Here is a 61,874-nt window from a genome sequence, read left to right as displayed (position 1 = left end):
GCAAAATTCTTACGAACTTACTAACAAATCTCTGCACTCGTCTCAACACCAACACTAGTCTTTCATTGAAATGCTGTGTGTCCTGTTGTTTAGGTGAGGGTCATGCTGACGGAGGAGGAGAAAGTGGCCCACCTGACTGAGACGCATGCAGGCCATTTCAGACCGAGGAGGATGCAGGAGAAGACCACTCACATGTTTTTTTTGGCGAGGCATCACACAGGACAACTTGGATTGGGTAAGTGAACTACTGGGAATACAGGGAGCATCATGTTTGGACAGCAAAGTGTTCTTATTTTTGCCTCTATACTCTAAATAAAATCTGAATAGGAGCCAGTGTTTTCCGTAACCACGTCAAGGTTGGAATATAAAAATAATTTGTATAATTATTAATAATTTGATAAACTGAATTAAATTGTTTTATTTATATGATTTATATGATGTGCTCTAGTTAGCTGTCATCACCGCGCCAACGTTCTAGCTAACGTTAGCTAGCCAACATAATAGCTAGATATAACCAGTGAAAACTAGCTAACTAGCGCTATTGGAAACCGTATTACTGTAAAACTAGTTAGCTAGCTAACCAGTTTTACTAACTACACTCACTGAGCACTCAATTAGTTTTTTTAGTTTTTTTATTACTTTATTTCACCGACTTATTCATGCGATTATCTAATCAGCCAGTTGTGTGGCAGCAGTGCAATGCATACAGTCATGTTGATACGGGTCAGGAGCTTCAGTTAATGTTCACATCAATCATCAGAATGGGGAAAAAATGTGATCTAAGTGACTTTGACCGTGGAATGATTGTTGGCGGCAGACAGGGTGGTTTAATTATCTCAGAAACTGCTGATCTCCTGGGATTTTCACACACACTAGTCTCTAGAGTTTGCAAAGAATGGTGCAAAAAAATTAAATAAATAATAATAATAATCCAATGAGCAGCAGTTCTGCAGACAGAAACACCTTTTTAATGAGGAACTCAGAGAACGGCCAGACTGGTCAAAGCTGACAGTCACGCAAATAACCACACATTACAGTGCAGTGGTATGCTGAAAAGCATCTCTGAACACATTATAACTCTAAGTGGATAGGCTACAGGAAAAAAAATCTAAAATACCTAGTAAATTGCTAAACTGTGTCAAAATAAAATCAATAAATCAGGGTCCATGCAGTAATGCAAGGTACATTTTTATAAGCTACGTTCAGTTTCCAGGTTTGTACATAATTTGCATGTCAACAACTACACCCCGGTATATCGCGTCGTGCTGGTCATTGGAAAAGCAGATCGCAAGCCAAAAAAGTGTGGGCACCCCTGCTCTAAATTTTAAATTCCTATTTTAAACATTCACTAAAAATAATCATAACATTGTATACTTCAATTGGCCATTCTGTTTAATGCCTGGCGATTTTTTTTTTATTCCATAAAAATTGAATTATGGAACACTGCCTTTACCGTTGTCGGTTGAATTCCTATCAATTCCATTTTATTTGTTTAATGTCTGGAATTACCCAATGCGTCATACTTAATTGCGTCACAAAGTAGATTGACCACCGCTTTTGCAGATGCTCTTTCTCTTGCGTCACAAAAGTATGGCATTGAAGCGCAGTTAAATATTCATGTCACACGAATACCACGTCAGTCTTCGCGAAGATTAACGGGAAATAACATTTTTTTTCGATTTTACATTACAGCAATATAGCAAGAGGTAAGTGAAGCAACTACAGTATGCATACAAAAAAATACTACTGATACACCATCTCATTTGGCCATGCAGCCGCCTTTGGTATGAATGATTGCTGTGGTCTTTATACGTGTCTTGATTACAAGCACATTGTTTAATAGCGTAATGCTTTCCATTCCCCGAGTGTAGCAGCATGTCTTCAGCCGACTTTGTCCTCGGAGCGGAGACTGGAGCGTCTTACCGACGTTTCCTTTCTGGCAGCAACTTCAACGGTGAGCGAGAATTTCAACATTTAATTCTAGGTATTGATACTAATAAGCCCGTTATTGCAACGAAATCCTGAAACAAAAAGTAAGACCGATCCTTGAATTGAGCTGATATATGGGGGAAAATACCAACCACTCCCTACCTGATTAACTATTATGGGGGAGTAACGTGTTTCTTATCCGGTCATTGGTTCTATTTATATTAAAAAGTCAATGACATGTGAAAATGTTACGGTGCAAATGATTCAGCGTGGCCCCTGTGAAATGTTCTATTCATGTGTGAATTATAGTGAGCGTGGTCTTAATTTGAATAATGTGCAAATCTTTAAATTCACATGTAAATCACATGTGTGGAGGGAAGTTCATTACCAGTGCGTTCTCCCAGCATCCCAGAGGAGCCCGCGCATGATGCTGGCCATGGCCGTCAGCGCTGACGGACGCGACCAGGCTGTGTTGGTGCTGCGGGAGAGGGACATCATCCCCGTGTACAACCTGCAGGAGAAGAACCAGAGCCTGCGTGCCCTGAGAGGGGAGGACGCCTCCGTGTTCTCGCGTGACTGCAAATACCTCCTCGGCCAATCAGGAGCGCCGGACTGGACACTGTTCTGCTCCCACCCCATGAATCAGGTAAGTGTCAATCACAGGGCACAGGGAGAAGCCTCACGCTATAGTTGTAGTTTTATCATGTGTGTTAAAGAGGACTCCCCCAGCAGGGCGACCCACTCAGAACGTGTTGCTCTGGAAACAGTATAATTCATGAACAATGCGAGATTCTTGTCCAGTGTCGCAGTTTGGATTTGAGTTGCGCTCGTGAAATAAAATGGAAAGGGGTTTTTAGCTGAGGCCTGCGATCGTACACGTAGACACAGTCTGTGAGAGCCCTCTCTCTGAAGGACAACACAAAGATCTGCGTGTCTGGAAACGGCCAGAATGGCTTAAACCAAAATGGCTTATTTTATTGATACGTTGTGGTGAAGAACATGCACCCTCAGAAAAAAAATGGAATCACAGGGTTCCTTTTGGAACCATCTTTTTCCTTAGAGTGAAGATCAATGCCATAAAGCAGCATCATACATTTTATACTAATGGCAAAGGTATCGTCTGTACCACAGAAATTCATGTTTGGTTATTAATATATGCCTTTGTGTATATATTTCTCAGATCCCCTCAGACACCTACAGGCACGATCCCACTCAGGTTGTGGCCATGTATGATAATCTGTCAGAGGCCACCTCATCCACCTGCACCGACCAAGGCCAGCTCTACAGCGCCGACCTGACCGATATAGAAGTGAGTATAGACTGTATAAGTATAAGTATAAGAATAACGTATTGCAAGTTTGGTTGATGCAGAATGGTCTGCTTATGAAGAAGTTTAATGTTGTAATGATCTAGCTTTAAACTGTGACGGGTTCTTTCTACTGGTGATTGAAAGCAGCAAAATAAAAATATCCTCACCATTGGGTCAATAAAGAGCCTGCAGCTCTGCAGAACCAGTCCTCATTGACTTTAAATGAGTTATTTAGCTGATGCTTTCATCCAGGCCCCAGTGGAACACCTTAGCCCCGATGAGACCATCTCCACCGTGTGGACAGACTGCGCTCTCACAGAGATCCCAGACAGCCAGGTGAGTGAAAGACCTCCTTTCTTTGCTTTCATTGAGAGATTCTGTCTGTTGGGACAGATCTCGCTCCAAAACATGGTAACTTGTTATTTATTTTATCCAGAGCAACTTATAGTTGATTAGACTATAAGGGCCTTGCTCAAGGGTCCAACAGTGCACAGATCTTATCATGGCTACACCGGGGCTTGAACCACCAACCTTCCGGGTCCCGGTCATGTACTTTAGCCACAAATATATGGTTAAATAGGTTGAATAAATAGTTTTAACCACAATTTCATTTACAGTGATGCATAATTCCATTGTGGTTTTGAAATAAATTATCACGTGAATTGTACCTGATGTGGACTAAAACTACAGACTGTGGAAGTCACAAACCTTCACATGGAGTGTTTTGATGTCTAATCTTAAAGCCTTCCAGTATTTTAAATGCACTGAATAGATGAATTGCATCTTTCACTTTTTTATTTTTTTATTTTGTGAGGGTTTGACAGTGCCATTTTAAAAGGCGAGATTTGAGAAACGGCTTTACAGTCAGTGTGCCTGCGTGTTTGTGAAGCAAAGTCACGCTGCTGCTGTTGTTGTGCTTGACAGATCATCACAGAAGTGCCAGCCAACCCAGGGACCCACAACACCAAGTATGACCTGGAGGAGACCCTTATTACCCACTGTAACCTGGAGGACACCTACACCACCAAAGCTGACCTGCAGGAGACCTACACCACCAAGGCTGATCTGCAGGAGACCTACACCACCAAGGCTGATCTGCAGGAGACCTACACCACCAAGGCTGATCTACAGGAGACCTACACCACCAAGACTGGTCTGCAGGAGACCTTCACCACCAAGGCTGATCTGCAGGAGACCTTCACCACCAAGGCTGATCTGCAGGAGACCTACACCACCAAGGCTGATCTGCAGGAGACCTACACCACCAAGGCTGATCTGCAGGAGACCTACACCACCAAGGCTGATCTGCAGGAGACCTTCACCACCAAGGCTGATCTGCAGGAGACCTACACCACCAAGGCTGATCTGCAGGAGACCTACACCACCAAGGCTGATCGGCAGGAGACCTATACCACCGAGGCTGATCTGCAGGAGACCTGCACCACCAAGGCTGATCTGCAGGAGACCTGTACCACCATGGCTGACCTGGAGGAGACCACCTCCACCAAGACTGATCTGGAGGAGACCCATATCACCCAGTCTGACCTGGTACATATGTTCACTCTTGTCTAAACCACTGGGGGAAAAAAATGTTTTTCAATGTCTGCCTGCTTGTATGCATTTAGTTGCTGCCACATGATTGGCTGATTTAAATATTTGCATCAATAAACTGGTGTACAGGTCTAACAGTGTATTCACAAATATGACGAAACTAAGCCCTATATCTGTGCTCTTTCAGAGCTCAATCATGATGGAACTGAAAGAAAAGATGCGAACGCTGCAGACAGAGAAGTTAGCGCTACAGCTGAGGGACATGCAGCATGACTGCAATGTGAAAGAGATGAAGGAGGAGTTCACTCAGGAGACCAAGGCTATGCGGCAACAGATCATGGTGAGCCGAAAGGATGAGACGTTAGCTAACGTTCGCCAACATTTTAAAACTTCTTTTCTGTTCCCCACAAAACGTTAGCTAACTATTTTTAAAATTAGTGCGCTGCCGTGAACAGAAATGGCTGCCAACGGAGAGAACAAAAGTAAACGATTATTTGGCGGTTATAATGCACTTTGATCAATGTTAATATTTGTTCTTACTTTAAAAAAGACATCACAGATAAGCAACTAATCAGCTAGCTGACATTGTTAAATCTAAGCTGCATCCATTTTTGTTCAAAATGCGTTGGTGACGAATTAAATGGAATGTTAATTTCAAATAGTTCAACAGTAACGCACGTCTGATCGCTGCGTCAAGCCTCACAGCACCATTATACAAGACCGTCCCTATTGATGCCACTGCCGTAAACACAAAGTCTTTTTTATTGTTGCTGACCTGATCGTCTCGCTTTAATCTCCCTGTAGGATCTTGAGGCAGAAAAGGAGGAGTTGGTGTCGGAACACGACAAGACTTTGAAAGCAGTGAGGGAAGAGCACACACAAGTGGTGGAGGATTTAAGTAAGAACTGTTTATCAGTAATTAAATAAAGCCACCAACACCCATAGGTTCTTCTCAATGGTACGCTATTCAGGGCAATTACTTTTGTGAAAACTTACCGGGCCTCCTCGACCAGGGCTGCCTGAAGGACTGAAATGGACATAAACCCTAGCCGCTCTTGTCCTCTAAGGTGCAATAGGTAATTTCGGACTTCTAAAGGTCAAGAGAGGAATAGTAGCGACAAACATATTCAAACCACAACAGTTTGTACCTCCCCCTTCTCTGTGAACCGCACTGATGTTAAAATGCCATTGGCTGTGGCAATTCGAACCAATTTTCAGCCAATGAGCTTGGATTACTGTACAGCTGTACGATGTTTAGGTTCAGAGTGCCGGCCTGTATATTTTGAAACTCGAATTTAAGGACTGTAGTCACCATGTCAGTGAGCCTTTTTCAATGATAGGAAGGGATTTTAACAATGTTTTAACCCAAAAATCTTACCTATTGTGCCTTTAAGAGTGATGTTGCATGTGGTAAAATTTCACACATTCAAAATATGAATTTGCCTGTATGGATTTCATACATAATGGATGTTGTGCACTTGTTTTTGTATGGTTTAATGTCACTCGACTTTGGCAGCTCTGTGACCATCCCTCCTTTGCAGACTTGAGCATGCACGGGAAGCTGAGGCAGGAGTATGAAGCATCGCATTTGCTGCAGCAGGAGCTGGAGGAGTGCAGGCAGCAGCTGCAGAGCGCAGAGACCGGCCATAAGCGAGCGATTGAGCAGCTCACCAACTCCTACGAGGAGGAGCACCGGTTCCAACTTCAGCAGGTGGGATCTGCTCCGCTGCCCCAGGCCGTTAGCCTAGCTTGCCAGGCTGCTAATGGAGAGGAGCATAAGGGTGATGAACCCAACCCCTTTCAGGATGCAACCAGTATTTTAAAATTGGTCACATTCCAAACAGTGTAGACGGGTTCCAGGGGAACGCAACCATATTTTAAAAACGGTCACATTCCACACAGTGTAGATAGTCACATCGAGGATGTGAATAGTCACATGTCAATTCAGTCAGTCCAGGAGCTAGCTCAGGAAGCACTCTTCTAAATTACACATTCAACAAGCATTCATATTTGTGTAAACATTCGATTTCTGTGTAAAATATTAACATTTAATTTTGAATGTAGCCATTTGATGTGATGGTAAAAGCACAATTGGGTGGAGATTAGTTCTGGTGCCAGACCAGATGAAGGTCTTTCTGACCTGAACCTACGCCCTGCTTGTCTCATTCCGGCCCCAGTGCAAGGACAAGGCGCAGTGGCAGAAGATGGAGTACGAGCTCATACTGAAGACGATGGCGGAGGAGATCTTTGCCTTACGATGCAAGTACAAGGCCAAGTCAAAAACCATGAGGGACATGAGTGCCCAGTACAAGGATGAAGCCAGGATCATGAAGAAACGGGTATGGCAACCAAGCAAACTGCCTTTGCTTTGAGTGTTTATGAAAAGCTATGGAACTTTAAAGGTTATGGAAGGTTGCTATCGTTTTATATGTTCTGTAGATACAGATGGGTTATGGGTGTTTGTGAAGCAAATTAGTATGTCTGTTTGGCTGCATCCTAGTTATGAGGTAATACCTGACTAGTGTGGCCAACTGACACAGAGATGAGGTGCGTTCAAGACAGCGAACGCGCACGGCAAACTAAGTTTGCAGCAAACCCTGGCTGTTGAACGATTTTAAATGAACATTCCATTTAGTTCGACACCATTTTGAATACAGATGGAGGCGACTTGGATTTAACAATGCTAGCCAGCATATTCGTTGCTTAGGCTACCTGTGATTTATTTTTTAAGGCAAGAACAAATATTACATTGATTAGAGTGTATTATAGCAGCCAAATAATTGTCAACTTTTGTTCTCTCCGCGTCTTTCCCGTCGGTGCACTACCTTTTCAAATAGATAGCTAACGTTTGCGGAGAACAGAAAAAAGTTTGAATATGTTTGTGAACATATGCTAATGTTTGCGATCATGAACACACCTCAGGTAATACTTGACTAGTGTGGCCAAGTGACGCAGAGCTGTTTAAGACTTATGTTGCGTTCCAGGTGAACTCGGAAACTCATACTGTAGGTCCAACTTGGGAGGTAGGAGCGTTCCCATGGTTACTTCGTAGCAACCGTTAATAACATGAAGGTTGGCCAGAAACTGTCACTTGCGCTGGTGCTTTCTGAACACTACAACCATCAGACTTTTTAACATACACTGTTCCTTGGGATCAGAAAAATTATGCAGGAGTTGACTTTTTTTTCACTGTCATTGTGTAGCTATACTGTCAATCGAGCCGTTTTAAATGATGTCAGTGTCCTGTTACTTGACAACAGAGCTGAAAAACGATACCCGACTATCCAACAATTCTGAATTAACAGGCTGTTCCAGTAATCTTTCCGGTTGGAAGGTCATGAATTCTGTGTTTCCGAGATATCTGGAAGGCAGCATAATAATCAACATTTATTCTTGTGAATGTTATTTCTCAGTAAAGCACCTTATAAATGTGGAGTGACTTTTGTCCCTGTAGTTTGAGTGCCTGGGGGAAATCAAGAGTAAAAGGATTGAGAAACTTGAGGCAGAGGTGAAGAAGAACCTGAATATCATTAGCAATCTGGAAAATGACGTCTTGGGCCTGAAACAACAGATTATGTTGAGGAATGAAAACATTCAGGAAAAAGTGAGTTTATTTTCAGAGGACATTCCTCAAACTCCCATTCCATCTTCAAACAGAATCCAATAGCATACAATCAAACATATCTGAAAAGGTTTGTGTAGCAGAACAGCCCCCTTCTTGACCATGTCTGCATGCTTATATGCATTTTGTTGCTGCCACATGATTGGCTGATTTAAATATTTGCATCAAGAAACTGGTGTACAGGTCTACCAGTGAGTGTATTCACAAATATGACTAAACTAAGGCCTATATCTGTGCTCTTTCAGAACTCAATCATGATGGAACTGAAAGAAAAGATGCAAACGCTGCAGACAGAGAAGTTAGTGCTACAGCTGAGGGACATGCAGCATGACTGCAATGTGAAAGAGATGAAGGAGGAGTTCACTCAGGAGACCAAGGCTATGCGGCAACAGATCATGGTGAGCCGAAAGGATGAGACGTTAGCTAACGTTCGCCAACATTTTAAAACTTATTTTCTGTTCGCCACAAAACGTTAGCTATTTTTTTAATTAGTGCGCTGCCGTGAACGGAAATAGCTGCCAACGGACAGAACAAAAGTCAACGATTATTTGGCGGTTATAATGCACTTTAATCAATGTTAATATTTGTTCTTACTTTAAAAAAGACATCACAGATAAGCAACTAATCAGCTAGCTGACATTGTTAAATCTAAGCTGCATCCATTTTTGTTCAAAATGCGTTGGTGACGAACTAAATGGAATGTTAATTTCAAATAGTTCAACAGTAACTGTTGTCTGCAAACGTAGTTCCCCCTGGAACATTCGCTGTCCTAAACGCACGTCTGATCGCTGCGTCAAGCCTCACAGCACCATTATACAAGACCGTCCCTATTGATGCCACTGCCGTAAACACAAAGTCTTTTTTATTGTTGCTGACCTGATCGTCTCGCTTTAATCTCCCTGTAGGATCTTGAGGCAGAAAAGGAGGAGTTGGTGTCGGAACACGACAAGACTTTGGAAGCAGTGGGGCAAATGGTGGAGGATTTAAGTAAGAACTGGTTATCAGTAATTAAATAAAGCCACCAACACCTTTTCAATGGTACTCTATTCAGGACAATTACTTTTGTGAAAACTTTTTTTTATATTTTGAAACCCGAATTTAAGGACTGTCAACACAGGGTGAGTCACCATGTCAGTGAGCCTTTTTCAATGATAGGAAGGGATTTTAACAATGTTTTAACCCAAAAATCTTACCTATTGTACCTTTAAGAGTGATGTTGCATGTGGTCATATTTCGTATGTGTGAATTTGCCTGTATGGATTTCATACATAATGGATGTTGTGCACTTGTTTTTTTGTACGGTTTAATGTTGCTCGACTTTGGTAGTCAGATATATTTTGCTGGCCATCTCTGAGTGTGCAGCTCTGTGACCATCCCTCCTTTGCAGACTCGACCATGCACGAGAAGCTATGGCAGGGGAATGTAGCCTCACATTTGCTGCAGGAGGAGCTGGAGGAGTACAGGCAGCAGCTGCAGGGTGCGGAGACCGGCCATAAGCGAGAGATAGAGCAGCTCACCAGCTCCTACGAGTCCAGACTGGAGCAGCTCACCAGCTCCTACGAGTTCAGACTGGAGGAGCACCGGCACCAGCTTCAGCAGGTGGGGTTAGCCTAGCTTGCCAGGCTGCTAATGGAGAGGAGTGTAAGGGTGATGAACCCAACCCCTTTCAGGATGCAACAAGTATTTTCAAATCGGTCACATTCCATACAGTGTAGATGGGGCCCAGGGGAACACACCGTATTTTAAAAACGGTCGCATTCCACACAGTGTAGATAGTCACATCGAGGATGTGAATAGTCACATGTCAATTCAGTCAGTCCAGGAGCTAGCTCAGGTAGCACTCTTCTACATTACACATTCAACAAGCATTCATATTTTTGTAAACATTTGATTTCTGTGTAAAATATTAACATTTAATTTCAAATGTAGCCATTTGATGTGAAGGTAAAAGGCACAATTGGGTGGAGATAGCATAATAATCAACATTTATTCTTGTGAATGTTATTTCTCAGTAAAGCACCTTATAAATGTGGAGTGAATTTTGTCCCTGTAGTTTGAGTGCCTGGGGGAAATCAAGAGTGAAAAGATTGAGAAACTTGAGGCAGAGGTGAAGAAGAACCTGAATATCATTAGCAATCTGGAAAATGACGTCTTGGGCCTGAAACAACAGATTATGATGAGGAATGAAAACATTCAGGAAAAAGTGAGTTTATTTTCAGAGGACATCCATCAAACTCCCATTCCATCTTCAAACAGAATCCAATAGCATACAATCAAACATATCTGAAAAGGTTTGTGGAGCAGAACAGCTCCCTTTTACATTGCGTGTCGAGGAATATAAAGGCCTTTCTCTCATTCAGATTTCAGAAATGAGGGAGAGGAACACTGACCTGCAAAGCATGAAATTCATTCTGGACAACCGTGTTAAAGAACTGACAACGCAGATCAAAGAGCTGAAGGTAGGTTAGGGGTTATAACCTTAGCGAATGGAGAATGGGGTGGCCTGTAGTGTAGTGGTTAAGGTAAATGACTGGGACACACAAGGTCGGTGGTTCTAATCCCGGTGTAGCCACAGTAAGATCTGCACAGCTGTTGGGCCCTTGAGCTAGGCCCTAAACCCCGCATTGCTCCAGGGGAGGATTGTCTCCTGCTTAGTCTAATCAACCATACGTCGCTCTGGATAAGAGCGTCTGCCAAATGCCAATAATGTAATGTGAGAATGTATAGCTTGTTATTGTATAGCCTACAGTCAATGATAAAACACATCTATAGTTATGCTCGAATTTTCCTACAGCAAAGCACTTAACTGTTTCCCTTACCCTTACCTTTATGCAACTGGGCAAAAGACCTAATCTGTGCTTGTCTCAGAGAGAGGATGCTCTTGTTGCCTATGGATGTATACTTTCGAGATCCACGTTTAAATGGCCTTTGCAAACTTTAGATGATTAAACGTGTTTGATTTGTAGATGGAGGAGGAACTGATCCAGTCCAGCGCGCAAAAATCCCGGCAGGAGAGAAGCATCACAGACCTCAAACTGAAGCTGAATGCCAAAGACAAGGATATGCGGAAAAAAATGGAGAGGGTGCGTACCAGACCTGGAGCCTAATATATCACACAGAGCAGTGGTCTACTGCAGGGGGATAGACCCTGTGTATCACACTGACCAGGAGCCTACTGTAAGGGCATAACCCCAGTGTGTCACTGATCTGGGGCCTACCATAATGGTTGGTTGGCATTTTTAAAATATTGTGCCTTCATCTAAAGCGCTGTACAATTGTTCTCATTCACCCATTTATACACACGCTCACACACCAACGGCGATTAGCTGCCATTCAAGGCACCAACCTGCTCGTCAGGAGCTTTTGGGGGTGAGGTGTCTTGCTCAGGGACACTTCAACACACCCAGAGTGGAATCGAACCGGCAACCCTCCCACTGCCTCATGACTGCTCTTACTGCCTGAGCCAATGTCGCCCCATAGCCGTAATAATTACTGTATATTAATCTGGCCCAGGGGTTGCTAATATGGGAAAGTCATGCAAATCACACTAACCACAGACCCACTAATACTGAATAAGAGGGCCTACTACAAGGGGATAATCCCTGTATTTTACTCTGATAAACCACTGGTCTGACCTGTTTTCGACAGGTACCCTCATTCATTACCCTCGTTCTCTTTGCAGGCATGCGATACAAGTACTGTGGTGAAAAGATTCAAGGCTGACCTCCTTAGCTGTGTGGGCTTCATACAGGATCCCAAGAGGCTGAAAGAAAGTGTGCTTCAGATGCATGCGCGGTACATACGGCAGTCTGATGTGAGTATTACATTACAGGCATTTGGCAGATGCACTTATCCAGAGCGACATGCAATGATAAGAGTAAGAGTAAGATGCATGTAGCTGTAAGTGACACCTACTTAACCTCATATGTAAATGGGAAATGGTCGGCATATAACGCCTTTATCCAAAGCACTGCGCAATTGATGCTTCTCATTCACCCATTCATATACACATTCACACACCAACAGCGATTGGCTGCCATGCAAGGCACCAACCAGCTCATCAGGAGAATTTGGGGGTTAGGTATCTTGCTCAGGGACACTTCGACACCCCCAGGGCAGGATTGAACCAGCAACCCTCCAAATGCCAGATGACTGCTCTTACTGCCTGAGCCAATGTCTCCCCCTCATCCCTCATAGGCATTTCTAAGCAAACATTTTTATATTTATAATATTTTTCCAAATGTGATGCACAAGAAAATATGAACATGTTCAGGTGCATTTATATCAATAAGAGAAGGAACACAAATCTTCAGTGTTGAGGTGATTTGAGGTCTCAAACTATTGTTAACTCGAAAATTGCGTTTATGACAGAAAGCACCTACTTGTCTCTTCAATCAGTGCCAGCTCTCCTTTAGCACTGTGTGGTCTGTGGGGTGTATAATCTGTGCTAGCTCTCCTTTAGCACTGTGTGGTCTGTAGGGTGTATAATCTCTGCTAGCTCTCCTTTAGCACTGTGTGGCCTGTAGAGTGTATAATCTGTGCTAGCTCTCCTTTAGCACTGTGTGGTCTGTGGGGTGTATAATCTGTGCTAGCTCTCCTTTAGCACTGTGTGGTCTGTGGGGTGTATAATCTGTGCTAGCTCTCCTTTAGCACTGTGTGGCCTGCAGCGTAGGGAATGCTCAGAGACTCATTGTTTTTCAGGAAGATCTCCTGCGGCAGGACCTGGGCAAGCTGAGAGACGGCCGCGAGGAGGTCGATGTTGCCAGGAACATGGTGAAGTCTCTCCAGAGGAAACTGTCCAAAGAGACTGAGTTCCACAGCACTCAAAGATTCAAACTGATACAAGTAAGGGTCATTTTATGACATACTGTTAACCAGGGATGGAAATGGCTCTCCTATTGCTTAGGATAAAAGCATATGCTAATTAAAGTATTATGTTCTGTAATGTAACGTATAGCAGCCGGGTCTACCGACAGGGGAAAGAGGTTAATACACTGAATGGAATCCACCAAGAGGAGGCTTTCTCCCAGGATGGAATGATTCACGTGCCTGTTATCTTAGCTCTCTGCATTCATTGGCACTTTTGGCATTTTTAAGATGTGTTTTATGATTTAAATGATGACGCTTTCAGAATGACAGCTGATCGACTCAACTATGTGTTTAAAGTGGTTAATCAACCAGCAGTTAAAACCCTGATACTCTGACGCCTTGTCCTTTAGGTCATGGAATACACTGAATGCAAGTGAACCTGGCCTCCTTTGGGAGTTATGAAAGCAAGATCGGTGTTGACAGAATTTGAACGTGTGGTACAGTCAATATTGTGCTTGGTTGTTGTCTTCGTGCAGGAAAATTCCACCTTGATCAAAGAGCTCAACGATTTCAAAAGAGCGCTAAAGGACTCTCAAGATAAGGTCCACGATTATGAGAACCAGTTGTCAGTTTACAGGAGGAAGAAGCCATCCAATTCCTCTGGCACCAAAGGTATGTCTTCCTTTTGCACTCATCACCTTCCTTTTGTTGGTTTGAAGAACAAACTCCCACACTGTAAAACACTTCAAACCAGATCCAATTATGAGGGTCTTTATTTCTGCAGAAAGAGTACAAAAAGGCATTATGTACAGCCATCCTCCCAGCCATGGCCTATGATATATTGGTATCTGAGACAAATGGTTACTCAGTCAGCCTGGGAAATGACAAGCACTTTCAATTAGGACAGAGTACATCTTTTAATATAACCTGTAAAATGAAACGCAACAATATGCATTGAAGCATGCTAATCCATAGGTGCAATTTACAGAGGGAAAGGGGGGGAGGCGTGTCCACTGCACTGTTACAGACAGCAGTAATGTACACTTAACATAAAGTTCCTCATCTGCACTGAAGGTACCCATGCACCCCCTGCCCCCCCGCGCATTTGAAACTGAAATGATGTGTTCACCATTCACCCATTCTGGATGATGCACAGCCGCCATTTTGTATGATGCCCAGAGCAGCCATTTTGTATGATGACCAGGGCAGCCATTTTGTATGATGACCAGGGCAGCCATTTTGTATGATGCCCAGAGCAGCCATTTTGTATGATGACCAGGGCAGCCATTTTGTATGATGCACAGCAGCCATTTTGTAGACATTTTGCAGCTGTGGTGCAGACAGGAACTCGCTGTATATGCCTGAAACAAGCTGTTCTTTCCCTAGGGCCAGGGTCTACTTCATCCCCGCGTACGCCACACAGTCTGGCGACTAATCTCACCCGTAAGGAGGTAGCGCAGAGGTTGATTCCCTGGCAGCGTGCTTAGATCGAACGGCTCCAACAGATCCTCAACCCAACAGGGAAGTATTCACCAATACCTACCCACAACACCCTCTCACCTACTAAAATACCCTCTTTTAGCCTATTGTAAAACCTCACGCTAACCCAATGACAGAATTTAGCGAGGGCCGTAGGGGGTTTTGTGTGCTTGTCCTTCTGCTGTTACTGGAAGAATATTAGTAGGGTTTAATAGTAATGACCGCTATGCGGAGAGTCTAGATCAGCTAATGAATAAACCACGTTACAAAGACAGTAGTACCACTCTGCCTTCCGCTCTTTACTTGTCTGGGCTGACCAAGAATCTCCACAGTAGGGTCAACACATCTACCTTCGTTAGTTGACTCCATTTAAGATATAATTTAGAAATTTGGGTTTGAAACATACGCAACCTCGGGAGTGATTTCACGCGACTCGTACCTGCGCCACCATTACTCAATATATGCTCCCGGGATTAGCATTTATTGCTGAAATCTCAGTTCGGTGGAGAACAAAGAGGCTGAGGGTCTAACCAACACAATACATGCACTATACTGACATGACAGTTGCGAGCCTAGGTCGGCGTACATTAAATGGGCTCCTTAGAGCGAATCTGACAGGAACCAGCGTCGTAACGCCCATGGGTTCCCTTCGCACCAAATTACAAGAGCCATGCACCACCAATCCTTTTATGGGTCGAACTTGACGGCCTCTCAGCTTAGAACTACCACGAATAATACAAAGCCACTGATCAGTCGGTCTCTGGTCTATATCATTCCCCTGAGTATTCAGTTGTCATTTAGGCTGAAAAAGGTACAAGATGAATTAGAGTCATGGAGATCACGCTAATTACAAACAAAATAGTTTATTCGCAGACCGGTAGGTTATTAGCTTTAGAATTCCAATAGGCAATTACAGATACACAAATTAAGAATAGAGATAGAGTAAATCATCATACCTAGCCTGCGTTGGCTACACACAAACACATAGTAGAACATGCAGAGTATGGGAAGCCGATTACGATCTTCCACTGCTACACATACATACATACGTACACAAGACATGTTGTGTAGGAAGTCGAATACGATCTCCCTGATACTTACATATACATACAATATGCTGTGTGGGAAGTCGAATACGATCTTCCCACACAACATGTCTTGTGTATGTATGTATGTATGTATGTATGTGTAGCAGCGGTAGATCGTAATTGTTTGTGTGTAGCCAACGCAGGCTAGGTATGATGATTTACTCTATCTCTATTCTTAATTTGTGTATTCTGTAATTGACTATTGGAATTCTAAAGCTAATAACCTACCTGTCTGCGAATAAACTATTTTGTTTGGAGCTTGCTTGATCTCCATGACTCTAATTCATCTTGTACCTTTTCAGCCTAAATTACAACTGAATACTCAGGGGGAAATGGTGGCTAAAGACCAACTGATCAGTGGCTTGGTAGAATTTGTGGTAGTTCTAAGCAGAGAGGCCGTCAAGTTCGACCCATAAAAGGATTGGTGGTGCATGGCTCTTGTAATTTGGTGCGAAGGGAACCCTCTGGGCGTTACGACGCTGGTTCCTGTCAAGTTAACTCTAAGGAGCCCATTTAATGTACACCGACCTGGGCTCGCAACTGTCATGGCAGTGTTTTGCATGTATTGTGTTGGCTAGACCCTCAGCCTCTGAGTTCTCTGCCGAACTGAGATTTCAGCAATAATGCTAATCCCGGGAGCATATATTGAGTAATGGTGGCGCAGGTAAGAGTCGAGTGTAATCACTCCCGAGGTTCGCGTATGTTTCAAACCCAAATTTCTAAATTATATCTTAAATGGAGTCAGATAACGAAGGTAAATGTATTGACCCTACTGTGGAGATTCTTGGTCAGCCCAGACCAGTAAAGTGCGGAAGGCAGAGTGGTACTACGGGGTTTATTCATTAGCTGATCTAGACTCTCCGCATTACTATTTAATCCTACTAATATTCTTCCAGCAACACCAGAAGAACAAGCACGCAAAACCGCCTTCGGCCTTCGCTAAATTCTGTCATTGGGTTAGCGTGGGGTTTTACACCACCAATACCTACCCACAGCACCCTCTCACCTACTAATAGACCTTCTTTTGTCCTGTAAGGTGGCTTTGGAGCCTTGATTCAGAAGTTTACATACACCTTAGCCAAATCCATTTAAATTGAGTTAATAGACTGTAAAGCCTGATGCAAGAAAGCGCGCTTTGCTTTTCCATTGTTTGGGTGTGTAGGGCCAGAATGTTTCTATACAATGACTGTTGCAGATGCTGCTAACGACACGGCTTTACAGTCCATTCATATTTTATTTTTACACCGAATGTGAATGTCATAGCTGAATGTTATCGGACGCAGCCAGCGCCCAGGTGAAACTACAGATCAGTGTTTTGCCATTTTAAAAGAGCTAGTTACAACGTGTCAGTCTGGGGCTATGGGAGAGGAGATGATTCGGGACCAACTAGTTGAGAAGACGAATTGAGCGTGCATAAGGGAGCGATCACTACTGGAGGCGCAATTGACCCTACTGAAAGCTGTGATGATAGCTCGCCAGATTGAAACTGTGTTGCACTAACGTTGCACATTACTTTAGCCTCTGCCTCTATCGTCTCAGTTTCAATCTGGTTATCCTGAGCTGCACTTTGTTTCAATGTCCAATTAATACTATATTTATTAATGTTTTTTTGTTTTGTTTTTTTCTTCTCAGATTTTTCCCCTTTTTCTCCCAATTTGGAAGCCAATTATATCCTATCTAATCCAATTTGTATCAGGTAAACTATCATCAAGACTTCAATCAGGTAAAATATCATCACGGCTTCAATCTGGTAAGCTATCGCCACAATAGGGCGATAGCTCATGGCTCAGGCAGTAAGAGTAGTCGTCTGGCAGTCGGAGGGTTGTCGGTTCGGTCCCTCGCCCAGGCTGTGTCGAAGTGTCCCTGAGCAAGACACCTAACCCCCAAATGCTCCTGACAAGCTGGTCGGCGCCTTGCATGGCAGCCAATCGCCGTTGGTGTGTGAGTGTGTGTATGAATGGGTGAATGAGAAGCATCAATTATACAGTGCTTTGGATAAAGGCGCTATATGAATGCCAACCATTTTTACAATTTAAATCTGGTGAGCTGTCATCACAGCTTTCAGTAGGGTCAATTGCACCTCCAGTAGTGATCGCTCCATTATGTGCGCTGAATTCGAATCTCCTCTCCCATAGCCCCAGACTGATACGTTGTAACTAGCTCTTTTAAAACAGCAACAAACTGACCTGTAGTTTCACCTGGGTGCTGGATGCGTTGTTTGAAACGATAGCGTTCAGTTACGACGTTCGTTTTCGGTGTGAAAATTAAATACTAATGGACTGTAAAGCCGTGTCATAAGTATCATCTGCAACAGTCATTGTACAGAAACATTCTGGCCCTTACATCACAGAAATCCGTTTCAGAAATCGGCACTAAACCGTTTCCAAACGCGTTCATGCCTTCAATGGTAGCGGCAGTTCTCAGAAATTTTGTAGATTTAGCTAAGGTGTATGTGAACTTCCGACTTGAGTCAGGTAAGTAGTACTTTAAGATTATACGCATTTCCCCTTTCAACAGCTGTTACCACTGTTACCTGCAGGCTCTTGGGGAGTTGGGAGGCTTCTTGGTTTGCTCATGCCTGTTTTTCTGTTTCTCTGTTTTTCTGTTTCTAGTTATGGTGCAGCTGGAAACTCCTGGAGGGGTTTGATGCTCCCCACTCCCACCGATGGGGCAACGATGCGCAGAGCAGCCATTTTGTATGATGACCAGGGCAGCCATTTTGTATGATGCCCAGAGCAGCCATTTTGTAGCAAAATGCTGTCAGCTGTGGTGCAGGGGGCAACTTGCTGTATATGCCTGAAACAAGCTGTTCTTTCCCTAGTGCCAGAGTCTACTTCGTCCCCACGTAGGCCACGCAGTCCGGCGACCACACTCACCCCCGAGAAGGAAGCACAGAGTATGATTCACCGGCAGCGCGCTGAGATCGAGCTCCTTCGCCAACAGATCCTCGACCAAACAGGGAATCTGTTATGCCGGGGGGAACAGAAGAACCAAAAGCAGACAGGGGTGCAGAAAAAATGGCAGGTTTAATTGCAAACTCAGGGGCAGACAGAGCAGAGTCAAGAAACAGGCCAGAGTTTAATACACTGAATGGAATCCACCAAGAGGAGGCTTTCTCCCAGGATGGAATGATTCACATGCCTGTTATCTTAGCTCTCTGCATTCATTGGCACTTTTGGCATTTTCAAGAGATGTTTTATGATTGAAATGATGAAGCTTTCAGAATGACAGCTGATCGACTCAGCTATGTGTTTAAAGTGGTTAATCAACCAGCGGTTAAAACCCTGAGACTCGGACACCTTGTACACTCCTTTTGGTCATGGAATACACTGAATGCAAGTGAACCTGGCCTCCTTAGGGAGTTATGAAAGCAAGATCGGTGTTGACAGATTTGGAATGTGTCGTACAGTCAATATTGTGCTTGTTGTTGCCTTCTTGCAGGAAAATTCCACCTTGATCAAAGAGCTCAACGATTTCAAAAGAGCGCTGAAGGACTCTCAAGATAAAGTCCACGATTATGAGAACCAGTTGTCAGTTTACAGGAGGAAGAAGCCATCCAATTCCTCTGGCACCAAAGGTATGTCTTCCTTTTGTACTCATCACCTTCCTTTTGTTGGTTTGAAGAACAAATTCCCACACTGTAAAACACTTCAGACAAGATCCAATTATGAGGGTCTTTATTTCTGCAGAAAGAGTACAAAAAGGCATTATGTACAGCCATCCTCCCAGCCATGGCCTATAATATATTGGTATCTGAGACAGATGGTTACTCAGTCAGCCTGGATTGGATGGGAAATGACAAGCACTTTCAATTAGGACAGAGTACATCTTTTAATATAACCTGTAAAATGAAACACAACAATATGCATTAAAGCATGCTAATCCATAGGTGCAATTTACAGAGGGAAAGGGGGGGGGGGGCGTGTCCACTGCACTGTTACAGACAGCGGTAATGTACACTTAACATAAAGTTCCTCATCTGCACTGAAGGTACCCATGCACCCCCTGCCCCCCCCGCACGTTTGAAATTGAAATGTTCACCATTCACCCATTCTGGATGATGCACAGCCGCCATTTTGTATGATGCCCAGAGCAGCCATTTTGTATGATGCCCAGAGCAGCCATTTTGTATGATGACCAGGGCAGCCATTTTGTATGATGACCAGGGCAGCCATTTTGTATGATGCCCAGAGCAGCCATTTTGTAGCAAAATGCTGTCAGCTGTGGTGCAGGGGGCAACTTGCTGTATATGCCTGAAACAAGCTGTTCTTTCCCTAGTGCCAGAGTCTACTTCGTCCCCACGTAGGCCACGCAGTCCGGCGACCACACTAACCCCCGAGAAGGAAGCACAGAGTATGATTCACCGGCAGCGCGCTGAGATCGAGCTCCTTCGCCAACAGATCCTCGACCAAACAGGGAATCTGTTATGCCGGGGGGAACAGAAGAACCAAAAGCAGACAGGGGTGCAGACAAAATGGCAGGTTTAATTGCAAACTCAGGGGCAGACAGAGCAGAGTCAAGAAACAGGCCAGAGTTTAATACACTGAATGGAATCCACCAAGAGGAGGCTTTCTCCCAGGATGGAATGATTCACATGCCTGTTATCTTAGCTCTCTGCATTCATTGGCACTTTTGGCATTTTCAAGAGATGTTTTATGATTGAAATGATGACGCTTTCAGAATGACAGCTGATCGATTCAGCTATGTGTTTAAAGTAGTTAATCAACCAGCAGTTAAAACCCTGAGACTCGGACACCTTGTACACTCCTTTTGGTCATGGAATACACTGAATGCAAGTGAACCTGGCCTCCTTAGGGAGTTATGAAAGCAAGATCGGTGTTGACAGATTTGGAATGTGTCGTACAGTCAATATTGTGCTTGTTGTTGCCTTCGTGCAGGAAAATTCCACCTTGATCAACGAGCTCAACGATTTCAAAAGAGCGCTGAAGGACTCTCAAGATAAAGTCCACGATTATGAGAACCAGTTGTCAGTTTACAGGAGGAAGAAGCCATCCAATTCCTCTGGCACCAAAGGTATGTCTTCCTTTTGTACTCATCACCTTCCTTTTGTTGGTTTGAAGAACAAATTCCCACACTGTAAAACACTTCAGACAAGATCCAATTATGAGGGTCTTTATTTCTGCAGAAAGAGTACAAAAAGGCATTATGTACAGCCATCCTCCCAGCCATGGCCTATAATATATTGGTATCTGAGACAGATGGTTACTCAGTCAGCCTGGATTGGATGGGAAATGACAAGCACTTTCAATTAGGACAGAGTACATCTTTTAATATAATCTGTAAAATGAAACGCAACAATATGCATTCCAGCATGCTAATCTATAGGTGCAATTTACAGAGGGAAAGGGGGGGGGGCGTGTCCACTGCACTGTTACAGACAGCGGTAATGTACACTTAACATAAAGTTCCTCATCTGCACTGAAGGTACCCATGCACCCCCTGCCCCCCCGCACGTTTGAAATTGAAATGTTCACCATTCACCCATTCTGGATGATGCACAGCCGCCATTTTGTATGATGTCCAGAGCAGCCATTTTGTATGATGCCCAGAGCAGCCATTTTGTATGATGACCAGGGCAGCCATTTTGTATGATGACCAGGGCAGCCATTTTGTATGATGCCCAGAGCAGCCATTTTGTAGCAAAATGCTGTCAGCTGTGGTGCAGGGGGCAACTTGCTGTATATGCCTGAAACAAGCTGTTCTTTCCCTAGTGCCAGAGTCTACTTCGTCCCCACGTAGGCCACGCAGTCCGGCGACCACACTCACCCCCGAGAAGGAAGCACAGAGTATGATTCACCGGCAGCGCGCTGAGATCGAGCTCCTTCGCCAACAGATCCTCGACCAAACAGGGAATCTGTTATGCCGGGGGGAACAGAAGAACCAAAAGCAGACAGGGGTGCAGAAAAAATGGCAGGTTTAATTGCAAACTCAGGGGCAGACAGAGCAGAGTCAAGAAACAGGCCAGAGTTTAATACACTGAATGGAATCCACCAAGAGGAGGCTTTCTCCCAGGATGGAATGATTCACATGCCTGTTATCTTAGCTCTCTGCATTCATTGGCACTTTTGGCATTTTCAAGAGATGTTTTATGATTGAAATGATGACGCTTTCAGAATGACAGCTGATCGATTCAGCTATGTGTTTAAAGTAGTTAATCAACCAGCAGTTAAAACCCTGAGACTCGGACACCTTGTACACTCCTTTTGGTCATGGAATACACTGAATGCAAGTGAACCTGGCCTCCTTAGGGAGTTATGAAAGCAAGATCGGTGTTGACAGATTTGGAATGTGTCGTACAGTCAATATTGTGCTTGTTGTTGCCTTCGTGCAGGAAAATTCCACCTTGATCAAAGAGCTCAACGATTTCAAAAGAGCGCTGAAGGACTCTCAAGATAAAGTCCACGATTATGAGAACCAGTTGTCAGTTTACAGGAGGAAGAAGCCATCCAATTCCTCTGGCACCAAAGGTATGTCTTCCTTTTGTACTCATCACCTTCCTTTTGTTGGTTTGAAGAACAAATTCCCACACTGTAAAACACTTCAGACAAGATCCAATTATGAGGGTCTTTATTTCTGCAGAAAGAGTACAAAAAGGCATTATGTACAGCCATCCTCCCAGCCATGGCCTATAATATATTGGTATCTGAGACAGATGGTTACTCAGTCAGCCTGGATTGGATGGGATGCACTTTCAATTAGGACAGAGTACATCTTTTAATATAACCTGTAAAATGAAACGCAACAATCTGCATTAAAGCATGCTAATCCATAGGTGCAATTTACAGAGGGAAAGGGGGGGGGCGTGTCCACTGCACTGTTACAGACAGCGGTAATGTACACTTAACATAAAGTTCCTCATCTGCACTGAAGGTACCCATGCACCCCCTGCCCCCCCGCATGTTTGAAACTGAAATGTTCACCATTCACCCATTCTGGATGATGCACAGCCGCCATTTTGTATGATGCCCAGAGCAGCCATTTTATATGATGCCCAGAGCAGCCATTTTGTATGATGACCAGGGCAGCCATTTTGTATGATGACCAGGGCAGCCATTTTGTATGATGCCCAGAGCAGCCATTTTGTAGCAAAATGCTGTCAGCTGTGGTGCAGGGGGCAACTCGCTCTATATGCCTGAAACAAGCTGTTCTTTCCCTAGTGCCAGAGTCTACTTCATCCCTGCGTAGGCCACGCAGTCCGGCGACCACATTCACCCCGAGAAGGAAGCACAGAGGATGATTCACCGGCAGCACGCTGAGATCGAGCTCCTTCGCCAACAGATCCTCGACCACATACTGAAAGAACCGCCTTTGTCCTGTAAGGTGGCTTTGGAGTCACATTGATTCATAAATATGTATACAACAAACTATGGCTCATTTACATTCTTTCTGTTGCTTCCACTCTACATGGGTACTCTTCTGGAACGTGTTAGGGAAATTGCCCTTCAAACAACTACAGCTATACTTGAGTTTAACTTTTGTATTAATTTGCAAAGAAATAACAGAAAGTGAGAGAGTTTACCGGCTCTCTGATTTGAATCAGACATAGTAAGACTCTTATACACACTTTTAGTGTCTTTTAAGGGCAGAGACAAAAACCAGGAAGACATGTTGCTGACAACCTAGGATTATTATCATTTAGTCTCCAGATAAATTTCAACCTTGCTCTTGCTGTAAGACCGGAATGTGCTAGCTACCCCCTTCAAGGAGAAGCACAGACATTAATCTCACAGACTGTCTGTCTGCTGGGGTGTGAGAGACAGAAAGACTCATAGTAAACACTTAATTTAGAAAGTGGTCTAATTTTAATAAACATTAAAAAATTGGGAAACTGGAACTGCTTGTTCAATTAGAACAATCCCCAGAGCTGTGTAAAAAAGTTCAAGCTATGACCAGCTTGAAATTACCAGAAATTATCAGCTACCTAGCTTGAGCTGGTCAACCCATGTTGAGTATGGAGCTGGCCTGAACTGGTCAACCAGCTACCAGTTGTTTCAAAACCTAGCTTGAGCGGTTTTTTCAACAGGGTCTTGCAATACATTCTGGATGTAACTGACAGTTGTTTTTCTTTGAGCACAACATGAGGCAATATGAAGCAAAGTGACTAAAACACAATCAAACCCTTTCATACACTGCCTGGCCAAAAAGAAAGTTGCTGTTTGGATTGAAATAAGCAAATACTTCATTGTGATCACTTAAATGCTTGGTGGAATCATAAAAAATCAACAGAAGAACTCAGGGCTATGTTTAATAATGAAAGTAAGAGCATTTCCACATGCACAATGCGACAAGAACTCAAAGGATTGGGACTAAACAGCTGTGTGACCACAAGAAAACCACTTGGTAGTGAGGCACTCCCCTGCACTTGAGTCACTCCCCTGCTCAAAAAACCTACTCTTGACCCCTCTGCTCTGAACAGCTTGTCTATCTTCTTCCCTTTCTCGCTAAAACTCTGGAACAGGCGGTCTGCTCCCAACTGTCCACTTATCTTCTCCAGATCAATCTCCATAATCCCAACCAGTCCGGCTTCAAGAGTGGCCACTCCACTGAGACCGCCCTGCTCACGGTCACTGAGGCGCTCCACTCTACCAAAGCCAAATCCCCTCCTCTGTCCTCATCTTCCTCGACCTGTCGGCCACCTTCGATACAGTCAACCATGAGATTCTGCTCTCATCACTGACTGGGATGGGTGTCACAGGATCTGCACTGGCATGGTTTTCCTCCTACCTCTCTGGCTGTTCCTACCAGATGACTTGGAGGGGCTCAGTCTCTGACCCCCACCCCCTACAAACTGGAGTCCCGCAGGGCTCAGTTCTTGGTCCTTTCCTCTTCTCTCTATACACCATGTCTCTTGGTTCTGTTATCTCTTCCCATGGCTTTTCTTACCATTCTTATGCCGATGACACCCAACTCTTTCTTTCCTCCCCCCCCAATACCTAGGTCACCACACAGATCTCTGCCTGCTTGGCTGATATCTCTGCATGGATGACTTCCCACCACCTGAAGCTTAACCTTGCCAAAACTGAGCTTCTCTATATCCCTGCTAAATCCTCTCCGACAATTGACCTCTCACTGATTGTTGAGGACTTTGTAGTATCCTCCTCCCATACAGCCAAGAATCTGGGGTGACTCTTGATAACTGCCTCACCCTGGCTCCACATGTATCCTCCACTGCTAGAACCTGCAGGTTCTTCCTCTACAATATTTGCCGTATCCGTCATCTCCTGACGGAGAAAGCCACCCAGCTCCTAGTCCAGGCACTCATTTCCCTCCTGGATTACTGCAACTCCCTCCTAGCCCGTCTCCCAGCTTGTGCCATCAAGCCCCTCCAGCTGGTCCAGAATGCTGCGGCCCACCTGATGACCAGTCAGCCCAGGTCGGCTCATGTCACCTCACTCCTCATTGGCCTCCACTGGCTTCCTATTGCCGCATGCATCCGATTCAAGGCCCTAGTGTTGGCATTTCAGGCTGCTAAGGGGACTGCCCCACCTTACGTCCAATCCTTTGATTCACAAGTTTTGTTATGCAGTCATTAGAAAACTTGCCTCTAATTCATTCTTCAAGCGCAGGAGGAATTGATACGCTAACGCTTGTCAGGCCAGACTGGTGGTAAAAACGCAACACTGGCAGATTTTTGAGTGCTTAAAAAAAGGATTCTGTAAGAACATTTGATTGTATGGAGATGCGGGATGTAATTCCAGGGGAGTAAATGAATTGATTCACAAAGAGAAGAATAAGCACATTCCTCTGAAGAGGAATCGCATTTGTTATGAGTTCTATAATATATCTGCCCTTTTTACACTGCGAAAGTTGTAAAAGTTTAAATGTTGCAGTTCTGGAAGGACGGATCTCCATCTTGCACTCCATTAAAGACGATGAGCTGTTCCTCGATTCATTTATGGAACCCCGTGGAACTGATGCTGCTGTTTCGCTGCTTCGCCCCGAGGCCGAGCTCCCTGTGGCGGGGGCGGCTTCGGAGGATTGGTCACAGCTAGGGGCTAAGCCAAAGAGCTGCAGCACTCCAGCTTCCACAGCTAATGCTGCTTGGATTACTGTCCCGACGGGCAGCCGACAAGGAAGGCGCACCTCCTTACCCCCAGTCCCAGAAGAGTTGCGGCTGACGAACACCTTCCAAGTGTTGGACGGACTCACTCAGCCCTGGGAAGACCCCCAAGAAAACAATACTTCGGACCTACATGTTGCTCGCGGTTTGAGTGAGCCTGGCTCCGCTCGAGTGACACACCCCTCCACTCAGAAACCAGACCGGCGGTCTTCACACCGGGCAGCGACCTCTGCTTCCCGACGAAGGATCCTCAGGGAGGCGGTGATCAGCCGCTCTGGTGGTTCTCCTGACCCTGGTCCAATGCGGAGTCCTCCCAGGTCTGATGTTGCGGCCCTGCCGCAGCCTCTGCCTGCCCGGACACGCTCCCCGGGGTCGCCAACGCGATCGCGTAGATCCCTCGCCCCTTCATCTCGTCAGTGCCCCTCTCCCGGGGAGATGATCTCTACTTCACATTGCAGGCCTATAAAGGAGCCTGTCCCTTCTCAACCTCGTCCCCTTTTCTCTCCAACAACCCTTATAGTGGGTGATTCGATTACCCGGAAACTTTGGTTTTGCGAATGCAGCTACACACTGCTTTCCTGGAGCAACGGTCCCCATCATCCTGGGTAAGCTACCGGGCCTGATGCTATCGCTCCCGTCATCTATTAGTTGGGTTATTGTACACGTTGGGACAAATGACACCGCTCGTCAACAGTCAGAGCTAACGAAAAAAGATTTCAAGGACCTTTTTAAGTTTTTAAATGACTGTGGAAAGTCCGTCTTTATATCTGGTCTTTTGCCTATGCTGGGGGGAGAGCAGAACGTTTCAGCCGAATCCTCGGTCTTAATACCTGGCTCCAGTCCACTTGCAGAACAAATAACATAGGTTTTATCGTCAATTTTAACCTATTTTGGAATCAGTTCTCCTGTTTTAAGGCAGACGGAACCCATCCAAACAAGCTGGGCTCACGTGTGCTTGCTGAAAACATACTACATGCTGTGCACTGTGCCAATGATTATGCCCCACGTGACTGACAACCAAATTGGGACAATCTTTTCCTTCCAGGGTCAAAACACAGCCTATTGATGTGATCCCCCCCTTCTGTTCTAATGTGTTTTCTGCAGGTATCCCTATTCCTGTTTGTGTGACCAATAGGCCTAGATTGTCTGACCCCTACCGTCGTGATAGTCAGGCTTGCCGTGGTATGCGAGTGCTCTGTCCAGTTGCACATATCTTAAATTCTCCCTCCCCCAGTGTCGATTTGGCTGTTACTCAACAGGTAAACCTTCACATGGCTCTAATAAGTGCAAGGTCAATAGTTAATAAAACATTTTTATTAAATGACTTTTTTTATCTCCCGGGGATTGGATTTTATGTTCATTATGGAAACCTGGCTCCATGCTGACGAATATGCACCTTTCTCTGAACTCCTTCCCCCTGACTGTTCATTCCTCAGCTCCCCTCACACCACTGGTAACGGTGGAGGCATAGCCTCAGTGTTTAGATCTAATCTCATGTGCCGACTGTGTCATTCCACACCTAGTTACTCTTTTGAGTTGCAGCTCTTTGAAATGAACCTGTCCTCCCCGGTGCTCTGCGCTGTTGCTTATCGTCCGCCAAAATGTAACATGGACATCATTAATGATTTTGCTGACTTTTTGTCAGGGATCATGGTTAAATATGACCATATTTTAATTTTAGGTGATTTTAATGTCCATGTGTGCTGTGAATCAAGACCTTTAACCAGGGAATTTCTGCACTTAATTGATTCTTTTAATCTCATCCAATCTGTATCTGGCCCGACACATGAAAAGGGACACACATTGGATCTTGTCTTATCGTTTGGTCTATCTGTTTCTGTAAATGAAATCTGTACAACAGCATGTATCTCAGACCATTTACCTGTCCTGTTTACATCTTCTATCCCTTGCTCGGGAATCAAATCACGTGCCTCCGCATGCCGTTTGCGCACGATCAACCAGTCGACCACATCACAGTTCTCTGATATTTTCAGCGTCTCCTCGATTTGTGCGCTGGATGTGAACTGTGCTCTCAGTGCTGAGGAGCTTATCTCCATGTTTGATTTTACATGTTCTGAAATACTGGATTCTGTTGCTCCTTTTAGGCTTAAACGCACCAAAGCACTTTCAGAGCCGTGGCTTAATGATTCCACCCGTTCTCTCAGGCGCGCTTGCAGGCGCGCTGAGAGAAAGTGGAAAAAGGATAAACTCCATGTCTCTCTAGAAATCCTGCGTAGTTGCCTATCAGACTACCAGAGAGCTGTTAAAACTGCCAAAACAGAGTACATATCTACCTTAGTCTCCAAAAACACCCACAAGCCTTGGGTTCTTTTTAATGTTTTAATTCCCTTATTAACCCCTGTGATGCATCCCCCATCATATCTTCACCCACACTCTGTGAAAATATTCTTAAATTTTTCATTGAGAGGGTCTCTACTCTTAGGCTAGCCCACACGAGTGTTAACACATTGAGTGTTACCATTGACACTGCTCCATCTCTGTGCTCTGCCATTTTTGACCAGTTTGAGCCTATATCCCTCCCTTCGCTCTCAGATATAATTAAGCATCTGCGGCCTACATATTGCCCCTCATTATTATTATTATTATTGCTAATCAATACCTGTCTCAGTTCAGGATGTGTCCCAGCTGCATTCAAACATGCTGTAGTGCAACCACTGCTCAAAAAGAAAAATCTTGACCCCTCGGTTCTCTCTAACTTCAGGCCTATCTCCAAGTTACCTTTTTTGTCTAAAGTATTGGAAAAAGCAGTTTTTATTCAGTTACAATCATTTTTAGATAAAAATGACATCTGTGAAAAGTTTCAGTCTGGTTTTAAACCTCGGCACAGTACTGAAACTGCCCTTTTACGAGTTTTTAATGATCTGATAACAACTACAGACTATACAGGTGAGCCTGCTATCCTGGTGCTCTTAGACTTGACAGCGGCATTTGACACCATGAATCATGAGATTCTTTTATCTCGCCTTGAACACTGTGTGGGTATTAAGGGGGCTGCCTTGGAGTGGTTTTGGTCGTACCTATTGGACAGGAGTTTCTCTGTCCATGTGGGAGATTACTCCTCAGATACAGCCCCACTCACTTGTGGAGTCCCTCAGGGCTCTATTCTAGGTCCTATTTTATTTTCTTTATATATGCTGCCCCTGGGGTCAATTTTCAGGAAGCATAACCTTTCTTTCCATTGCTATGCTGATGATGTACAGATTTACTTACCTGTAAAATCTCAATGCAAGAAGTCACTGCAGCTTTTACTTGCATGTCTTAAAGACTTAAAAAACTGGATGGATGCTAACTTCCTGCATTTAAATGAAAATAAGACAGAGGTCATTATGTTTGGACATCCAGCTCAATCGGAAGACATTGTTGGTGCTCTGGGCCCCCTGGCCCCCAAAAATGTTCCGACTGCGAAAAGCCTTGGTTTTACCTTTGACAGTGCCTTTAAACTTGAGAAGCAAATTAGTGCTGTTGTCAAAGCTGCCTTTTTTCAGTTAAGACAAATAGTCAAGGTCAAGGCCTATCTTTCTCAAAAGGATTTGGAAAGAGTGGTCCATGCTTTTATAACATCTCGTCTGGACTACTGCAATTCTCTATATATAGGCTTAGACCAGTCCTCTCTCTGCCGTCTGCAGCTAGTGCAGAACGCTGCTGCCCGCCTTCTGACTGGCAAAAAGAAACGGGAGCATATTACAGCAGCACTGTCATCCCTACATTGGCTTCCTGTCTGTTACAGGATCAATTTTAACAGTTTATTATTTGTTTTTAAGGCAATGAATGGTCTAGCACCTACGTACTTGTCTGAACTCCTCAATATGTATACCCCAGCTAGATCACTTAGATCATGCAATCAGCAACTTTTGGATGTCCCTATGTCGAGGAGAGCTAGGAGGGGTGACCGGGCCTTTGAGGTAGCTGGCCCCAAGCTGTGGAACAGCCTACCGCCACATATTAAATCTGCCCAAAACATAGATGTTTTTAAATCCTTGTTAAAAACCCACCTTTTTAGTGAGGCCTTTATGTCAGACATAAATGGGAAATCAAGATAATGTACATTTATTTCATTTTATTTCATTTTATTTCATTTTATTTCATTTTATTTCATTTTATCTCATTTTATTTCATTTTATCTTTAATCTTATTGCCTGGTTTTGTACAGCACTTTGGTCAACCATGGTTGTTCTAAATGTGCTTTATAAATAAAGTTTATTATTATTATTATTATTATTATTATTATTATTATTATTAATCACTCCCTACTCCCCAGCTAGTCTACTCTGGTCTGTCAGCTCTGGTCGCCTTATGGTTCCCTCACTACGAGCACCTGGCGGTCGAGCTGCACGTTCACACCTGTTTTCCGTTCTGGTTCCTCAGTGGTGGAATGACTTACCTACCAATGTCAGGACAGCAGAATCCCTCCCCCTATTTCGACAGACTAAAAACACACCTTTTCAAACTGTACCTTAGTACTCCCTTTTGAACCCCCCCCCCCCCTTTCTGATATCCCTCTTGTCTAACCCAAAAAAAATAATTTTAATGAAAAAAATAATTGCCCTTACTATGACTGTATTTTTTGTTTAAAACAGCACTTGATGTGTATTTTATTAGTTATGGATGTGATGCTTTAGCTTGTGGAAGAACCTATGCACTTATAAATCGCTTTGGATTAAAAGCATCTGCCAAATTACTAAAATGTAAATGTAAAATTATATACTGTAACAAAAAACTGGTCTTAATAAACCTTGAGGGACTCCTTTCGTGAAGTCAAGAGATTGTGCACCTTATATGTTGTATCAATGGTAATACAAGGTTCTATAAATCAGGTAATTAATAGTTACATAGAGCTTGACCTAATTAAGAGCCGATACAACAATAATGAATGACCCATAGTGTCAAATGCTTCTGAGAGATCAATGAATAGAGCAGCACAATGCTTTTTCTTATCTAAGGCATTTATTAAGTTATTAAGCAAGGGTTATGGCGAAAGTGGTGCTTCATCCAATTCCAAGTCCAGATTGATAAACTTTCAAGGTACAATTCTTATCCAGGTAGTTGAAGACTGAGGGTGGTATTTAGGTCACATGGTTCAGTTGTCCTCATGAAGCAGAAGTACATGGGCTGCCTTCCAGACCTTGAGGAGTATACATGATTTCATGTGTTTGGGAAAAACCCTTTTCACATCTCGGTGAGCATCGTCTGATCAAACAGATCCACAGCAAAACAGCAATTTACCTGAGTTTAACTTATTATTTATTTGCAAATAGATACAGAAAGTGAGAGGGTTTACCAGCTCTCTTATTTGGAACACATACAGTATGACTTATATACACTGTCTTGGAACTTTACCTCAAGGCAGATTTTTTATTTCCATCCATCCATCCATCCATCCATTAACCACTGCACCATCCGTGCCGCCTAGATTTATTTATTTCTTTCTTTCTTTCTTTTTTTATTTTATTTTATTTTATTTTTTTAAAACAAGGAATACATGTCGCTTACAACCAAGGATTATCAGTATTTAGTCTCCAGATAAACTCCAACCTTGCCATAAGATTGGAATGTGCTAGCAACCCCCTTCTAGGAAAAGCCGAGACATTAATCTCACAGGCTGTCTGTCTGCTTTGGTGAGTGAGACAGAGGAAGATTCTTAGTCTATATCCATCTATATTATAGAATAAATTTCCTAAGCACTTAATTCAGAAAGTGGTCTAATTTGTAATAAGGATAATAATAAAAGGTTATTCTCAATCATGTGATTGTTTCTATGTTAAGACTGTCAGTTTATTATTTTCACCTGGCCCTCATTAGTGCCAAGGGTACCTTACCTCCTGAAGCTGTATATAAAGCACTCGCGGACAATCGGTCGACTCTTTGGTGTCACTGTTTGCTCTGTCACCAAGCTGGTAAAGCACATGGTAGACTCAGTGGTTATATGAGTCAGGTATTGTGCTGGTTTTGGGTTTTCGCATTCATTTAAAAGAAAAAAGGTAAGGAAGGTGTTCTGCTCGCTAGTGTTGTGTACACTGCGAACGCCTTCCTATAGGTTCTTTTGTTTTTCTCTTTTGTTTTCAGCTCGTGTGAGCCTGTGGGTGAGGGACGTTGTCCCCGGTATGTATTTTGGTTTGTGCGTTTTCCTGGGCTGCGACTCACGGTTCTTTATTTTGCTTACCTAGTCTTTTATACTAGGTTGTACTTTTATTTTGGGATCCCCGGTCCGGGGTTGCAGTGCTCGCCTTTTAGCACTCATTTTGGTTGGGTTATTCACCCTGGTTTTTAAGGGTTGCTTTATTTTCCTTAGCTGTTTTTTGGGGCTATTTCCTTTATTTGGTTGGAGCCGTCTCCATATTGTTTTCTGTTTCCTCTACCTCCCGGGGTTTAGTGGCGGACACGTTCGCATGCCCGCTTACAAGGGATTACCCTTAGTCGCTCCTGGCCATTCCTCAACCTCATAAACACACACATTGTCAATTAAGAAAATTACCCTTAGAAATGCCAGTTTTATAATATGGACCAGTGGTTCATCTATAAGGTATTTGTCAGGTTCATCTGACAAATATCACCCAATAGATTATTAGTATTGATAACTAGTTAAACAACACTGACACTGCACTGGCACTGCCTGACTCTTTCATTCACAGTATCTGCATGTGTGAGTCAAAGAGGATTTGACTACCAAATTAGTGTACGCTGGCAGGCTGTTCAATAATGGATTTGGACATTTTGGTCATTTAAAGTATGATTGAATGAATATGTGGTCAGATAAGACCAAATTGAACATTTTGGTTAGTTACAGCATCAGTGCAGCATTTGGCATTGAAACAGAGATGCACAAAAGGGGATGCACATTATAGCCACAGTGAGATTTGTTGCTAAGTCAGTGATGTTTTGGGGCTGTTTTAATTCCAGAGGTCCAGGGGCACTAGTTAAAATAAATGGTATAATGTAATTGGTATCACCAAGTATCACACAATTTTGGCTGCAGAACATAAATCTATGGTCTGCAGTGGCCAGGTGCCGGACCTCAATCCAATAGATAACCTGTGGGCTAAACTGCAGAGGGCAGTTGATAAGTGCAAACCCAATAATGTGAAGGATCTTGCAGAGGTCTGCATTGAGGAATGGTCCAAAACCCCTCCAAATGTGTTCTGTAACCTTGTCAAGCATTACAGGAAAAGACTCTGTGCTGTTATCCTTGGATTCACAAAGTAATAATTAAATGAATGTTTGATTTTTGCTGGTTCCTTTGAAACATTAATAAAGGTTAGCATTTTGAGTTCATCTCAGTAATCATATATATATTTTTTGTGCATTGCCAGTCAGGGGTGCATATAATCCTGGATCCCACTGTATATCCATTTAAATGTCCAAGGTGTAATTTGGACCAATTTGAACTTGTGTTAGGAATATGTATTAGTTTCTCTTTACTACTATTGACAATGAGATTATCTGCAATTTATTATGTATGCATAACTAAAACTAAAATAATTCACACTTCAGAAAGTAGTTTGCAAAATTCTTTGAAAGTAGCAATGAGAAAGATCCCTTCACTAGCTAGATAACTTTGAGATGTCGGTTTAAATGGCCCCTTTATAAAGCTGAAGTAAAATTATGGTAATAAAAAGTATGCTCTTTCATGCCAAGAATCATCAGCTGGGTGGGGTGTCTCGGTGGCGCAGCTTGTAGAGCACTAACCGCATGTTCATTGCGAGCCGTGACGTCGGCGGTTCGAATCCGACCGTCCGACCTTTGTCGCATGTCTTCCTCTCGCTCCCGTTCTTCCTGTCTCTCTGTGCTGCATACTACATACTGTCCAATAAAGCTGAAAAAGGCCTAAAAAATATCTCAAAAAAAAAAAAAAAATCATCAGCTGGGTAATATAACTACAGAAATGCATGTGTTGGAGTGCAGTGCAAAGACATTTAATAAATTGTATTTATTTATAAAATTTATATATACATTAACGTCTTACAAAGAGACATCTGTACCAGCTGGGATTGATAACGTGTAGTACTAAACCTTACGTTTCATAAGACTAGAAAGAGTGATTAAGCCAGCAAATTAAGTCATATTCTCATGGCATCATTATAAGCTCCTTAAAGTCTCTGTAAACTTGCTTTTTTGTAGTTTGACTACAAGTGTGCAGTATATAGTGTACAATACGCTCTCAAAGGGGATATCTTCACTCCATCTGCACACATACTAAGCTTACATGAGAGAACATTTGCTTGTGCATACATCGCCTATACATATCATCATCATCTGTCAGTAGTTCTGTAATAACATGTCCAAGATATTCTACCTCATTACAGACCCCAAGATTATTATCAGACAATTTGAAGTCAGGAAGTTTTAGAGGTTTGTCCTCTTTGGTTCCACAGATCCAGACAACACACTAATTGGCATTGTATTTGATATCATGTTCAACACCGCACAATCAACTTCTCATTTTAGGCTGTTATATTGATCTGTCACATTGCTTTTGCCATATTCAGTTCCCATTATATTTTCTTTTCATTAAAATAAAACAAAAAAGCCTTTACACATAGGGAGCAATATAGAGCAGACATAGATACAGATCTCAAAGGGCTATGAGAAAAATCATTGAAGTGTATCCAATGGGCCTGTTTTTATAAAGGTGATTTTGATCAATGTCTCTTATGCACTGATTTTGCAAAATGCAGATTGCTAATACAGTAGCCAATTTGGCTTGCATACCACTAGCCTATATATCCCTGGAGGTACTCAGAATAGCACATCCATTTATTGCTCGAAAAGTGATAAACACACAACAAATGTACACAACCACTGCCCACACACACATGTGTACACACTTTTTTGTCTTACAGTATTACCATGCCTCGATATCCGTTGCACCTCAATATCTCACTAGTTTCAAAACCAATCTCAATGCCATTCCGCAGGTCTACTACAATGGCAGCTGGCTCACCAACTACTGATTTTAGTATAGTTAGGTAGTGGCATTTCTGTGCTATGGATACCCCAAAACAATTTTGATAAAAGATTTTACTTTATTTTTCCGCAAGAAAATACTCAATGTAAATCTAACGGATCCTGACACAAGACCATTCATTATGTTGTTAATTCAGAAATATACATGCTTTTTCTAATTTCATGACTGTAAATTTAATTAAATTTGAATTAGACCCCAAAATTCTCAAATTTTGAAGAATTGTCCATAGAATTGTCCCCATGGGGAGACATAAAGCTAACAATGCTAATCTAAGGAAAAGGCAAATGTTTGGATGATGGGGGGATGGGGAGGAGAGGAACACAGATTTGTGGTGCCATTCAGCATAGATGATGGATGCCAGATGCTTTGATATATGTATCAGCAGATGATTGCAGGGATGGATCAGGCATGCATAGAGGGTCTTTCCCCAGTGTACTGTATAGCAAGAGGGGACATAAGAGAAAATCCTGTCAAAAAATGTTGAAAACCCCTGTGATTAAGGATGGTGCTTAAATATCTAATGTTAATGTGGCAAAATTGGTTCATGTTCCAAAAACTGTTTTTTTATCCAAAAATGTGGCATGTTGTTTCCATAAAACTAATGTTATAGTTAGTTATTATTTTGAGTAGTTGGATTCATTTATAGTTAGATGCATTGTAATGAATGAAAAGACAGCCATATCATACGTAATGTGTGTATTTCATTTTGAATTGCTAATACTTTGGTTGTTCAGTTGGATCAATGTGAATAATATTGAATTATCAATATTCAGCGAACAAATTATTAATACGAAAAATAAACCAAATACCAAGTACTTTGAAAATTTGAGAGTTTTGAAAAATGACCTCAAGATTCTGAATTTAGAGCCAAAGTGACTGTAAATTAAAACAAGCTAATATTTTGTACTTGAGAGAAAAACAAAGATTTTAAATCTCATTACAAGACGAAAACACCTGTTAAGAGAAGGCAAGTTTTTTGCGGTTTAAAACAATGACTTAATTTAATTGCTTCATGACAGAGTAAGACAGCCCCAAATTTTCCCAGTCAGCGAAACAGCCCTCGCAAAGTTTTGCCAGAGTGCTAATCTTGGTTGTGTCGGCTGTTTCCTCAGTGCAACTCTCAGCGGCTATCAATGCAGGGAGGGCTGCTGGACCTTCACAGGGTAACTCATAGCCATCACGCAGGTATCAGGAGGTGACCTATGGAAGGGGCGGTGGGGAAGGCACGCCTACATCAGTCCATGCACGAGTGAGAAACAGGGCAGCCTCTCGTAAACACTCAGCAGTGGCTTCTCCCAGACCTGTTAACTACTGTCAGAGTGCAACTTATCAATGAGCGAGAGTCAATGAGCTAGTACAGGGAGAACCATGCATGTGGCCATTATGAAGATAAGAGAATTGCAAAGGACGGCACAGAAATGCTGATGTTCAGATATCCCAAACGGTTGTATAGTATGAAGTGTTACATCACAAGATATGTCCCACTGTTGTCATGGGGTCTACATTGCAAAATGGAAACTACCAAAATTGAGGGAAGTCTAGCTGTCTTTGCTCAGGTATTAGATCATGGTGATCAGATAGTAAAATGTACATGCCAAACAATGCTGAGAATGCTCTATAAAAAGCGTCAATCAAAAAAGGTGACAAGACCATATTCACAGTCCTGTTTGCACTCTGTGTAGCCTCTTGCCCTGAACTGATACATTGAGAACAACCTGTTCTTTGCCCCCAGAACGCCCCTTCACCTGCCACTCCCCTCTGCCCAAGCAAAAGAGAGCGCTGTATGGAAATTGAAAAAAAAGGAGTGGGAAACAAGTAGCAAAACAGCTGAGTTAATATATAACTGTTGTCCCTGATCTGTGAAATAAACAGAAATGGCCTTCTGAGAGCTGAAGAAAACAACAAAACTAGGCAAACAGAGACAAGCGTATAAAAAAACAAGGTAAGAAGAAAAAAAAATTCTTTCCGGAAAATCCCCAACACAATGCTCTAATGCGGGCCACCAACTTGCCATGTAATGTAATATTCATGTACAGTACATGCATATTCACATATATTCACATTCACAGTCAACACAGTGTCTTACAATGGAGGTGGCACTTTTTCTATGTGGCTTTTGAGAGAGCCAGATGATAAAATGTGTCCAAGGAAAAGCAAATTAAAGGGATACAGAAAAATTGAAAAATCTGGCAAAGGGAATTGCAAAGACAAGCAGTCTGCTAACCAACAGGCAGAACACTGGATATACATTACATTATTGGCATTTTGGCAGACATTCTTATACAGAGCAACGTACAGTTGATTAGACTAAGCAGGAGACAATCCTCCCCTGGAGCAATGCAGGGTTAAGGGCCTTGCTCAAGGGCCCAACGGCAGTGCGGATCTTATTGTGGCTACACCGGGAAACAAACCGCCAACCTTCTGGGTCCCAATCATTTACCTCAACCACTACGCTACAGGCCGCCCCATATACTGTCAGATTCAACATTGCTATTGAGTCTGAGCACCCAACTTTACCTCACCTGCACCAGAAAGAATCCAGGTGTAGCCAACACAGTCATGAGTTGGATAAGCGAATGAGCAAATGTAAGATAAAAAGGGAAAAAATAGACTTTGTGATAACCTGCTTGTTTGTGCTACATGTTGTTCTTGCATATCCGGGATTGGGCCTGTTATTTGTTTGCTCTGTTGGACTCTGCTTCTGATGTCAGCATCTGTTGACTGTTGTAACATTCAACATTGGCCTCTTGAAATCCATTAGTCGCACAAGACATCCTACCCCATATGCTGTGCCATCTTGGCATAGCGAGGTTGCTAGTGTGATATCTTTTAGTTCACTGTGAGCTTGTAAGCAAGAGAGTTTTCTTAAAGGCATACTATGCAGGATGTTTACCTTGATACTATGAATCATCACGCAAAGGCATATCTATGATGCACACAAAAAGTGGTACACACTGCTTTTATCTTGTTTGCATTTTGTCTGTAAATTGTATGTATGGTGCCATCTGATACGGTAAATGCTAGCTTAGTAGCTACTCTCCTGAGAAAAATCAGCTGCACTAAAAAACGCTAAGTTCTTTTAAATATCGCATCCCACCTCGCACGCATAAAGGTTACCAAAATGATTCTAAAAATGGTTACCAAGCAAATAACAACAGCTCTTCTGTATGTTAAAAACAAGCTATAATGGAAAAATAAAGAAGTCATCAACCTTGCCATAATTCCATTTGATTATATAAAAATGCATGATTTCTAGATACCAAAATAGGACTTTTCAGGAGGTTCTTGGTTTCACTGTGAAATTAAGGCAGCTATTCATAAAACAGAACATCTACAACCTTCCGTGCAGACCTTGGTCAAACATGCAATTGTTTTGGATTCAAATACTTCTCCATGCTTGTCTGGTGTATTGGAACCTATGAACCTATGAAATACAAAAAAGTGCAATCCCTGGCTTCTGGTCCTCTTAGTCGGTTCAATTGAACCAGGCAAGATCAATGGAATATAGTAATGCATTTGAATTCAAAGCAATTACCCATCTGACCCAGGTCTGCTTCCCTGCAGTTTTGCTGTACGTGTGGAGGTCTTATGATTAATCTGTGGTGGGCTTCCGACCTCCGAGCTACAAAGGTACAAAATATTTAATGAGAATCCTCAGACCCTGTAATTAATATAATGGCAAATTGCAAGATCATACCACTGCATCCAGAGGGGATAACATTATCGTACTTCTGAACAACATTTCTTATTGAGGAGACAAATTGGAGAAGCTTTTTGCTTTTGAAATGATCAATCCTCAGAACCAAGAGGGGATACAGGCAGAACAAAAACAGATTTGGTTGAAAGCAAGGATGAAGGGAAAGGGAAAGTGGTGTTAGTTAGGGTGAGTGACAATGGTGGCACAACTGAACCCCGAAGGCCACACTAACCTGTGGTAACTGCAGGGCATCTCTCAGATACAGTACACACAATCTTTTCCTGCTGAGAGGGCGACGGTTCAGATCTCAGAGGTCGCTAGCCAACCTTTGGCCTTGTGTTCTCAGCAGGGGAGTTGTGCCAACCTCGTGGACCAATCCCCTTTAAAGCATCTGATTGACAGCACGCATGTCTGTGTATGAGCATGTGAATTGGAGTTGGGCCTAAGTTGGTACACAAGGGCCAAGTTTACTGAGATAGGGATGGAGAATCATTAACATCAGCTTTTACAGGACACTGTTATATAAAGGCATATTGAATGATATATCAGAAGTGAAAGAAGGTGCATGGATTATTTTTGCCATTTTTGTTCAATGTCATGTTTTGGAGTTTTTCAATATGCAGGTCATTTTAAATGAAATCCCAGCTGAAAATATGGATGTTCACTCATATCAGAAGTTTCTCTGGTCTCTGAACACATAATATGATGATATTCGCAATATGTTTTTGTTGAATTTTAAGCATTGCTCCAGCATTATAATAGGAAAAAAACTAAAACACAAAGATAGTGGTATTCAGGTGATCAATTATAAGTCTGTGGCATTCTCAGTCAGTGAAATACTCCAAAGGCAAAATGGAAAATGCTTTTCTTAAAAATCTCACTGCAGTTTTTATTGTAAATGAGCAAGTAAGAGATTATATAAACACAGGAAATTTGTCAACAGAAGCCAGGGTCAGTTCTAAAAAGCACCCAGAGCAAACAGAACTCACCTGAGGGAGTTCCTAATAAGAAGATAACAAGTGTCCTGGTCCTTCAGTGCATTCTGCCAGAACTTCAGTTTCAATTTTTCAGTTTCTGTTACAAAAGCAGCAACAAAAGCAGCCAGCAGGTCCAAGTCACTGGAAGGTGTTTCTCTGAGCTTCAACTGTTGAATAGGCATGCCATCCCCTATTACAGTACAATCTCCGAGGGCAATTCTCAGAGCATTGGACTGCTTTGAAGCATGCTAACATGGCAACTTGCATTTTATGTGTGAGCTTTCACTCATTCTATGCTCCAGTTAAAACACATGTACCACAAAATCACCCAGCACTCTGAGTCTCAGAGCTGGGGACAGATATGGAGAACTCAATGGTAGAATCTGGAAGAGGAATGGCATCTCATCCCATTAGTCTTCAATATTTTTTGCATTTCTTTGAACGAAACAGGTGGGCAAGAAAACCAGGCACGAGAGAGGTGGTGATGAGGGGGGCGGTAGTGCTCTTGCAGAAGGACAACAAGTAGTACCATGTCTCATTATCAGAGGAGAAGTTCAGACAGTCTAGGAGCTGCAGCAGCACCAGGGAGGCAATGATACAGCCACCCCTGAAGGTGGCGCTGGTGCCCTTTTTGCTCTCGGTGTAGAGGGGAGAGTGCAGGCCCAGGCCCAGGCCGAACAAAGTGCCCATGTTGCGCAACAGGCTGGCGAAGGGTGTTGAATCCATGTGGACCCACTCAGAACGGACGCACCACTTCTTTGCTTTCTCCAGGGTCCAGAGCAGATCCACACCCAGCAACTTCAGCAGCACGTAGAAACCCACAGCAAAGCTGAGCAGGAACAGGGTGATGTAGACGTACTTCTTCAGACTGGCGCTGTAGATCCACTGCACTCTGGTGAAGATTTCAGCCACCATCATACCTGCCATCAGCAGACAAAAGACCTCATTCACAATAAGAAGTTCACGGGAAAACCACCCATACCATTCTGGGGTAGTGTATGCAGGTAAGGTTGTTAAATGTGAAACAAAAGCAATGGGAAAGAGTCGTGGTTTTAAGATTTCCCTATTTGAGAATCATTGCAAATTTCATAAGTATGAACATACCAGGATGGGCCAATGTCTCTAATTTCAAGAGACAGTGAAGAAATTGACTGTCAAAATGGACATGTAGGGACAAAATGTGTTAGTGAAACCTGGAAGCTGAGGGATAGATAGATAGATAGATAGAGAGATAGATAGATACTTTATTCATCCCGAGGGAAAATTTAGGACCGATGTCATGGGTTTCCCAAGGGTGACTGACCTGAGATGACCCCTATGATGACCTGGTGGGGGAAGTGCGCAGCCATATACACCCGAGACATACAGACCAGGAGCTCCACAGACCAGAACACCATCCATAGTACCAAGCGCATAAGCCTGGAGGTGAGGGAAGGGGGAATCAGCACTAAATACACAGTCTGGCCATGTACAGAAATATGTTACTGACACACAGCTACGTATATTCATCAGCAAATTAATTAGCTTGACTGAGCATTATCGCAAAAGTGAAACTGTCTCAACATTGAAACACCAGTATATACCAAAGAATTCAGCATAGGTGGTTTCTTCAGGTGTTTCTGGGTTTGGCCCACGGTTTAAAGACCAGGTCGGTGTCCAGAAGCAAATTCAAGTTGTCCAATTGATGTATATGATTATTAAATTACATATGACAATAATATTAATTCATTGCTATTGTTCTAATTTATGCAAAGGGACTAGGCAGGTTTGAAACGAACTAGGGTTCATGTCAATCACATGGCCTCATGGCTCTGTGCAGACTAGGTGCAGTGGCTCAGCAGCACTCTAGACTGCCATCAACAATCTTCTACACAGAGGGGTGTCTTCACACCATGTCATTAAGACCCCAGAGTAAATATCGATATTTGTCTTTGTTAAATATGAGACATTTTCCAACAACACCAATTGCTGTGCCAGGAATTATGAAAGATGATCCTACGTCTTCATTCATTAATTAGGATAAGTAATTCAGGATAATTAGGTTAGCTAGACTAGTCTCCTTCCTCATCAGTATTCTGTACCATACTCCTCCTACAGCTTTTCAGCCAGACCTACCAAATGTGTTCAGTTGCTTCACCTAGTATGGGAAAACTTTGAATATATTCTTAGAATATTTATGATATATATTTTTTTAAATCATTGAATAACATTGATGGAATATTCAGAATCTGGAAAACACGCTTGCAGTTGCAGCTAGAAGAATTGATGATGGTTTGAAGGCAAAGAGTGGTCACACCAAAAATTGATTTGATTTAGATTTTTCTTCTGTTCACTCACTTTGCATTTTGTCAATTGACAAAAATAAACTATTAACATTTCTATTTTTGAAAGCATTCTTCAAATGCTTGAAAGTATTTCTTCACACCTGTCTAAAACTTTTGCACAGTACTGTATATGTATGGGTCAGGATATTAAAATAATTTGGATTTGTGTGTTTAAACCCAAAAAATTAAATCTATCTTTATCCTTTTTGTAACTATCGTTACTATTTAATCATTACTGGTGGCCTTTAATAAGATGAAACTTGATGTGTTGATAAAATTATTGACATATTTGGTCACATTGTTTATCGTTTATTGTTTATTGATTATCTGTACACATGGACAGGGGTCAACATATCTCAGACTCACCCGACTCACCCTGTCAATACTGCAGAACAATTCTTCTCTGCAGCAATGGAGAGGACAGCTGTGACCATAATATACCAAACCCCAGCAGAGCCCATGGCATGGCCTGAGGGACTACCTGTGGAACACACCGACCACACACTAAACGGACAGTTCCACTCAAAGGCAGGGATGCAACAGACCTAACCCAGGAGTGATTTTTATTATCAAATGGTATTTCCTCTGACACAAATTTCTTTCCAGATAAGATTGTGCCACCATTGACTCACATTCTTAACAGGAGGAGCAAAGGTTGATATCACTGACTTAGTTAAAATAGATTTTATCATTAGCTTACTATACAAGTCATAAATTCATTGTGAATTTTGCCATTGAGAGTTGTGCAATGCATAATCTGACTTGAGCTTTGGATAATAGAAGCAGTACCTGGCCCAGTTTCGCATGTGATGGGGAACTGTTCTAAGACAGGCACTTGCAATGACCCATAATACGGTGTTTCATGAACCCACCAGTATGGTCTCTCCCCAGACAGAACCCTGTTGTAAAATAAGAATCTCAATTAATCCAGCAGTTGTGTTCTCCTTATCAGAATTGATCAGAATATCCTGGAATTTCTTTTAAGTTCACTACGGTGCCAATCTGTGTGCAAGATTTGGACATGAAATGTACAAACACATGGATGTTCCACATTACAAAGAAAAGAACAGTGCGTTTATGTGAGTATTTCACCTGAATTCTATTTATTACATTTTATAATCACTGGCCTCAAAAGACAAAATCCATGTTTGCACTATTCCACTACAGCATTTCCACTGCATTTGTATTTTTTAAAATGTGAAATTTTAGACCAGTACCAACTTTTCTTTGTTTTAGCAGAAAATGCTGATAGTGTTTAGATGAAACTAAATACATCACCATATTTCATGTCCAAAGCATTTCCAGGAACAATATCATTCATTTAGATTGCAGAAGTAATTCTTGTTAAAAGTAACATTCACTACATATTTACACTGTTGCTTTAAGTTTAAATATTGTTCTTAGGAAAACACATTTGCAAAAACTGCATGTAATGACTGGAAAATAAATTTACCACTTGAGGACCAAATTGAGCCAGTCTCCAATGACAGCCACCCATATCAGCTTGATGCCCACCTCACGCCGCAGATGGAACCAGACAGGAAAGAGGATGAAGTAGGCGGTGTGCAGGTCTGCCACCATGGAAGCCAGGTGGAACCAGCTCTCATAGTCACGGCATTGGGCCTGCAGGTGGACGGCCAGATCCACACCGGAACCGTGCAGCAGGTCCATGGTGCTGCCGCCCGTTCCAGCTCCAGCGACTATGTGCAGGATAAGGACAGTAGAGGGTCTGAAGGCTAGAGTCTGATGCTCTCCCCTTCCTGTCTGATCGTTTTTACATTTTCTGTTCTTTTGAAGTGAACTTTATACGAGGCTGATCAATTTGTTTGCTTGCAGGAGAATCTGGGATTATCCAGGTTCTATGACCTTCGTAACCCCATGCTGCTGGTGCCAACCTGATAAACAGGCTTCAACTTTTTCAGACTATGAAATGAGGTCATGAATTGATCCAACAGTAGATTTGCCCTGCAGACATTGAATATAATACTCGTGTTTGGAGCATTGATGGGATGAGAGATGCAGAGCATTTTACACTTTCCACACATTGTTGTTTGTAACCATAGCTACAGTGGTGTGAAAAAGTCCTGATTTGTCATACTTAAAACATCAAATAAATTTAAATATTAGTCAAAGTCAACACAAGTAAACACAAAATGCAGTTTTTAAATGAAGGTTTTTATTATTAAGGGAGTAAAAAAATCCAAACCTACATGGCCCTGTGTGAAAAAGTGATTGCCCCCCCCCTGTTAAAACATAACTTAACTGTGGTTTATCAAACCTGAGTTCAATTTCTCTAGCCACACCCAGGCCTGATTACTGCCACACCTGTTCTCAATCAAGAAATCACTTAAATAGGACCTGCCTGACAAAGTGAAGTAGACCAAATGATCCTCAAAAGCTAGACATCATGCCGAGATCTAAAGAAATTCAGGAACAAATGAGAAAGAAAGTAATTGAGATCAATTAGTCTGGAAAAGGTTATAAAGCCATTTCTAAAGCTTTGGGACTCCAGCGAACCACAAATGGCGAAAACATGGAACAGTGGTGAACCTTTCCAGGAGTGGCCGGCCGACCAAAATCACCCCAAGAGCGCAGCGACGACTCATCCAAGAGGTCACAAAAGACCCAACAACAACATCCAAAGAACTGCAGGCCTCACTTGCCTCAGTTAAGGTCAGTGTTCATGACTCCACCATAAGAAAGAGACTGGGCAAAAATGGCCTGCATGGCAGAGTTCCAAGACGAAAACCACTGCTGAGCAAAAAGAACATTAAGGCTTGTCTCAATTTTGCCAGAAAACATCTTGATGATCCCCAAGACTTTTGGGAAAATACTCTGTGGTCTGACGAGACAAAAGTTGAACTTTTTGGAAGGTGTGTGTCCCATTACATCTGGCGTAAAAGTAACAGCGCATTTCAGAAAAAGAACATCATACCAACAGTAAAATATGGTGGTGGTAGTGTGATGGTCTGGGGCTGTTTTGCTGCTTCAGGACCTGGAAGACTTGGTGTGATAAATGGAACCATGAATTCTGCTGTCTACCAAAAAATCCTGAAGGAGAATGTCTGGCCATCTGTTCGTGACCTCAAGCTGAAACGAACTTGGGTTCTGCAGCAGGACAATGATCCAAAACACACCAGCAAGTCCACCTCTGAATGGCTGAAGAAAAACAAAATGAAGACTTTGGAGTGGCCTAGTCAAAGTCCTGACCTGAATCCTATTGAGATGCTGTGGCATGACCTTAAAAAGGCGGTTCATGCTCGTAAACCCTCCAATGTGGCTGAATTACAACAATTCTGCAAAGATGAGTGGGCCAAAATTCCTCCACAGCGCTGTAAGAGACTCATTGCAAGTTATCGCAAACGCTTGATTGCAGTTGTTGCTGCTAAGGGTGGCCCAACCAGTTATTAGGTTTAGGGGGCAAGCACTTTTTCACAGGGCCATGTAGGTTTGGATTTTTTTCTCCCTTAATAATAAAAACCTTCATTTAAAAACTGCATTTTGTGTTTACTTGTGTTGTCTTTGATGAATATTTAAATTTGTTTGATCTGAAACATTTAAGTGTGACAAACATGCAAAAAAATAAGAAATCAGGAAGGGGTCAAACACTTTTTCACACCGCTGTATATGATACATGCTCAACTTGGGAGACTGAAATTGCACAAGCTAGCTAACTTAGTATATCAACAATTGATAGCTAAGCTAAGGACATTGACTCATCCAATAATATTTTTTATCTCAACTTCCTAGCCAAGTTAAGATAAAAGCACAACTATAATGTCCTTATGAAAGCAAACTAGCTTGCTAATGTTATCGATAATGTCACTTCATGAAAGCAAACTATCTAGCTGGCTAACATTAACTAGCTAGCTAGCTGACCAGAAGTAGTCTAATAGTCCTTAAAAGGCAGTCAAATTTAAGTGCACTTAATGCAGGGGTCCGGATTTTCAGGTTCAGGATTTTGTGCCAACTTTTGCTCTTAATTATTTAACTAGCTAAATAATTTATATATGCACCAGCTACAGCTGCAGACTGTAAGTGTATCCTAAAGATTTTACTGGTTGGAATTGGTTAGAACAAAAACAAGCTCACAGACTGGCCCTCCAGGACTGGAGTTGTGCACCCCTGACCTAACGTGAGTCAAATATTTGCATTGTCTTGCCTGCAGGCCAGCGGCACAAACTGTGGGTTACAAGTTATAGTGGAGGGATAAGGGGACAAGGAGAATATTCTCAACCGGTTGAAAATAGGGAGATAAATTTAAAACGCTTACTTCTCCAAAACTAAAAAACAGACATAAGGGCAGCCTGTAGCATAGTGGTTAAGGTACAGTACATGACTGGGACCCAGAAGGTCGGTGGTTTGTTTCCCGGTGTAGCCACAATAAGATCCGCACTGCCGTTGGGCCCTTGAGCAAGGCCCTTAACCCTGCATTGCTCCAGGGGAGGATTGTCTCCTGCTTAGTCTAATCAACTGTATGTCGCTCTGGATAAGAGCGTCTGCCAAATGCCAATAATGTAATGTAATGTAACATATTTAATACTTTTATTTTGTTTCTGCATAGAAACCTAGAAAGTGTGACCAACCAGCATGTTACTTCTTTAAAATACAGATTGATGCTCATTACCGATATATAAAATCTACATATAAAATATACAATCTCCAATTTGCGCCAATTTGAAACTGTGCAGTTGCTGTCTTCTCCTTAGCTCATTTTAAAATTGCTTGAAAATGCATTCCTGACTCTGAGCTGTCTCTCCCCTGGTTCCTTCCAGTTCTTCAACTGATGAAAAAAGGTGCCAAAGAGATCGTACAACTCAGTTGTTTCCTGACATTTCGACAACAAACATTTAGGGCAGTATATTGGAGCAGCATAATGGTCATGTTGAATCAGTAACACATACAAATCCAAACATAAGCATGTGAGGGATATAGAGGCCCATTAAAATATAGCTTTATAAATTCCAGCTATGGGCTTGTGACTGGAGGGTTGCTTGTGTTATCTCAATGGTTTCTCGAGGAAGGCATTGAAACTACGGACACTAACCCAAGCTCGATGATTGCTGAAGCTAAAGACAAATTTTCCAGAATTGGATAAGAAAGTCTTCTTATCTAATCTAACCCCATAACTGCTCCAGGGACACTGATAATACAATGCGTGTATGCATGGGCACCATGTTTATGTGTGCATCTAGGAGAGATATGCAAAAAATGAATTCAGTTACCTAGTGTAAATTGTAAAAAAAAAAAGGAAAAAAGTAAAGTGATAATAATCTTAATGTAGCAATTGCTACATTAACTGTCAAATATTTTTCCTCCCAGATCAGCAAGAATCTTGATTGAGATCTCTTCACCTCACAGACGACCAGTACAGACCACGAACGACAACTAAATTAGATTTTTTTTAGTGTGAATTCAGGGTGCAATTTCTCTGTAGAATCTTAAAAGAAGATGGCGATTCAAATCTGGGTGCAGAGGAGGAACTGAACTTTCCCTTTGTAGCCACACGGATGCTCAGTGATCTGTGTACAACAGAGGAAGTGCAATCCAGCAATGATTAGACAGTGCTTCCCATTCAACCGTGATCACCTCATGCACAAGACATTACTTGATAAAAGCCCTTTCAATGATTCACCTCCTCTGTCGTTCCAAACAAACTATTGTCCCAGGACATGTGGATATTTTAAATGGGCGTTCCACTGTGTTGGTTTGTCAGTAGTTCTGGTAGTTATGGCTTTAAGAATGAATTTGTCAATAAGTTAGGACATGTGTTCTTGATTTGGTTAATAGCCTTTTGTAATGCCCTTATTCACATTTCTGGTTATGTGTTTGGCCATTGTTGTATTCTTCAAAGTGGCATATTACTGCGCAAGAAATTAAAAGACATTTTTTGAGTAAACAAAAATGAGTGATTGTGAACTATTTTACACTTTCATGTGTGAAGAAAAAATAGTTGGTTACAATTCTAGTTTAAAATTTGGATGAAAACACAAGAAACTAAAATCCATTTCACATTAAGTCACATTAAGTCACATAATTGTACCATTGGCATTAACCTTAAGATCAAATGCTATCCACAGAAAGCCCCGATAAGAAAGCAGGACCTGGATGTTACATGGTAAGTTATCTGTGTTCATTTATCTAGTTCTAGAGACTTTAATTATGGTAGCTTTTACTAGTTGGTTATCTTGTCAGGATCTGTGGAATAAGGAAAGACCATTTAATGATTGATTCAATTATGTAACAGACTTAACCATCCTGAATGCTGAAATTGTTCACTACACTGTTAAAACGTGATTATATAACTGATATATAAGCTGGAACAAATATTGTTAAATTTGAGTATCAACTATAATGGGCTTTTTACCCTGATGTTCCTAGAGTAAATGATAGAATGTTGTGACTGCTGAGATACACATTTGCTTTCTGGAACCATTCTTTTAATCAATTTTTTATTTTAATCACTCTCATGTTGTGGGAAATATTGGGAGACATAATGGTGAAAGAGTTCAATCTTGAATGAAACAAAATTTTCCAAGATAAATGCTACTGTCGATATAATATATCCTTTGTTTTCTTTGAGTTGTGCAGAAATGGAGCTTGTGTGCGCCCGTTTGCCATGTTAGGGGTTAAAGAAGACTGGAGATTGATTGACTGATGGGCTCTTTCACTTGCCCCTGAACTTGTTTGTGCCTTCCTGCGTTTGACGTAACAAACTTTTTGTCTCTTGTCTAGTTTTATTACGCACCACAGGGTCCAAAGATCAGGCCCTGTTCATGCGTTTAGGTGGTGGGTCTAGTGGTATAAAAGTAAGAGTCAAACTGCCACAGAGTATCAGAGCTGCCCTCCAGTCTCCTAGTGTGAGTGACATAATTGTACTGAGCAGCAATAAATATATAGCATACAGCCAAAAAATGAATACAGCCATGGACGCCCTGCACAACTTTGGGGTGACCTCGACGCATTACCTGCAGACCCACTATAAGGACGCCCAGAGCTGGTTCCTCTTCGTGTCATTTGCTGCGGACCTCAGGAACACCTTCTTTGTCTTCTTCCCCATCTGGTTCCACCTGCGGGAGTCTGTGGGCATCAAGCTCATTTGGGTGGCTGTGATCGGAGACTGGCTGAACCTGGTCTTCAAGTGGTGAGTAGCACCAGTCCTTAAAATAAGAAGAGCATCTTCCATTGCATTTTTCTTGCAATAGCTTCTGTAAATGTTTTAGGGCACCCTTACAAAATTGTAATGATTTTAACAACCAGCCTGTGTTCCCCCTTCAGGGTACTGTTTGGTGAACGTACTTATTGGTGGGTCCATGAAACACCCTATTACAGCAATGGGTCAGCGCCTCACATCGAGCAGTTCCCCATGACATGTGAGACAGGCCCAGGTAAGCATCCCCTTTGTACAAATGCTCACTGCCTCAGAAAAAACGAGTGATGTGTTGATTGTGACAAACAGCATTCTTCGGTATTCAGTTGACCGGTGTTTTGTATACTGCATTTTTTTTTTTTTTACACGACTCTGATTCTCCATTGCGATTGGTAGGTAGCCCATCGGGTCATGCAATGGGAGCAGCAGGTGTATACTATGCCATGGTCACTTCTATAATTGCCATCCTTCTGAAGAGCAAGAGAATGTCCAACTCCTTCAACTGGTAAGGGCCCCATATCCCCATATTCCTTTCAGTTCCAGTAATAGGAGTTATTTCTGCTATTGTGCGCCCACCAAATTGACTTTAACATTTTAATGATAATTGGTCAAGAGCCATGACAACCATTGCTTTTATGGAATATTCCTACTGTTTCTTAAAATAAAGCCCCCAGTGCTGGTGGGCCCCAGGTAACTAATGTGAAGAGTCAATGAGGGTAGCTAATGCAGCTCTATGATTAGAAGCTGTTGTTCTCTGATCCGTGTGCACATGGCCACCAACTGTACCTCCGTGCCCTGATTTCATGGTTGGTCACGTGTCAGCAGAACCTTGTGTTGACAGCAGGTCCCTCTCTGTCTCCGTCAGGTGCATGAAGGGCACACTGTGGGCGTTCTTTTGGGGAGTCCAGGTCTGCGTCTGTCTGTCCAGGGTGTTCATCGCTGCACACTTCCCCCACCAGGTCGTTGCTGGGGTTATCACAGGTGAGTCGCAGGAGAAAATATGCCCAAATATGAAGACAAGTACATAGGCTGCAGACTTTACAGCACTAAGAAATATTGTCAATAGTTTCTGTTACGTTTAAAGGTCAATATAATTTTAGGCCTGGCAGCTACAGTTGTGTAACAGAAACACTTGTTTCTCTAGGCATGATTGTGGCTGAGGCCTTCTCCAGAGTGCAGTGGATCTACAGCGCCAGTCTGAAGAAGTACGTCTACATCACCCTGTTCCTGCTCAGCTTTGCTGTGGGTTTCTACGTGCTGCTGAAGTTGCTGGGTGTGGATCTGCTCTGGACCCTGGAGAAAGCAAAGAAGTGGTGTGTCCGTTCTGAGTGGGTCCACATGGATACCACACCCTTCGCCAGCCTGTTGCGCAACATGGGCACTTTGTTTGGCCTGGGCCTAGGCCTGCACTCTCCCCTCTACACCGAGAGCAAAAAGGGCACCAGCGCCACCTTCAGGGGTGGCTGTATCATCGCCTCCCTGGTGCTGCTGCACCTGTTTGACTCCTTCAAGCCCCCCACCCACACTGCGGCCCTGTTCTACCTGCTGTCTTTCTGCAAGAGTGCCACCGTGCCCCTGGCTACTGTTAGCATCATCCCCTACTGTGTAGCAGGGGCTCTGAGCACCAACAGCAAGAAGCAGCTCTGAGCTGGAGGACTTGCATGAGACTGATTATCTGAGGTCCTACTGAGGAGCTAGGTCTGAACTATGAGTCATCGTAAAGCATTGAATGGTCTTTACAGATGCTTCAATGTCACAGCAGTTCAATACTGTCTATACTTCCAGAACCCAAGAGCTCAGCTCAAGAACAGCACTTAGCTTGAGATTGAGAGCCCAGTCAACACTCTGGAAGATCTAGGAAAATTCATCATTGACCTTAGGGCTGAATAGTTCTCTCATGCCTCACTCAAATGACAGGAAAAAACAAGCTGGGATCCCCGATTGTATGATCCAGTACTGTCTTTACTGTATATGTTCTGAATAATATGTGACCTCCGTGACCACGAAGAGTTCTGGACTCAGATAAGCAACTGTGGATAGGATTCATCATTTCTTATGCCTTTCACTACAACTGATTTGTCATTTCAGTGGCCATCTTACTTTCTACTATAGTGAATACTATATTTATTCCAAAATCTGAGCCACACCCTGGGGCTTGTTTAATTTATTGGTGCTTTTAAAAAGAAAAACAACATATTGTTGGAATTTGTAACATGCAGACATTATGACTGCAGTTTAACTCCATTAGCACTGAATGCCAATGAGATCAGCCTCCTCCATTGCCCAAGAGTCCATAGTGAAAGCACTGGCATATCAGTAGTAATGATGTTGATGTTGTTGACAAATGTTGTTGTTTTTGGGTACAGATTAATGAGTCCAAGGTGTCAGGGCACAAACCCCACTGGAAAGAGTGGAGGGGTCCTTACCTGTCACCGCACAGCATGAAACTGTGGAAAAGCTGAACTTAAGTTTTCAGGAGCCATTTGACGTTGTTCAAGACTGTTCAAATATGTGGGGTTTTCCCTCATTTTTATTTTTAAAAAGATGTTTGTTCTGTCATATTCTATTTTTTAATTATTCCAGATTATTTATAATAAAAGGATTGAAATACCTTGTGTGAAAGCTTTGGCACTCGCAGATGCAATTATGATATCACTACATCCACAGGCCACACAGTGTAATATCACCATAACATTGCTTAATTATGATATCACTACATCCACAGGACACACAGTGTAATATCACCATAACATAAAATCATTTTCACAGGGTCTCCATGCAATGAAAAGTATCATAATAATTAAATACATTTTCACCCACCGAAAACAACCATCAGAAATGTACAGGGATTCGAAAATGTACAGGGATAATAAAAAGGAACCTCTTATTATAACTTGGAAGTCAAGGAAACATCTCTTTCATGAGCTGTGAGTGTCATAAATGTACCCAGTTGTACATGTGCTTATTAATGTGAACATAAAAGATGTGTTTGGATGTGCAGTATAGCTTCATAAACTGAACCTGAAGAGAAAACAAGCCCTTTTCCTGGCATGTTTACATAGGTTATCTTTAGTCTGGTGTGTGTTTCCAAGAACCAACAACAGGACAAAACAAGAAAAGCAAATGAGACTGAACAACAACAAACAGGGCCAATTATTGATTATGGCATGCATAATTAACTATTGCTGCGGTCATACTTATTTTCCGCAATTAGGATGTATGAAATATGATCCGTAATATAATTTAATAGTAAGTTTCCAGATTTCCTCTGTTATTGCATATTTTCCACACTGAATGCTTTAGACAAAATGTAATATTCGACAAAGAACCTGATTCCAAATACCTCCACAGTGATGTGAAAGATTAATATCAAATTATAGGAAGTGATTTTTTAAGATAAAGGGGGTAATTAATTTTTCACAGGGGTGATTTCAGTGTTCAATCATTTTTTCATAAAAGAAATGAAATGGAAATTTAAAAAATTTGTTTCCAATATTGTTTTTTTTGTTTTTTTTGAGGATGTGAAAATACTAAATAATAGAGGAAATCAGGAAAGGGGCAAATACTTTTTCACAGCACTGTAAAAAGTCATTGTCGACTACCCAAAATTTTAATGTTTCTCTCAAAGCTGCAGTGAAGTTGTACTGCAGCAGCAGTGTTTCAGTTGGAACAAAGTGTCAGGTTTATTAGGATTAATGGAAGCCTGCCACCATAATAGCGTCCAGCGTCCACTAACTAAAGAGAACACATAAAGTGCCCAATTCCCTGCTCAAAAGCACTAGCAGCATTAACAGCCATAGCAGCTGCAGGAGATGCTTAACGTCAACAGCGAGCACTGTCTCACATCACAGGACCCAACAGATAACCAGAGATAATCATTAACATGTTTTGCTGCCCTGTTTGTGACCTTTCACATGCGATGTAAAATGTGTGGGGTGTACACACGTCATTGCGAGGCCTAGCTCCGTAAGCCCAGCCTTGGCTGAACATTCAATATTTGACTCTAGGTGTCTTTTAACCTTTTCTATTTATTCTGATGTTTTTTTATGTCTGGCTCAATAGCGCTCGCTTACCTGTGACAAGGGCAGTGAAAACGAGGATGAAGTCATGGGGGCTTACGTCACAATCATCACCATAGTATTCTCACCCCGCCCCCTTCTGGATCTTGCCACATGGGTTTGGACAAGCTTTGCAAAACTCTCATTGCAGACTCTCTCTACAATAAGGGGAGTGTAACTGTGAGATTACAGCTTGATCATTTGAAAAAATGTCATAATGCCATAGTATATAATGCTTCACAAAGGTTCCTTTGCCTAAATAAAGGCTCACTGTGTGTGGTGGTGTGCAAGCTGGTGGGACCTAATCTGAAAAGGGATTCCTGGTGATAGACTTCACACTAATGCAATCACGCGTCTCAACCCATTCTATGCACCTACATCACAGATGTGCAAGATATAAATATTGCACACTTTAAACCAACCAACTTGAGCAACTCCATATTTTCCAGCCAACGTCTGCTGTATTGTGAGCTAGCATGCTGTTGATTTCATATTTTCCGGACGATCCAGATGCCTTTGGAAATTTCGGGACTTGTGGCATGCCAAAGTGGGAGGACAGGCACTGTTTGGGGTGTGTCAGTCAAGAGCTCATTGCCAATTTGGTGTAGCTTTATTGCAATATTTTAGTCAGAAAGGTCCGCATTTCACCCTTCACCCACCCACCTGCTCATCCCAGGTGTAGCCCATTCTATTGTATATTGCTAATTTCTACTCAAATTCGTGGATTGTATGCTGTTCTGTTTGTCTTTGATATAGCTAAATCCCACAAGCAAGAACACTGCATCGGCTACGTTGTATTTATTGTTCAGTGTTTCTTTATGCTTTTAATTCCTGTATTTATTTAGCCTTTTAATTGTTTGTGGTTATTCTCATTGTAGACTATGATCCCTGGGGTACTGTATTTTGGTATTTTCCTTCACTCATCAGTCATGAGAAGGATGGTATAACGCAACATGAACAATCTTTTCAAATTATTTATGTGACAGCAGTTAAAAGATACTGTAGCTACAGTAGGGCCTACTGACACAAATTATGAATTGACTAAAATTTCTCCTGGCATAATAAATGTAATATTTGTATGTCGACCCCAAATAGATTCAAAATATTTACCTGGAATGATGTGGAGAGATGGAATTAGAAATCTGAATATAAAAAAGCTCAACATTTTTTTTTCAAGACACAAGGAAAGCTGCTTCAAAACCTTTTCAGGAGGGTAGGTCACGCAGCAGCAGAGGTTGGGGGAAATGGAGGGAGGTGGGCAAGGGGGAAAGCAATTCACAGGAACAAAGGGCCTCCGTTGTTAAATTAGGTTGGGGTCCCCTCAAGTGTGTTGCCCCCTGAGCCCTAGTTCCACCTGTATAATGATGTTCACAACATCAAGCATATACACTCACTGACCATTTTATTAGGAACATTCATACTTTATTACACCTACTTATTCTAGCGATTATGATTATTGCGATTATTGTGTGGCAGCAGTACAATGCATACAATCATGTAGATACGGGTCAGGAGCTTCAGTTAATGTCCACATCAACCATCAGAATGGGGAAAAAATGTGATCCAAGTGACTTTGACCATGAGTATCTCAGAAAATGCTGATCTCCTGGGATTTTTCTTGTTTGTCTGACTCCAAAAGATACGTTTCAACTGCTCCTCTGTTCAAACAGTTCAACAAGTGTCTGCAAAAACCACCCGAAAAACTGCAAATGTCCGCCAATAGTGTGGCTTTGTAGGATCGCTATCTATCTATGTAGATGCGGACATGCCTGTGGCCTACAATGATACACTTATGTATCTTGCGACAGCACTGGTGCATAGGCGAGTGCAGGTATCTTGGGTTGTCTATGTCTGTTAGGACTCTAAACTGCTAAGTGTGCAGTGGTGCGAGTCAAGAGAATGCAGGTTCAAATTAATACAATTTATTCAACAATGTGTAGTGCAGAAATGCAATTACAATGAGTTACAAGAATTAGAAGGTGTAATATGAATGGCTATTGGCGAATGATGCGCAGAAGGTCTTATTAGCGAATCTCCTCGAACCATTCCACATTTCTCTCTACATACCCAGGGTTTACAGGAAAACAACAAATCATCACATAATGAGTCACAAGACGGCGGTTACAACAATGGTCAACACAGTCTGTTTCTTTCTGGGGGTCTGCAGAGAGGCACACTTATGTAAAATGCCCTACAGGCTACAGCAGTAGAAGTCTAAAAAATAAGTAATACCTAATGAAGTGCTCACTGAGTGTATGGATGCTTCCCAACATACACAAATATATATAGTACCATACAGTACAGCATGTTCCTCTCCTTTGTGTCAGCATAGCTGACAATGTCTCCATCCTCGACACCCGTAATTTTCCAAACTGCGGATGAAGTGCCCTGATTCATCCATTCCACCTGTATGTCTCCAGTCCAGCGCCCTGCCTTTCTACAGCATGCACAATTAGAAAGCAAACGCGTCAATAGAGACAGTAGCCCTCAGCCTAGAAAGGACGCGTGCTTCGATATTTTTAGCTCTCGGGGTCTGTTTGTGGGGCGGTAGATGGTGGCGACTGGGCAGGGTGTCACGTCCCGCAAGATGAGTCTCCAGGACCTTCCCCTCCTCTGCTCTCCTAGCAACATGTGGCTGGCACGTTGAACAACCACCACGGTCACTCAGTCACATGAACATCACAAACCTTTTAGCACTTTCACAAGCGCCGCTGTCCACGCGTAGTGCTGTTTACCCTCTTCGCCTCCGATGGAGCCCGAAGCCCTCTCGACCACACGGTGTACCCTCTCCAGGGGATTTTCCACTGTATTGCCAGTTTCTTCCTTCAATCGATCGAACTTAAAAAAACATCAGGTATACGATACATCAAAGGTCCTTAATCGTATCCAGAAAGAGTTTTTGTTTAAACTGTTGCGATTCTACTTGCAACAGTCCCTAGCAAAGAGCGGTTGATTAGTAGATCAGGTGTGTAACTGCTTAGTTGGAACAAAAGCCTGCGCCCACACCGACCCTTTCTAGTATATATATTTTATACAGTATTCAGTATACAGACATGGTAGAAGGTCTGTGAAAGTCTGGGGAAATTTCTTGACATCCGTAGCAACTGCTGAATATTTCAGAGAGCCGGGGCTTCCAGTCTTCAAATTTCACTCTTCAGCAGGCCAATGCTCCACCCACCAACCAAAACGCAAAGACAACTCCAGCAGCTGACTTCGAAAGCAGCCTTTGGACGACTGTCAAGCTGTTCCTCATTAGCATAGTTACCAGAGAGGCCGAAAATAGGATCAATCAGGGGGAACTAACAGAAAGCCACGCGGGGGGATATGCATGTGGCTGAGTCATCTACCTGCGGGGGGACTGCCATGATGTAATGTTTACAGAGGTGTTTATTTTCACTTCCCCACCTTTTAATCTCACGGATCCAAAGGTCGGACACCTGGCTGGCTGGCCCACCGCAGACGGTATAAGAAGGTGTGCTGACCCACTACACATGACCGAGTGGAGAAGCACTCACTATAAGACACAGCTCGTACGGCTATCAGTTCCTGCCGTCCTGCTAATAAGCTCCAGCGTGGATGCAGAAAGCACCGGCCATGGACGCCCTGCACAACTTTGGGGTGACCTCGACACATTACCTGCAGACCCACTATAAGGACGCCCAGAGCTGGTTCCTCTTCGTGTCATTTGCTGCGGACCTCAGGAACACCTTCTTTGTCTTCTTCCCCATCTGGTTCCACCTGCGGGAGTCTGTGGGCATCAAGCTCATTTGGGTGGCTGTGATCGGGGACTGGCTCAACCTCGTTTTCAAGTGGTGAGTAAGCTGCCAAACATCGTTTGACCGATTGGTGCACTTTCGTCTTAGGCTGAAGTTTGAAACCTGTTCAAGTTTTATTTCACAAAGCCAAATCAGCTACTGCTGATCTCCTACTGGGAAATAGATTTACATAAAAATGTATTACATTTTTATATACATATACAGAGTAGATAATCTAAAAAGTTAAATTTTTAGTAATTACATAAAGCTGTCATGTGAATCAACAATCAGAAAATCTGACCATGCGTTTGCCATTGTCTGATTTTAGTGAATTAAATGATAATTTACTCCATATTATTGTTTAGGCATCAGTGGTTCTTAACACAGCCAATCCCCCAGTCCATTACTGCTCATCAAATGGTGTCATGCCTTAACTGTTCATACAAGGTTTTGATGGTTTTATTCTGAATGCAATTTTCTAGGGTCCTCTTTGGTGAAAGGCCATATTGGTGGGTCCATGAAACACCCTATTACAACAATAGCTCAATTCCACACATTGAACAGTTCCCAATGACCTGTGAGACTGGCCCTGGTAAGCATCCACACTCCACAATATGTTCTGTTGTACAACTTTTCCCAATGCAACTGCCTTTTAGCCTTTAATGTCAGCTAAATACCTATTAATTTCTACATTTAATTAGTCTGATGCTCACTGCTGCAGCAAGGGATAATTGTAGCCTTTTTCAATGGACTGTTTGAACTGAATGATAAGGGCCATTAATGGCATTTTTCTCAAAACAATTTGTGAAAGTTGGTTTTCTGTGTCAGGTTTGCTTACTATTCCAGATTGGTTTACTATTCCCAATAAAACATATATACTTAGATTACTGAACATAAAAATAAGTGGTCGTGTCGTATAATACACAAGCAGTGAGCAGCAGTTCTGTCGGCAGAAATGCATTGTTAATGAGAGAGATCAGAGGAGAAGGGCCAGACTAGTCAAAGCTGACAGGAACATGACAGTAATATAACTACACATTACAACAGTGGTATGCAGAAGAGTATCACTGAAAACACAATGCGTGAACCCTGGATAGGCTACAGCAGCAGAAGACTTAATAAATCTAAAAGAATAAGTCTAATGAATACCTAATAAAGTGCTCACTGAGTGTATATCCAGCTGTATAAATGGATGCTATATAAAGGTTATATAAGGCTGTATAAGTAAAGGCTGTATAAGCTCTGGATAGGAGCTACATCTGCTAAATGCATGGAATGCAAAAAGGCAACAAATCCTATTGTTATGGCCAACTGATAACATCAATCTTCAGCAAATCAATTACAAATCAAGTACAATGTACGCAGACTGCTTGAACAATGAGCCCAATAATGACAGGACATTACTGCCTCTTCTCTTACAGGAAGTCCCTCAGGTCATGCCATGGGGGCTGCTGGGGTGTACTACATTATGGTCACTTCTCTCCTTGCCATATCTTTGAAGAAATATGAAAATTCCACAAAAAAACGGTGAGCTCCCAAACTTCCCAATCACAAGGTTTTCCACAAAATACCAAAATATGGCAGTTCAGACCATTTACTATACAGTAGCTTCTAATAAATATAGTGTAGAAATATAGTCTTTTGTATAATTTGAGATTTGTAAGACAAAATAACGTGGTTAAATTGCACATTGTCAGATTTTAGTAAAGGGCATTTTTATAAATTTTGGTTTCACTGTGTAGGAATTACTGCAGTGTTCTTACATAGTCCTCCTCCCATTTGAACTGTTGAACTGAATGGAAAAAATATTCAGGAGAAATAATTTTCATATCTACTACTACTACTACATAGCTGGCAGCGGCACGGTTGTTTCAGGCTCATTTGGCACATTGGACCCTTGATGACCTAAAGCCATTATGCCAACAAATGTGTTCCATACTGCATAAGAATAATTTACAGCTGAATCTAGTCCCATCCCCCAATTCCCATAGAGATCCATTCAAATGAAAACTGAAAATAAGATATACAGACTCTCATGATGAAGGTATGCAAAGGATATGTAACAAAATACTAAACATGACTACTTTCATTTACGTAACATTGTTGCGTCCCAAATGTTATGGTGCCCTAAAATGGGGAGATTGTGTTTAAACACTACTGTCATTTCTACATGGTGAAACCAAAATGGAAAAAAAATTCCCTTTATTAAAATCTGACAATATGCACTTGAACCACATGTGATTTTAAAAATTTTATTACAAATCTCGAAGTGCAGAGAGGCGAATAAATAAATGATGGGTCTTTGTCCCAAACATTATGGAGGGCACTGTAGTATAGTATGTAGTAACAATGTGTTTGAAAGAAGTCAGGTGGAGGTAACCCTAGTTCTGGAGTTCCAGACTCTGGGTTTCACTCCATGAAAACACAAAACCACATAATTAGATTAATTATTCGCTGTCATAGGCCATATGCATTACATCACTCAGACTGGATATTTTGGTTTAGGCCCTGGGTTTTGTGGAGCTATAGGGACATGTAATGACTAGATTTCAAAATTAATAACTTTTTAATGCATTGGGGGGGCTCCCTGGATGCCTTTGAGTCTGGGTGAGGGTCCCTGGACCAGGAAAAGTTGAAAACCCCTAGTTTACGTTGATAATAAATAAAACTGTGCACCAAAGTGGAGAATGAATAATGGACTAAAAAACCTCACAGGTTATTAGGAGCAGGTTGTCCACCCCTGTGCTCAATGACTTGGTAATAATCATAAATACATACATGCAGATGTCATTGGCACTGCACTGCCAAATGTGTGAACATAGAACCCTGTGTTGACAGCAGGTCCCTCTCTGTCTCCGTCAGATGTGTGAGGGGCACACTGTGGGCGTTCTTTTGGGGAGTCCAGGTCTGCGTCTGTCTGTCCAGGGTGTTCATTGCTGCCCACTTCCCCCACCAGGTCATTGCTGGGGTTATCACAGGTGAGTCACAGGAGAAAACATGCCCAAATAGCATGCTAAAGCTAAGTAACAAATATGAACACAAGTACATAGGCTGCAGACTTTACAGCACTAAGAAATATTGTCAATAGTTTCTGTTACGTTTAAAGGTCAATATAATTTTAGGCCTGGCAGCTACAGTTGTGTAACAGAAACACTTGTTTCTCTAGGCATGATTGTGGCTGAGGCCTTCTCCAGAGTGCAGTGGATCTACAGCGCCAGTCTGAAGAAGTACGTCTACATCACCCTGTTTCTGCTCAGCTTTGCTGTGGGTTTCTACGTGCTGCTGAAGTTGCTGGGTGTGGATCTGCTCTGGACCCTGGAGAAAGCAAAGAAGTGGTGTGTCCGTTCTGAGTGGGTCCACATGGATACCACACCCTTCGCCAGCCTGTTGCGCAACATGGGCACTTTGTTCGGCCTGGGCCTAGGCCTGCACTCTCCCCTCTACACCGAGAGCAAAAAGGGCACCAGCGCCACCTTCAGGGGTGGCTGTATCATCGCCTCCCTGGTGCTGCTGCACCTGTTTGACTCCTTCAAGCCCCCCACCCACACTGCGGCCCTGTTCTACCTGCTGTCTTTCTGCAAGAGTGCCACCGTGCCCCTGGCTACTGTTAGCATCATTCCCTACTGTGTAGCAGGGGCTCTGAGCACCAACAGCAAGAAGCAGCTCTGAGCTGAGGACACACAAGGATTCCCATGCAACGGGCAAAGTATATTTTTTGACAGAACAAAACCATATTTTTTCTTAAAACCTGTATCAGTATCTTTTTCATTGGACTTTCTGAATGGCATGAGGGATAGGTTATATGCTGTAAATGGATTAAGCTTTTCTTATGTTTCCATATCCAATGGCTTCCTCTCGACTAAATTAAGGACAAATGTATTATTACCTGCTGAGCAGGGTACTTTTTTTTTTTAAAGATACTATTGCTAATGTAAAAGATTCCCTACATAAAACGTGGGTAATTTAATATAAAATAATGTATATTGTGTATCTTTTATAATAAAATGTCTAGATAAAGATGGATTCCATGGTTGTATACTCACATATGAGGTGCCTGCCAAACATGAATTCACACAAGACTCACAAACAGGCTGGCATATTTATGAGGACAAAACATTTGTTCACAAGCAGCTGTAGTGAAAGAGTTGTTGTTTCACCATGAATTCTTATAATGTATTTTGACAGGTTTTCAGTTTCATGAAATCTGACTATGGACATAAATCCCCAATACCTTTGATGTGAAGGGCCTGTACGTGAGTTTGGTTAGATATGGTTAAAATAAGGTGTGTCACTCCATCTTCCACCATCAGTTCCTTTCTAAGGTAGTCTGGTTTTCACCAGCCAATTACCAATCACTAACAAGCGGTCTAAATTGTGCAAGTGGAAAGAAGAATGGATTGACCAAATATCAAGAAATCAAGAAGGCCCGTCCAGACTTTAAGTTGAAAAGAGGTTGGGTATTCCAGCAAGACAATGATCCAAAGCGTACCTCAAAATCAACCATGAAGTACCTCCAGGAAAAAGGGATGAAGATTTTGGAATGGCCACTAGTCCCCATACTTGAATAGTATTGAAAATCTGTGGAGAGATCTCAAACATACCATACATGCAAGGAGGCCAAAGAATATTTCTGAGCTAGAGGTGTTCTGCCAGAAGAATGGGAAAAAAATTCCAAAAGCATTAATTGAAAGACTCTTAGCAGGCTACAGGAAACGTTTACAAGCAGTTATAGTTGCCCGAGGAGGAGTTACAAAGTACTGACAGGGTTCCCAAACTTTTGCATAGGGCCTTATTCCTTTTATTATTATTTTGTAAAAAATTTTAATAATGTAATCTTGCTATATGATATAAAGACATGTGTCATGTTTAACGTTATACCATTTAGAGGTCAGGTTCACTTAGATATTAATTGTAAAAGGCTTTTTGACCAGGGGTGCCAAAATCTTTGCACACTACTGTAGTATGATTAAGCTAGCTAATGGTATAAAAGTATGTCACGCTCTATAGATTGATGATTTATGTAAACAAGCATTTGGTCTGACATTCGTAACTGCTAGCCACC

General features: G+C 42.4%; 5 protein-coding genes across 7 annotated transcripts; 4 read left to right on the top strand and 1 right to left on the bottom strand.

Moving 5' to 3' along the window:
* Positions 1-1,869: 1,869 nt before the first annotated feature.
* Positions 1,870-4,632, top strand: LOC133121227 (uncharacterized). Its single transcript, XM_061230428.1, has 6 exons — positions 1,870-1,954; positions 2,334-2,575; positions 3,110-3,238; positions 3,491-3,574; positions 4,163-4,391; positions 4,610-4,632. The coding sequence occupies exons 1-6, from the start codon at positions 1,876-1,878 to the stop codon at positions 4,630-4,632; spliced, it is 786 nt and encodes a 261-aa protein (XP_061086412.1). The 5' UTR covers positions 1,870-1,875.
* Positions 4,633-5,111: 479 nt separating this feature from the next.
* Positions 5,112-14,798, top strand: LOC133121226 (cilia- and flagella-associated protein 57-like). The gene is made up of 14 exons (XM_061230427.1): positions 5,112-5,129; positions 5,594-5,687; positions 6,331-6,500; positions 6,967-7,128; positions 8,244-8,393; positions 8,657-8,809; positions 9,317-9,398; positions 9,799-10,010; positions 10,772-10,870; positions 11,378-11,494; positions 12,094-12,225; positions 13,113-13,256; positions 13,757-13,892; positions 14,607-14,798. Exons 1-14 carry the CDS (start codon positions 5,112-5,114, stop codon positions 14,705-14,707), a joined length of 1,770 nt encoding a protein of 589 aa, XP_061086411.1. The 3' UTR covers positions 14,708-14,798.
* A 24,638-nt stretch (positions 14,799-39,436) lies between these two features.
* On the bottom strand, positions 39,437-43,610 carry g6pc1a.1 (glucose-6-phosphatase catalytic subunit 1a, tandem duplicate 1). Its single transcript, XM_061231053.1, has 5 exons — positions 43,303-43,610; positions 42,639-42,748; positions 42,225-42,330; positions 40,829-40,944; positions 39,437-40,445 (listed from the first exon to the last, which is right to left on the bottom strand). The coding sequence occupies exons 1-5, from the start codon at positions 43,518-43,520 to the stop codon at positions 39,943-39,945; spliced, it is 1,053 nt and encodes a 350-aa protein (XP_061087037.1). The 5' UTR covers positions 43,521-43,610; the 3' UTR covers positions 39,437-39,942.
* A 5,087-nt stretch (positions 43,611-48,697) lies between these two features.
* On the top strand, positions 48,698-51,609 carry LOC133121679 (glucose-6-phosphatase catalytic subunit 1-like). Its single transcript, XM_061231051.1, has 5 exons — positions 48,698-48,993; positions 49,128-49,237; positions 49,396-49,504; positions 49,865-49,980; positions 50,144-51,609. The coding sequence occupies exons 1-5, from the start codon at positions 48,764-48,766 to the stop codon at positions 50,644-50,646; spliced, it is 1,068 nt and encodes a 355-aa protein (XP_061087035.1). The 5' UTR covers positions 48,698-48,763; the 3' UTR covers positions 50,647-51,609.
* Positions 51,610-56,538: 4,929 nt separating this feature from the next.
* Positions 56,539-60,735, top strand: LOC133121678 (glucose-6-phosphatase catalytic subunit 1-like). 3 transcript variants are annotated; one of them, XM_061231050.1, is made up of 5 exons: positions 56,539-56,869; positions 57,295-57,404; positions 58,234-58,339; positions 59,675-59,790; positions 59,979-60,735. In XM_061231050.1, exons 1-5 carry the CDS (start codon positions 56,634-56,636, stop codon positions 60,479-60,481), a joined length of 1,071 nt encoding a protein of 356 aa, XP_061087034.1. In that variant the 5' UTR covers positions 56,539-56,633; the 3' UTR covers positions 60,482-60,735. The 3 variants fall into 3 exon arrangements, with proteins under 3 accessions (XP_061087034.1, XP_061087033.1, XP_061087032.1); XM_061231049.1 differs by having other exon boundaries at positions 59,654-59,790; XM_061231048.1 differs by having other exon boundaries at positions 59,651-59,790.
* The last annotated feature ends 1,139 nt before the right edge of the window (positions 60,736-61,874 follow it).

The sequence above is a fragment of the Conger conger genome, chromosome 2 (assembly GCF_963514075.1).
Source record: "Conger conger chromosome 2, fConCon1.1, whole genome shotgun sequence".
In the NCBI taxonomy this organism is placed as follows: domain Eukaryota; kingdom Metazoa; phylum Chordata; class Actinopteri; order Anguilliformes; family Congridae; genus Conger; species Conger conger.
This window is presented reverse-complemented; position numbering and strand designations above follow the sequence as displayed.

Bases quoted from the DNA above. Each gene is read 5' to 3' on its own strand.
- LOC133121227 (XM_061230428.1), top strand. From the start codon at position 1,876: ATGTCTTCAGCCGACTTTGTCCTCGGAGCGGAGACTGGAGCGTCTTAC. The intron at 3,575-4,162 runs GTGAGTGAAAGA...TGTGCTTGACAG, and splicing joins CAGAGATCCCAGACAGCCAG to ATCATCACAGAAGTGCCAGC. The intron at 4,392-4,609 runs GTCTGCAGGAGA...GCTGATCTGCAG, and splicing joins GACCTACACCACCAAGACTG to GAGACCTACACCACCAAGGC.
- LOC133121226 (XM_061230427.1), top strand. The intron at 7,129-8,243 runs GTATGGCAACCA...TTGTCCCTGTAG, and splicing joins CCAGGATCATGAAGAAACGG to TTTGAGTGCCTGGGGGAAAT. The intron at 10,871-11,377 runs GTAGGTTAGGGG...TTTGATTTGTAG, and splicing joins CGCAGATCAAAGAGCTGAAG to ATGGAGGAGGAACTGATCCA.
- g6pc1a.1 (XM_061231053.1), bottom strand. From the start codon at position 43,520: ATGGACCTGCTGCACGGTTCCGGTGTGGATCTGGCCGTCCACCTGCAG. The intron at 42,749-43,302 runs GTAAATTTATTT...ATTTTACAACAG, and splicing joins CTCAATTTGGTCCTCAAGTG to GGTTCTGTCTGGGGAGAGAC. The intron at 40,945-42,224 runs GTGAGTCGGGTG...CCTCACCTCCAG, and splicing joins TGTTCTGCAGTATTGACAGG to GCTTATGCGCTTGGTACTAT.
- LOC133121679 (XM_061231051.1), top strand. From the start codon at position 48,764: ATGAATACAGCCATGGACGCCCTGCACAACTTTGGGGTGACCTCGACG. The intron at 49,505-49,864 runs GTAAGGGCCCCA...TGTCTCCGTCAG, and splicing joins ATGTCCAACTCCTTCAACTG to GTGCATGAAGGGCACACTGT. The intron at 49,981-50,143 runs GTGAGTCGCAGG...TTGTTTCTCTAG, and splicing joins CGTTGCTGGGGTTATCACAG to GCATGATTGTGGCTGAGGCC.
- LOC133121678 (XM_061231048.1), top strand. From the start codon at position 56,634: ATGCAGAAAGCACCGGCCATGGACGCCCTGCACAACTTTGGGGTGACC. The intron at 56,870-57,294 runs GTGAGTAAGCTG...GCAATTTTCTAG, and splicing joins CTCAACCTCGTTTTCAAGTG to GGTCCTCTTTGGTGAAAGGC. The intron at 57,405-58,233 runs GTAAGCATCCAC...CTTCTCTTACAG, and splicing joins GACCTGTGAGACTGGCCCTG to GAAGTCCCTCAGGTCATGCC.